This window comes from Apaloderma vittatum, unplaced genomic scaffold (genome assembly GCF_000703405.1).
Source record: "Apaloderma vittatum isolate BGI_N311 unplaced genomic scaffold, ASM70340v1 scaffold7908, whole genome shotgun sequence".
NCBI lineage: Eukaryota > Metazoa > Chordata > Aves > Trogoniformes > Trogonidae > Apaloderma > Apaloderma vittatum.
The window spans coordinates 9,109-70,303 of record NW_009732362.1 but is presented as its reverse complement, the minus strand read 5'-3'; the positions used below and the strand labels follow the sequence as shown (position 1 = coordinate 70,303).

The 61,195-nt window shown below is 43.6% G+C and overlaps 2 protein-coding genes across 2 annotated transcripts in view; one reads left to right on the top strand and one right to left on the bottom strand.

Moving 5' to 3' along the window:
• Positions 1 to 4,970: 4,970 nt before the first annotated feature.
• LOC104278505 (hephaestin-like protein 1) lies at positions 4,971 to 38,936 on the bottom strand. The gene is made up of 20 exons (XM_009875502.1): positions 38,824 to 38,936; positions 29,655 to 29,899; positions 28,579 to 28,791; positions 26,477 to 26,656; positions 25,224 to 25,478; positions 24,042 to 24,210; positions 23,194 to 23,333; positions 22,892 to 23,023; positions 19,925 to 20,136; positions 19,331 to 19,481; positions 17,921 to 18,133; positions 14,269 to 14,482; positions 12,509 to 12,648; positions 11,721 to 11,861; positions 8,745 to 8,851; positions 8,078 to 8,300; positions 7,341 to 7,480; positions 6,555 to 6,714; positions 5,258 to 5,338; positions 4,971 to 5,173 (listed from the first exon to the last, which is right to left on the bottom strand). The coding sequence occupies exons 4-20, from the start codon at positions 26,598 to 26,600 to the stop codon at positions 4,971 to 4,973; spliced, it is 2,805 nt and encodes a 934-aa protein (XP_009873804.1). The 5' UTR covers positions 26,601 to 26,656; positions 28,579 to 28,791; positions 29,655 to 29,899; positions 38,824 to 38,936.
• A 20,388-nt stretch (positions 38,937 to 59,324) lies between these two features.
• LOC104278504 (transmembrane 4 L6 family member 1-like) overlaps positions 59,325 to 61,195 on the top strand; it is a 10,671-nt gene continuing 8,800 nt past the window's right edge. Inside the window, exon 1 of the mRNA XM_009875501.1 lies at positions 59,325 to 59,495. Coding sequence (XP_009873803.1) covers positions 59,325 to 59,495 — 171 coding nt within the window. The remainder of the gene's footprint in view (positions 59,496 to 61,195) is intronic.

The window sequence follows — 61,195 nt, the reverse complement described above, 5'->3', positions numbered from 1 at the left end:
CCCCCCCTCGCCCTGCTGGCCACACACCTCTTGATGCAGCCCAGGACACGATTGGCTTTCTAGGCTGCAAGTGCCACTGACGGCTCATGTTGACATCATGTTAAGATCTCTGCCGATCCATCTCTTCTGCAGTCCCAGCTCTCCCAGCACACACCTCCCCACCCCCGCCTGACGGATGCTCCAAGTACCTTAACCCACCCAGCACCATGTGCTGTGGCATTTTCCCCACGCAAAGTGGGGACACCACTGTGACTCAGTCCGCTTTTTGTGGGAGTCAGTGGGGTGCCTTCAGCTTTAATAACCCTTCATTCGTTTCCCTCCCTTATATTTTTTCCAGCTGCTTTCTGAACCTCTGTAAGCTCAGAGCATCCTCAGCCCCTCAGCCCAGGAGTTACGGAATCATAGAATGGATTGGGTTGGAAAGGATCTTTCAAGGTCATCTGCAGTGAGCAGGGACGTATTTCACTATGTCAGATGCTCAGAGCCTCATCCTACCTCCTGATCACCCCATAAAGAGCCACCTCCCATGCTGTGCTTCACCTGTAGCGTTACCCTCACTCACACTACATCAGAGAATCACAGAATCACAGAATGTCAGGGGTTGGAAGGGACCTCAAAAGATCATCTAGTCCAGCTCCCCTGCCAGAGCAGGATCACCTACAGTAGATCGCACAAGTACTCATCCAGGTTGGTTTTGAATGTCTCCAAAGAAGGAGACTCCACCACCTAATTGGACAGCCTGTGCCAGTGCTCCATCACTCTAACAGTGAAAAAGTTTTTTCTAATATTTTTATGGAACCTCCTATGTTCCAGCTTGTACCCATTACTCCTTGTCCTGTCATTTGACTTCTGACAAAAGGGACAAATTCTCCCCTTCTCCACTCAACTCTCCCTTTATAAAACCACTTTCCTATCTGCTCTCAATTGCCCTTTCTATTTTTTCCCAAGCAGTAATCCAAGGAAATAATTTTTTATGTGGAAACTGTTCTGCAACACTGATTCCACTTTTTGGTCTTTCTGTGCTGCTGTGTCCTCTCCTGGATGGGGCCGGGGGATGTGGCTCAGGCTGCATGCAAGATGCAGGTGCCTCAGGCATTTATGCAATGGTACTAAGTTATTTCCTAGTTGCTCTGTTTTTAATTCCTAATGCTCAGTTGCCTTTCTGCAGACTGAAAAGCACTGTAGCTAACGTCATTAAATTCCTACAAATAAGATCCCATTTCTGAGATGCTCTAGACAGTAGGATGCACAGAGGGCTGGGATTGCTTTTTTCCACAAATACTACTGTAAACGTATCAGTGCTAAACTTTATCTTTTTATCACCCATTGTCACTCAGCTTGGTCACCCTTTTTCATGTGACTTACAGAAAATAGTGAAGAGTGGGAGTCCTTACCCCGTGAGTGACTTTCAGCACGAAATCTGGCCACTTCTTCCTGTCTTTTAACCAGTTATTTAACCTCCATGGACTCTTCCTCTCTTCCCATGGTGATTTCATTTCCTTAAAAAGCTGTAAATAAAGACTTTCTCAATTACCTCATGGAAATGTAAAGCAGGCCTTCTTCATCCAGGTCCCTTATCTATTCATTGAGTCTTTTCAAAAACATCGTTAAGGCACAATTTTCTTTAAAAAAAAAAAAGTATTGGTTCTTCTGTGATCTCTTGTGTTCCTTTGGCTACTTTTCTGGGATGTTTTAAAACAGTTTCAGCCAGCTTGAGTCATACGGATGTCAAAGCTACTTATTCCTCTGGTAACTTTTTAAAGGTTAATTTCACATCTGTCACCTTTCAAGCTTTTGGCTCTAAGACAGTTTCCAACTGCTACCCAAATGTGTAATCCAGATTTTTCATACTCAAGGGCCTGTAGCACTCCATGGAGAACATGGCTGCCCTAGAGACTTATTTATTTTCTTCTTTTGTTCATTTTGCTGCTTTATTCTGTTCCTGTCAGTGCTTCAGCCCAACGCAGATGCTGTCGCTCAACACAGGGGTTGGGGCACGGCTGGCCACTGGGCTGCTTACACCAGGCAGACACTGGTAAACTCTGTGCTTAGAGTCATAGAATCGTATCAGTTGGAAGCGACCTAGAAGATCATCAAGTCCAGCCTTTGTCCCAGACCTATCAACCTACTAAACGATTCCCCCCAGCACAACATCCATCCATCTCTTAAACACCTCCAGGAACGGTGACTCAAACACCTTCCTGGGCAGACCGTTCCAATGCCTGACAACCCTTTCAGTGAAGAAATTTTTCCTAATATCTAGCCTGAATTTCCCCTGGCACAATTTAAATCCATTCCACCTTGTTCTATCACTTTCTACTGGGGAGAACAGACCAACCCCCACCTCTCTACAACCTCCCTTCAGGTAGTTGTAGAGAGCGATGCTGTCTCCCCTCAGTCTCCTCTTCTCCAGGCTAAACAGCCCCAGATCCCTCAGCCTTTCCTCATATGTTCTAAGCCCTTTTCCAGCTTGGCAGCTGCCTCTGTACCCTGTCCAGCACCTCAATGTCCCTCTTATAGTGAGGGGCCCAAAACTGGACACAGTACTCAAGGTGCGGCCTCACCAAAGCCGAGTACAGGGGCATGCAGGGGGCCGCTTAGCTCAGTGGTTTGAGCACAGTGCTGACAACAATGACAACACCAAGGTCGCGGGTTCGATTCCTGCTCGGTCCCCATGTGTTGCCTGGTCTAGTCGAGAGGTGGCGTCCCTGCCCATGACAGGGAGGTTGGACTAGATGATCTCTAAGGTCCCTTCCAGCCCGTGCCATTCTATGATTCTATGATCACCTCGCGTTTCCCTGGAGTCCCATGGTGAGGGAGAAGGCAGGGAGAGGATTGCCTGCAAGCTGAGGGGATCGATGGTGATGAAACACCCAGGATGTGGCAGCACATGGGGAACCCCAGGCCAGAGGAGAAAGAGGCTGTGCAGGAGCAGAGGATGCACCCAAAGCCTAAGGTCATTCCCATGCTGGTGGGAAGGACTCACATGGAGGGAGAAGTTTTTGAGATTGACACCGTGTGGCAGTAGGGGAAGACTTCGAGGAGCTCTCTTCCCCAAAAAGGAGGAAGTACTGTGGTCCATGAGTAATGGCCAGATGGACAACACCCCCCATCCCCTGCCCTCCTTGCACCAATGGGGGGAGGAGCTAGCCAAGAAGTGGAGAGGGAATGTATTTAAGATCAGGCTATCTATATTTATGGGTTTTTTCCTCTCACTATCCTGCTGTTTTAGTTGATAAGTGGTGGTGGTAAATTATATTTTCTCCCCAAGCCTACTCTGGTTTTTTGCACATGACCATAAGCGGTTAATGAACCCTCCCCTGGAGACTTTTTGTTGAATTTTTTTGCTCCCCGTTCCCTTTGGGAGTGAGCAAGTGGCTGCCTGCTTCTTTGGGCAGCCAGCTCAAACCACAACAGCTTCACAGATGAAACGATCTGTGCCAGAAGGTTTTTACAAATAATTAGATCTTTATTGTCATTGTAATTACTTTGGCTGGCTAGTTTCCATGGTCAAAAGATATTTGTGATCCTGATTCTAAAAAGCCAGACACATTAACTACTCTAAAAGGAAAGTACCAACTAATTTCCTTTATTAACAGTGTATGTTTAAATGAAAGGCTTTAGTTTTGTATGTATACAGAGAGAAAATATTCTGTGCAGATAGTGTTTTTGCACAGAACAGGAGACATCAAATTTAATGTTTACAAAACAGAAAGATGAAAGAGTTTAGAGTATCTTGTCAGCTTGGAAGGAACAGTTAGGGAAAGTGTCTGAAAGTGTTTATTGCTATGGTGTAACACTTATCTGGGCTCAGTCCTGCAGTTCTACCTCACGTGCATGCTCTTCAATGAGTGCGGAAAACAAAGAATGAAGAAATAACTGGGAAACACCCAAGGAACTTCGACATAGTGGTTAACTGGACATCAGGCCAGGACAACATGGAGATACAATAAGAGTGATGGGCAATAGTGGTTCCTATGTTTGAGCACACTTCAGAATACAGAAGTGGAAAAAAAGAAAAGAAAAAGAAAAGCAAAACAGCAACGTGGATTAACATTCAAATTCAAATTTGGATAAACAGTTTCACGGATGTGTTTGTTCTGGAGTTCCTCTGCAGGAGCTGTAGCTGATGTGAGCAGGCAAGAGTGAGCACTATCTAATTAAAAATGAACTATGAACATTCAAGTATCACTAAGCATGACCTGATTCTGCCTGTCTGCCTTGTAGAGCGCAAAGATCAGCCTCCTGATGGCTTCGTGACAGGGCAGGAGTAAGATGCTACTCGGTGCAAAGAAGAGTTACAGAATTGGGACCACAACGAGCAGCAATTACAAAGTCAACTAACTTTCTCAGAGGTTGCTTAGGGCTAGATTTTTAAAGGTACTAACAAAAGCTGTTAGAAACTAACAGCAGGGACACTGCTGAACTTCATCAGGTGCTAAAATACGCTGATGCTTTCCTAAATGCCTTTAAAAACCTATCCCCCCTGCACAGTTTCCTCATTTAACAGGGAAAAAAAAAAAGGAGAATCATTTAAATGTCAGTGAATTCATTGAGCCAGACTTTGGGTGACTGCAGGGACCTTCAGAAGCTGTCACACTTAGAACAGTCACTGGTGATATTTATTCCTCAGCACGAACTCTGTGTCTCCTCACAGGGCGCATGGATGGATGCTATGCTGCCTGCTCCTCGCTCCCGTGGAAATCCTGCGCAGCCGGTGTGGGTGCCCAGGGGTGTGCTGTTCTGCTCGGCTGCCAAATTTGATCTCGGGCAAAGCTCAACTGGAGTCCAGCAGAGTGGAAGTGGTGACGGGTGGGACGTGGCTCTTGGAGCCGAATGCTACAGCTCACGTTCACTCTTGTGAGTGCTGTCTGTGGGGTGGGACCATCGGTTTCTGTCTTGCTCAGGTTTTATCAGCAGCATGTCATGAAATCCAGTGTGGCTCGGTGAATGAGGCTTAAAGCGGGGATTTACAGGGAACCTGTTAGAAGCGCACTTTTGTCACGGAGAGGCGTGTAACGGATCTTGCTTCCTTGGCGCGTGATGATGCAGAATAAGATTAATACTGCTGACAGCAGCACAAGTCCAATGGAAGAAAAGGCTGCGATTATCAGGCTGACTTGTCCAGGACTCAAAGTTTTGCCATAAAAATTACCCCCTTTGCCATCATAATCTGTTAAAAGAGAAGTAATTCACGAGAAATCTACACATGAATCCGAAGAGTTTTAAACAACAACTTAAAATAAAACAAACTTACCCTTTGAAGTGGTTCTATTTTTTGCAGTGGTTGTATTGTATGCTCCAGTTGTGAGCCCTTCTTCTGAAGGAGCTTCCCATGCTGTGCAGAGAGAGTAAAAAAAAGCATATACAAGTTGAAAGGCTTAATAAACACCTATTTCTCCTCTGCAAAAGTTTTATTTCCTTATTTCTACCTTGCTATTCTGAACAGAAACCATGACTAGATCAGCACAGCTATTGCTCTGGGCAGCTCCGTGGGCAACATTCCCCTTCTCTATAGGTATCTCTGTTACTTAACTACTTACTATAGAAACAGGACAAGAGGTAACAGCTTTACACTGAAAGAGGGTAGGATTTCAATTGGACACAAATAAGAAACATTTTATGATGAGGGTGGTGAGACACTGACACAGGTTGTCCAGAGAAGCTGTGGATGTCACATCCCTGGCAGTGTTCAAGGCCAGATTGGACAGGGCTTTGAGCAACGTGGGCTAGTGGGAGGTGTCCCTGTGCATAGCAGGGGGTTTGGAACTAGATGATTTTTAGAGGTGCCTTCCAACCCAAATGGTTATGTTATTCTATAATTCAGTTCTGCATTTGGTTGTTCATTTAAGTTTCACAGCTGCCATGAACATGTCACACAAAATATGCAACTCCTGGGGAGCAGTGTAGCAAGCACAGTGGGGGCCCAGGCAGGTGATGCTGAATCCAGATGTTTAGTGAAATTATGTGAGCTGGAGAGACTCCCAAAGCACTTCCAGCTTCACTCACAAGTGGCAGAAGGGACTAGCACCACTAAAAAATCTGTCGACTTTTCTTAGTCAAAGGATGATCTATTTCTGGGACATGATGAACAACCATTCTCTGGGGCATTTGTATCTCAGCTGGTGTCTGCCCATGCAGGAAGAAGCTCAAATAGCTTTGGGAGCTGGCAGCGAGTGCGGGGAGGAGCCAGCACCATGCCAGTCTGCAGGCCCTCCCGCACACCACGTGGCAGCAAGGCTGAAAAATAGCCTCCCAGTTGTTTTCTGCACCACCTGCAGATGACTAATGGTCCACCAGCTGCCACTGTCTTAGAAGGGCTCTTGTGAAGCACCAACTGTTTTTAAGTTGTGGAGCGCAGCAAAGGTTGCTGGTTTTGTCATGTCATTAGGGGTGTTTGTCCCATCCCTCGCCGATGCTAAGTGGCCATGGCAGTAACCTCCAGGTGCTTCCTACCAGGGTGCAGGGTGCAGCTGTGACCTTAGCTCTCTTCCTTCCCTGTGGTCTGCTGCGACACCACCTCTGAGTCCTAGGACATGTTTCTGATACCGCACCTGATTTATTGATGGTGTATGTCGTCTCCATGCCCGCGTGGATGTGATCGGCTACATGGCAGTGCAGAAGCCACGTTCCAGGGTTTTCTGCTATGAGTTCAACTGTCTGGAAGGTCCCAGGAAAAAGGTCATATACGTCTCCTCTGTGGTCCTTATCTGTCTGTGGCAAGGAAAAACCAACATCATGAGAGTTCTGCCTCAAATACCCCACAAGGGTCACTGAAATACTCCAGTTAGACTTTCAGCTACTCAAAGCAGATCAAATTCTTCTTGTTAGACGTTTCTAGTGAGGCTTATCCAGGGAAACTGAGCTCTGCGGACACCTCTCATTTAACCAATTAATTAATTAACAACAGGAGACCCTTCCTGCAGACTTCAAGTGCTGGTTGAGCACAACTGTTTCTTTGAAAGATAGATTTTTTTTTCAGATAATCCTGCCAGTGGCAAGCTGTCACAACATAAAACCATACTCTAAGCAGGCATAACTCTCTCTGAATTTCTCCCTGTATCATCCTTCACACCCATGGGTAAACATGTACTTTAACCCACATAAACATGTCCTCTAAGTAGTGACATTTATTCATGTTTCATAACAGGCTCAGAGTAATTGAAGCTTTGCAAGGATATAGTTCATTTCATATTTCCTTCATACAGAAAACCACTACTGACCTCAGCATCAGCCCAGGACTCTATGCCCAAGCTGGAAAACCAGGATAAAATGTGGACTTTTTTTGCAGAAATTTCCAATCAGACTGTAAAGGTTTTACTTCAATTAATTCTACCAACCTTGAAGATGAAGGTCTGTGCATGGAAGTGAACTGTATGTATATCCACTTCATTGCCCATTCCTATCAAATACCAGTTCGTTCTATCACCTTGATTCATCGTTAGACCCAGGAGACTGTTATAAATCTTTCCATTGATTGCTGGAAAAATAACAAAACAGGGCTAATTAACCATTGGCCATGGTGTGGGTGATGATAAGCCCCACTTTGCACTTTAAGTCTAGGGAGAAGGGATGACCAGGCAGAGAAGGGATATGGGTTTTTTATTGATTAAGATCAAACTTCTGAACAAACAGGATTTGTCCTGAGAAGCTACAAGGAAAAAGGGGGAATAGAGTTGTTGCCTAAAATGGGTACTCTCTGCAGAAAGAGAAGTTTGCTTTGCCAGGGCTGTTCCTTCCCCATCCACTCTGTCCTGCCTGTCTGCTGGGCTGGTTGCTACTATAGCTGCAGTTTTAAAATGCCATCCTTACACTCCTACAGAGCAAGCCTGCAAGGCATGCAGCTCCAAAATAACAAGGGAAGTCTGGCAGGGCAGCTGCTTCCCAAGTGTAAATTAAACTGTCTTGGTAGGAAAATATCTTGGCTGGATCTCACGAAATCTTTTTGGTTCCAGAGCTGCAGTTTATAAAGTTGTCACATGGTTGGGTAATTCCAGGCTAAGTCCAATGTCTTCCTAAAAGGGCTGTGAAAAATAAATCTCTGTCCTCTTGGCTGCTGCCACCGAGTCCTACATACCATGCTTGCTGTTCCCTTCTACAAAGTTCTCAGTGGAATTAAAATCATCAGGATTCTTGTGGAGGTATGTTTCAATATTTTCTTTCAAATACCAGGATTCATTTTCATCGAACACCATAAACAGAAGAGTAAATTCACGGTCAATGTCATTCCTTAGACCTCTTTCATCTAGAATTCCTTTTCTGCAAACTACAAGAGGCCCAATCAGACCACTGTATGTGTCCTGAAATAAAGGAAATATACGCATTACAGATTTTTAGTTCATCCAGCTATGAAATAAATACAGATTAACTACAAGTTAAATAAAGATGAAATTCCATTTTCTTAACAAGTGATAAAATATCATTACCCTGTCTGATGAGATATCTTTCTCTACATGTCCCTATATTAATGTACCAAAGCAATGCTTTGCCTTCACCCAAAATCCCTTTAACTATTCTTTAAGGAGGAATCACATTACTATGGTGTGTTCCTGGAGATCTCAGTAGATTAAATTACTCAGGCATGTGCATGTGTTATCAAAGAGGACAAATCATCTAGCTCTGAAAATCATTTCTCTAGCCTGTGGTCCCTACATAAATGCGAAGCAGGATCCTTTCAGAAACATAATGCAAGCAGGACGCTTTAGCCAAAGTAGTGTAATCTTTAATGACCACGTCTTGGTTACCTTCACAAAATTCGCTGTCGAATAATAAACCCAAGTGATACAGTTTGGATCTGTTTTACCAGGGCCAGATCGTTCTGGGACGTTCCACCTGTAGGTGTTTATTTCCCCTGAAACAGAGAGAACAATTTTACTAAAAGCGGCTGAGTATTAGAGGCTTTGAATAGTGTGTAAGTGAGATCTGTTAACCTCCTCATCAAAAAATGATCTGCATCAGAACTGTCTGTAGAAGCATGCAGCAATGGGACATGGATGTGATTCTGCCTTCCAGGATGTCGATGTTGTTCCAGTGGTGTAAATGAAGGCAGAGAAGACCCAGAAAAGGAGATTTATAAATGATACTGGCAACAGTGGCATCCCATAGAGGGAAGTTTGGAGATGGGACTCTTTGTTTTGCTCCTTGGCAAAACTTGTAGCAGACCAATGACCTTGGGTGCTGATACTTAAGTTCAGTTGAAGGTGTTGGGAGACAAGCTCTAGAAAAGGTTTCTTGGACTTTCGCAGCTGAAAAGGGCACGATGTGGCAATTACCACTGGGATTTTGGAGACAGTACTGCAGCAGTGTGTCAGCTCTGGGCCAGGAGAGGAGAGCTGAGGACATACCAACTTGCTGACTGGGAGCAACAGGAGAGTCCTTTCTTCTTCCAGCTAAGCCCCTCTCCTCAGCAATTATCAGAGAACACCTGTCCCTTCCCAAAAGCCATTACCTCTGCCATGCCCTCCGTGAGTGGAGACTGCCGCCTCTGATTTAAAAAACCAGAACAATCTAAAGGGGAAATTATCTGTTTAGGTGAGGATCAGTTCTCTACACTGAATACAACCACATCTATGCTCATATGATTTGCCCGTGCTGTGTTTCCTGCTTTTTTTTTTTTTTTTTTTGGTTGATACTGCAGTGAAGGGTAGAAGACCAAGATGCGGTCAACACCTTATGCATTTTGTGATGGAGAAATGTTGAACCAGCCAGTCTATGGCTCAAAAGTCTTCCAGGGTGACAAAAGCCAAGAACAGCTGGGGACACACTGCCAGTCAGGCGAAACCAAGCTGTGAGCATCAGGGCAAAGGAATTTTCAAGCTTAAATGGCTGTGAAGTGACTGAGTCTAGTTTTGTGTCACTGAGCCACTACACCATTTTGGTGGATGATGCAATAGTGGGTTTTACTGTACAGCAATAATGACAAAAAGATAAATAGTGATTCTCAAATATCATACTACATGAAATGAGTCTCATACAAATGTTGCAATACCATTTGATCTTACAGGACAAGCACTTTTATGCAGGACAAGAGTTTGTCATCCACCTGTATCCAACCCACACACCATCACCCCTTTTTAGAGGTCATGACATGAGAAGGAGAGCCTGGCCATGGTCCTTCACTGCTTCCTTGCTTTGTACTTCTCACTTCAGGACTTTATGAGGTTGTAGGTGGAAAAATCTCCACTCTACTTAGAACGTGGGACACTTCAGATGGCATCAAAGATTCATCTTTGAAGTGCGAATGAAGCACAACCTCTAAAAAGGCTTAAAAACAAGAGGTAAATGCAGGTTTTTTCCCTTTCTGATGCTGGGTAAATAGAGGAATGTACAGAGGAATGGACGGAGGAACAGACAGGGAGAGGACAAAGCTGTGGCAGCTAAGAAGTTTTTCGTTGTGGATCTGCTTTCTACATTTCTTTACCATGCCACCCACAGTCTCTTTAGGAGCTAGCAGTGCTCTCAGGAGCACAGTTTAGCAGGAGATAAATCTAAGGATTGGTTCAGCATGGATGGACTCTGGGATGCTTGGGGTGAGCAGTTCAGCCTGGCCTAGGAGGACAGACAGTGAGGATTTCGAGGTGATGGTGGTGGGAACTGAAGTGCCCAAGAATTATTTCAAACACCTAAGGATTTTTTTGTCCTTAGATCTTGCTGAAGAGCCTCTCCTCTGGCTTGCTGTCAAACTCAGAAGTCTTCCCTCGTCTAAGTCATGCCAAGCCTGCTCCCCTGTGGATGCAAGAGACATGACAGCAGAGTTCCCAGTGTCACACCTCAACTGTCAGAAAAACAGCATCAACATCATGGAGCAAATAACAAAACAAGGGAGTCATGTAAATCATAAATTAACCACAGATATTTGTTTGTCGAACTCCAGCAAGGCAGATGTTGGCTCACATTTGGCCATGAATTTGTATGTGGTTGTACTGTATCAATACAGCTGTTTACAGGAAAGAAATTTCAGCTTGCAAAGAAGTTTGGCACATCAGAATTTCTTCTCATTTAGTTTCACACTGAAGCTCACAAATACTGCAAACAAAATTGCATGGATGATGGAAAGCAAAGGTATATACATTTTGGATTAACTATAATGCTTGGGTTTGAGATTGACTTCCTATTAGAAGATAAAATTCAGAATAAAAATAGAAGTACAAAAATTCCTATCTGAAAAATTTCAGTGCTGTAAGAGCTATTTTCCTCACTGAAAACTAAGGTGCATTTTGTACACTTTCTAAAAGACTTTTAATTCATGACAGCTATATTTTGCATTGTGTGCATCAGCTCTGAATGCAAATCCAAGTTCTGTGTAGATTAAGAGAGAGGCCGAGTTAGTATTGCCAGCTGCAACTTTACCACTGAGTTTCTGAGTTTTTAGAACATTGTTAGAGTGTCAGTCTGGAGCCAATTGCAGTGCTGGTTTATTCTTCTCTTGCCATGATCATGGGTCTGATTCTGCCCTCTTTGGAGGTTGTCCACTGATATAACATTCCTGTTTCTACTCCTGATAGGAACAGAGGTTCATTCTCTGCCCAGATGTGCCTCACCTGATCAAGTACCTGTATGTATAACAACACAGAATGGTATCTGAATAAACGTTGAGATTATTATGCCTGGAAGAACATGTATGCATAAGTTTGAAAGAGGGATTGCCATTCTTGTATTAAAATACTTTAGTATACAGCCTTTTTTGCTCAAAGGAAAAAAAATACCAAGAAAAGCCTTACCAGGGAGGGTAATGGGTGTCTCAGGTCGTTCTTCACAGCCCACTTCTTCTATACCATGTGCGCTTATCGAATACGGCCGCCTGGCTTTATTCTTAAACACGATCAGTACAGAATCACCAACCTCGGCATGAAGTAATGGCCCTAAATTAAAACAGAAGATGCTGGTGGTTAATGCTGCTTTTCTGAATTTAACAAACTTCTGAGAGCTTGGCCTAGAAGATCCAAGTTCTTCTTCAAAACCGTTAGGATTTTCTATTCTTTCAGCAAAGCCATGAAAAACAGTTTGTTATCTCAGTGGATGAAAAGCTCCATATGTATAAATAATCTTCTTTCTTTTCTGTCAATTAGAAGAATTGTTCGCTCTACAGTCTAGAGACTCTCTTTATTTTTACTTGTGTAATTTTTGTCACAAAAATTGCATAAAATTTTGTCTTGCCTGGTTCCAGATACAAATCCAGCCCCTTAATATTGACTTAATCTGCTTACAAGAATCTCCTCCATATTATATGCTCTCAAGTTAAGGTGAATTCTAGAACTGTCATTTTGGCATTCTCCCTGTTAGTACTCCTTAGGAAACTCCTTGTTCATGTTGGAGAATGAATTCTTTAATTCAGAAAGTATCTTTACACTCAGCAATTATAAAAATTTGGTGTAAAAACCACTGATAACCTGGAATAGGCATCAGTGTTCCTTGTTTAACATGTTAACAAAGCTGGGAAACTCTTAGTTTTATTAAAGCAATCCATTCAGTTATCAGTTTTGGTCTGTGAGCTGTGAGAACTACTTACCCAGGATTTCCAAGTGTTCCTCCTCCTCTGTCCTCACTTTGCGTTGTGTGAAGTTGCTGTTTGTGTACTCCCTGTAAACCACTTTCTTGTATTTTGAACCGATCAGATCTTCTGCTTCGCTCAGGAAAACATGCCCATAGCTGCAAAATACAAAGGCAAAAATTAAGATAACTGAACCTTACATATTTAAAAACTAGTAACTGTTGTATTATTCACAATGGATATGATCAGAGCATAGATCTTGGTCCAGTGTGCTGATGGACATGAAGCCCTGGGTGCTGCAAGAGATTTTAAACAGCAAATAGAACAGTGATAATCTTCACTAAATGTACACCCTTTTTGAAAAGATAAAGGTGAAGAGATGCTGTGCTCACCACAGACTTTTGGGAACACAAATCCTTCACCAGAGCTGTCAGAGCAGATGAAGCTCAAGCTAAGAGTGGATTTGGCCATTCTCTCCAGCTTCATCCTCCGCTCCAGTAAAAGATACTGCCTGCCCCTGCAAACCTGAACTCTTATCACAATGGCCGCGTTTAGCATCTTGGCTAACAGTCAGGTACAGATTATAACCTTGCAAAAGCGAACATCATCATCTGAGATAAGAGGGGGCTGCTTTACCCTGCCCCCCTGCTGCTGTGCGCTGCGCGGGGCTGGATGCTTTCCCAGTACGAAGATAATGTGAAAAATGTATTTTCCCTTCTGCATCTGGCAGAGGATGCCTTTTTGTGACTGCCCGGTTTGTGCAGTCACCTACAGATTGTTGTGGATGACCTGACAGCAGAGAACACTCACTGCCAGCTGTGAAGAGCACGTTCACCCTCTTCCGAGAGCAGCTCTGTCTACTGGCAGCTCTGTCTCCAAATTGCCCCTAGCAGGGGAGTTGCAAGGTTGGCCCACAATGTACTAATTTAAAGCAAAAAATGTCCCAGGAATACTGCTTACTGTAGTAATGTACTACGTGTGCAACAGCAGCCTTTGACAGTATTGGAGTTAATATTTTCTTTAAACATGCTTCATCATCTGTGACTCTTCAGGTATATTTTCTACCAACTCCACTGTACTCTTCCTCTTTATAGGGTGCAGTTTCCTAGGCGCTTTTCTAAGGTTTATTTTTTAAATATATTCCTTGTTCCTTTTTGTTTCCAGAAAAGCAGTCTCAGAGAACTCCTGATCCAATATGATCTGGAACACGTATCTTCTGCACAGGCTTTTTATTCCTTACCACAGTACAACGTAGACATGATTCTCTTGAAGCGGTTACTATTTTCTGACTTTTCCAGGGGAGCCAGGGGCTACTGCTCTGCAGTAAAGCAGGCTCAGCACCTCCCTAATGCATCTGCTCACATCTCAGACAGGTACCTGGGTTTCCAGGGTTTTCCGGGGGCACACATCTTGGACAAGTACCTGGGTTTCTTCTCTATGAAAACCAGATCACTGGGCTTGGGAGACTGGGGAAAGTGAGGAAGGGAGCAGGTTGGGGAGCATCGTTGTAAGGTTGAGCCAGGACTGAAAAGCATGCATGGATTTAGGGACTTGGAAGCTTTCTTGGGTTCAACAGCATTGCAAGACACTTTGAGGCAAAAACATTTGAAAATGCTGCCTGTGAACTAGTCTAGTCTGAGAGGTTGACACTACATAAATATATTTTATCTTATTTCATTCAGCAAAGATTGCCTCCTAAAAAGTACAAGTCTGGCTTCATTTTTTCCCCTCTACTATGAGTGTGCCCAATGCTCGCAAGGATTTTCTGCTTTAGTTACCTTTCCTCATTGCTGCTGACATTGTAAATGTTTGGTACTGAGCTCTTATTTGAAGCATAGTCCCACTCCATCTCCTCTGCAGCGATGTAGTAGACCCTCATGGCTCTGCTCTGCTGCTGGGCTTGGGTTGTATTACGGCAGCTGCTGACCTCGTAGAGATGTTTCATCCCACCAACAAAGTGATCAAAAGTCCTGCAAACCACTTGGAATGTACCTGGAAAGTGAACGAGTTTTAGACAATTCAAAAAACTTAAAAAAAAAAGCTTGACACATTAGGTCCTGTACCTACAAGGCACAAGGCCTACATCCCTGACCTGTCCTCAGATAAATCTCATCTGTGACGCTGTATGGAAAGTCAAGTGAGGGGTTGCTTATATAGAATCATAGAGTTATGGAATCCTTTAGGTTGGAAAAGGCTAACTGTTAACCTGGTACTACAAAGTCCACCAGTAAACCGTAACCCTAAGCACCACATCTACATGTCTTTTAAGTATCTCCAAGGAGAGTGACTCCACCACATCCCTGGGCAGCCTATTCCAATGATTCACCACCCTTTCAGTGAAGAAATTTTTCCTAATATTCAATCACAACTTTCTCTGGTGCAACTTGATGCCATTTCCTCTCTTCCTATTGCTGGTTATAAGGGAGAAGAAACCAACCCCCACCTCGCCACAAACTCTCTTCAGGTAGTTGTACAGAGCAATAAGATCTCCTCTGAGCCTTCTTTTCTCCAGGCTAAACAAGCCCAGATCTCTCAGCCGCTCCACACACAACTTGTGCTCTAAACTCTTCAGCAGCTTCCTTGCCCTGCTTTGGACACACTCCCACACCTCCATGTCTTTCTTGTAGTGAGGGGCCCAAAAACTGAACACAGGATTCAAGGTGCAGCCACATCAGTGCCGAGTCCAGGGGGACGATCGCTGCCATAGTCCTGCTGGTCACACTATTTCTGATCTAGTACTGTTGGCCTTCTTGGCCACCTGGGCACACTGCTGACTCACTTTCAGCTGGCTGTTGACCAACATCCTCAGAACCTTTTTGACTGGGCAGCTCTCCAGCCACTCCTCCCCAAGCCTGTCACGCTGCCTGGGGCTGTGACCCGGGTTCAGGACCCAGCACTTGACCTTGCTGAACTTTATACAACTGCCCTTATCCCATTGACCCAGCCTGTCCAGATCCCTCTGCAGAGCCTTCCTGCCCTCCAGCAGATCAACACTCTTGCCCAGCTTCATGCCATCTGCAACCGTACTGAGGGTGCATTTGATCCCTGCTTCCATCTCTTTGATGGCCCCAGCACTGAACCCTGGGTAACACGACTTGTGACTGACCACCAGCTGGATTTAACTCCATTCACCCCAGCTCGCTGGGCTTGGCCATCTGGACAGTTTTTCACGCAGTGAAGAATACACCTGTCTAAGACATGAGCTGCCAGCTTCTCTAGAAGAATGCTGTGGGAAATGGTGTCAAAGGATGCACTAAAGTTCAGGTAGACAAAATCTACAGACTTTCCTTAGGTCACTAAGCAGATCGTCTTGTGAAGGAGATCCGATTGGTCAAGCAGGAGCTGCATTTCACGAACCCGTGCTGACTGGGCCTGATCCCCTGGCTGTCCTATACATGCCACATGATGACACTCAAGATGATCTGCTCCATAACCTTCCCTGGCACTGAAGTCAGACTGACAGGACCGTAGTTCCCTAGATCATCCTTCCAGCCCTTCTTGTAGGTGAGTGTCACATTTGCTAATCTCCAGTTGACTGGGACCTCCCCAGTTAGCCAGGACTGCTGATAAATGTTGGAAAGTGGTTTGGCAAGATCCTCTGTCAGTTCCCTCAGTACCTTTGTGTGGATCCCATCTGGCCCCACAGACTTGTCCACGCCTAAGCGGAGCAGCAGGTCAGTAACTGTTTCCCCTTGGATTATGGGGGCTTCATTCTGCTCCACATCTCTGTCCTCCTGCTCAGGGTCTTGGGTTCCCAGAAAACAACTGGTCTTACTATTAAAGACCGAGGAAAAGAAGGTGTTAAGCATCTCAGCCTTTTCCTTATCCTTTGTCACTACGCTTCCCTGCCTCCCCTCCATCCAATAAAGAGTGGGGATTCTCCTTAATCTTCTTGCTAATGTATTTATAGAAACATTTTTTATTGTCTTTTACAGCAGGAGGCAGATTAAGTTCCATTTGGGCTTTGGGCCTCCTGATTTTCTCCCTGCATAACCTCACAACATCCTTATAGATCTCCTGAGTTTCCTGCCCCTTTTTCCAAAGGTCATAAGCTCTCTTTTCTTTTTTTTTCCTGAGTTCCAGCCAAATCTGTCTGTTCAGCCAGGTCAGTCTTCTTCCTCACTGACTTGTCTTTCGACACATGGGAGTGGCCTGTTCCTGATCCTTTAAGCCTTCCTGGACTCCCTTGCCCTTCAGGCCTGTCTTCCAAGGGACTTTGTCACCCAGGTTCCTAAACAGGCCAAAGTCTGCCCTCTGGAAGTCCAAGGTAGCAGTTATGCTGATGTCCCTCCTTATTTCTCTGAGAATTGAAAGCTCTATCATTTGGTGGCGATTGCTATATACAAGACAACCTCCAACCATCACGTCACCCACAAGTTGTGCTCTGTTTACAAGATTTCCAATGGGCACCTTCCCTAGATGGGTCCCTCATCAGCTGTGTCAGGAAGTTATCCTCCACACACTCCAGGAACCTCCTGGACTGTTTCCTCTCTGCTGTGTTGCTTTCCAGCAGATATTTGGCAAGTTGAATTCCCCCATGAGAATGAGGGCTACTGTTTGTGAAACTTTTCCCAGCTGCTTCTTCATCCAGGTTGAGTGGTCTATAAGAGACTCCTACCACGATATTTGCCTTGATGGCCTTCCCCCTGATTCTTACACATGAACACTGAACCCTATCTTCACTATCATTAAACTCTAAACAATCAAAACACTCCCTAACATACAGGGCTACCCCATCACCTCTTCTTCCTTGCCTATCCCTGCTGACGGATGGCATGGCATAGCCTTGAATAATTCTCTTGACTGTTAATTTAAACAGAGTTGCACCAATGTAGAGAAAAGTAACATTGCACTCTGTCATGAAGCCTATCTGATGTCTTAGATATTAGGAAAGATTTTTTTGCTGAAAGAGTGGTGGAACAGGCTGCCCAGGGAAGTGGTGGAGTTGCCATCCCTGGACGTGTTCAAAAAACTTGTAGACATGGCACTTCAGGATATAATTTAGTGGTCATGGCAGTGTTGAGTTGACAGCTGGAGTTGATGATCTTAGATATCTCTTCCAACCTTAATGATTCTATGCTTCTACTATGTTTCCAGCAAAACAACTTCCCTCCTCTGAGTATAAAGAATGTATCACTGAATTATGCACGAGAATTAGAAGTATCTTTAATGTATGTGCTTCTGACGAAACTCCTAAAATCTAACTATTGTTGAAGTCCTAAAATACTTTAAGTTATGCTGACTATATAAATAGCAGTGAATTTTATCTTTGCTTAAGAAGCGTGTTTTAAGAGTTACGGAAACTCTTTTAGCATCCTCTTAGCTATCTCTATGTCTGTAGCTCTGCCTATCCCAAGGTCATCAAAGCCTCTGCTCTTTGGTGCCCATACATATTTGGTTTATATCACCAAGATAAGTCCATGAACGTACCCACACGATCTGGCTGCATCAACGCTGTCCCCGATAAATGAGGAAACAAGGCCATCCCATCCCTCGTTGTCCCTCTCAGGTCAATAGTGTTTCCTTGAAAATGAACCCCGTGCATGTCGTAGTGACTGCCCAGCCCGATGAGATGCCAGGAGACCTTGTCGTCCTTGCACATGGCCAGGCCCGGCAGATTACCAAACAAGTAGCCGTTGACAGCTGGAGGAGAAGAAAGAGCCCAGTTGGCAGCAGGTTGATGGAAACTCATCGCAGTGCGTCCCACCACCTTCCCAGCGAGAGAGTTGAGACTCAGTGAGTCACATCATTAATTAAAGGGGCATTTTGTGAATCAAAGGTAGCACTGGATGACACCAAATTAATATCTAAATGCTATTCCTATAAACTCTGAACTTCTACCTCTTTTTTTTTTAGCCTGTAATCTCTTGTAATAGCCCTTTGCGGTGAGGTAAAACTTCTCCTCCTAGCTTTTCAGGGTGCCTCACAGACACCAGTTAAGAGTACAAATTAGGTGCCTCCATTCAGCCTGGAGAATGTGTAACAGCATCATTAAGGTCATGAAGTGGGCCATAAGGAGTCTGAGTTATAAATTCAGTTCTGATGGAGCCTTTTTATGTAATCTTGATCTTTGATTTTCACTTGTCTTCCAAAATGTCTCTCTTTCTTTCTCAAGGTGTTATGAGGCTAAACTGCCTCATCTTCAAATGCTCTGTGTGATCACTGTGAAGGATATTATGGCAGAAAAAAGATTTAATATAACACTTCATAACAGAAGAATAAAATAGATGGATCTAGAAAGCCACAAAGTTCTCTAACAATATATATTCTCAGTGCTCTTCAGAAAACTTAAGAGAGTTTATGTGATGTGCTCACGTCTGTCATGCCAGGAATAACTTGGAGGTCATCTATGCCTAAGTCAGTTACTTACATAGAGAAGTGGTATTTTTGCGTATTATTGGCCATTCCCCTAGTCTTTGCCTCTCCTCTTCCAGAAGTGGTTACTGCTCAAGTGAAAGCTGGCAGAGCAGGGCAGGTGGACCTTCATCATCTGAGTCAGTGCAAAGGCCAGCAGTGACATTTAAATCACCAGGGAGCATTGGCCTCTTCTGCAGTTGGTGTCTGACTCTGGCATTATGCCCTTTTTATAGACCCAAGTGTTGTATCTACGTGTTACACTCTGTTCCCTCTCTCCAGGTGTAGTTGGTAGGTGAATGCATTCATCGATAATGTGCCTGTGGGTTCAACATACACTTCGAGGGCCCCAGGAGCTGGCGATAAGCTGACCAACAGCTTTCCATTTCACTGCAGTTGGCTACAAATAACGATAAAATCTGCTAGCTCATTTTGCTAATATGATTGGAGAAAAGGTAACATTAACAGATATTAGATATTTCATACCATGCATTTTGTTGGATTCCTTGAAATCTGCATCATTTTCATCTACTTTTGAAGGGTCTCCAGCAAATGCTTCAATATTCTTGTTCAGATACCAGCTGTCATTCTCATCAAATATTGAAAAGAGGAGGTAAAACTCTCTGTCTATTCCTTTCTGTAGCCAAGAAGGGAGCCAAGACATTAAAAAAAAAAGTCTGTGCAGAATTACCCAGATAAAAATTATTTTTTTTTAACAAAGCTTTCTTTCCCTTCAAAATTGCAGCTGCCTTCTTATTATGTCCTTGTAGAGACAGGGATTGACACTCTTCCATCAGCCAGAAGGATAAATAAAATGTCCATTACTTACTTGGGGTGGAAAGATCTATTCATTGCTAATAAGTGCATGGAAAAGATGGAAAACCTAGGGACAAGCTTGAATACTGAGGAACGACAGTTTCATTTTCCTAACCATCCCCTTATGTCAGCTTTTACCCTGAGGAGTGACATTTGTTCAAAACTGAGCTGGGAACTGAGGAAATTGGATCACAGGGACACCCCGCCACCACCACTAGAGCACCACCCTGTTGTTAGGGACAAGCAGATGTCCAAGCTGGGCACCTGGGTCCCGTCGTGATTCAGTGTGTTCTTCCGACAGACCAGCAAAGGCCCCACGAGTCCAGAGTTGGTGTCCTTGACGGCATCAGTGGCTGAGTAGTACAGATAGGTCAGGCATGGGGGGTCACTCTCTGTTGGACCTCCATTTTCAGGCACCCTCCATTTGTATGTGAAGGTTTCACCCGGCTTAACGTGGGCTCCTGGCTTTGGGTAGCCTGCAGAGAGAAAATTGAGAAGCACCAAGGTTATGGGAAGGTTTCGTATTCCTCAATACAAGTATTAGATGGAAGTCAAACATAGCTCCTGATTTTTGTGATCAAGCTCCCCCTTGTAGCCACAGCTTGAGCATCATCCCCCAGTCTAGGTGCTTATGCCATGGGGACATCTCGTTTGGGTCCTGTGCCATGGAGACATCTCGTTTGGGTCCTGTGCCACAGGGACAACCAAGTCTGTTCCCCGCAAAACAAGTTTATCTACTTCACCCAGATGCCTTCTGACACTGTCTGGATGATCTGGATTCAGTCAGACAAAGCACGCAGAGCTCATCCTCGCGCTTAATGGCTTCCTCTAATGTTTGTAGCTTTCCTGCTCTATCGTGAGATTCATCTGCGGCACGAACACAGACTCTGGCTTTTCATTAAGCACCGACAAAACAATTACATCAGAGAGTGGAGCTGCAGCTCTTTAGAAATTCAGAACAAAGCTGATCCTGCTAATGGTTTCTTTTTGATTTTGTTGTGATGTACAGGAACATCTGTCAGAGTCTCCAGAGGGCGGCTGCTGCTACTTTTTTTGGAAGTCACTTTTAAAGGATTTGTGCCATTGTCTGCTGCCATGCACAGGGTGGATGTAGCAGCACTCATATAATTTAGCCACTGTAAAATGGTGTTGGTATCCACTCAGAGAGAACTTACAAAAGGGACTTGAAAGGAAAATTGGGGAAAAGGATCAGCCCTGTACCTTTCATAGAAAAAAACCCATTCTGAGTAATATTTCTGGTCTTTGCTATGAGGAAGATTAAATCAGAAATTTTGTTTAACACTTAGGCATCCATTGATTGAATTTTCTCAGCATGGTCGAATGTGTCTGGCAGCAGCAGCAGCTGCACTGATGTAACACTCCTCTCTAATACTCCAAGAGAGTCCTCTTGAGAACTTACACCTGAGTGAAAATATCAATATTATGCATGACCATATATTATTTTCTCCAAACTGCAACACAAAGCAATACAGAGCAAAGTACTTCTTCAACAATATCTAATACTGCTGGATTCATCCTGCAACAGTGCCTAATACGGAGAACATTCATTTGGAGTTTTAGATCCTCTTAAATTGAACAAGTGACAAATGCAACATTTCCTGAGACCGCTACTGAAAAAATAAGTCTGCAGACATCTGTAGATATTTGTAGGCACATTTATGTACAGTATTATTACATTAATAAGCTGCACTCAGACAATATACAGCCTTTGAAAAATCATTTACATTCAGTATAAATCTTCACCCCCTGTAGGGTCTCCATGTGTACACACTTGTAGGTAGATCTAATGAAAATCCAAGACACAAGGGTTACAAGGGGAGAAGAGAGGGCAGAAAGATTGTTGCTGAATCTGGTGTCAGGTTCCTCTCCAAAGACCTAGAGGTGTGCAGCACATGCTTCTGCTAACAGTAGCATTTGTTTTGGTTTTACTCTACACCAAAGTGTGCAGTGCTGGTGGTGCTATTCCTGGGCAGCATTGAACGAAAGCATAACAAGACCGAGCAGAGGGAAGCTACATTTCCATGAGGGAACTACATCTGGGAGGGGTGGCATTACAATATGTGCAGATAATTTCAAAGTCAACTGTTTTGTGATGCGCTGGGGCCTCCTGGCAAATTTATTGTGCTGCAAGGTCAGCAACTAGAAATGGCAGAATTTAATAAAGCTTTCTGTATTGATTTTATTGTATGATGTGATGCGTTTTAAGTGTTGACCTAATCCTCTCAGTACAGTTCTCGAAAGAGGGATTATGCCCCATGAGTATCCCTCTGATGTGTTGTAATGGAAAGACAGCAATTTAGACAACAAGAAAACTACCTTTCTTTTCAGTGCTGCAAACACTTCAAAAACTTTTTCAGAGACCACAGTATTATCTCTGTAGACACAAAGGATGGAATTCAGCTCACCTTACTTGAGTCATCTAAAGCTTAGTCCCTAACTCAAAGGCTGGGCTTCTTTTCTAGCTGATGGAAACAGAGGGTGACCTAGTCTCCTAGAATAGATGTTCAAAGTAAATGGGACTTCTCGCCTTTTGAAGGATTTGTTTCTTGTCACTGACTGAAAAAGGTGCCTACCAATTAAATATGGCATTTAACACTTAATGGTTAAACTTAGGTGATAAATACTCTGTCCTTGCACAAAATGAGAGGAAGCCTTCACTAAATGCTCTTTTTCAGTATTTATGAGGATTAATAAGGATTATCACTGCTTCATTTGCCAGGTCAACTAGTTAAAAGTCGCCTTCGACACTGACTATCCTGACAGTGAAACAAGGGCAATGCCCGACCTGGATTAGAGAATCAGGAGTGAAGAAACCCAGACCAGGTGGATAACTATATCCAAAGACTTGGCAGGGGCATCATGCCAGATCCAAAGCTTTATTATTCTGGAGCATGTTCAGAGGACATCCACCGAGTTCAATTGAGCAATATTAAATTAAAAGTAATACAAATTGAATTGTGCTTGTAACTTATGCTCAATGTGGACCTCAGCTAGTTTTAATTGCCTTGTCTGGAACATGTTCAAGAGGAAGAACCAGCATGTTAGTAGTCTGGGGAGTCCCATGGGTTGTAACATGTAGAGTAGATACAAACTATGTAATTATCTCTTCTGTGCCTTAGCATCCACAAAGACGGCAAACCTGGAGAGTAACAGAAGATCTTTCAACTCCTATATTCTGGATGTGACAATAGAGCAACAGTCAAAACTTACCATCTAAGTAGGGGGCGCCTTCCGACAACTTACTGAAGCTTACACCGTGGGCCATGATGCTATAGCTTCTTTTGGCTTTGTTGGCAAAAGTAACGAGCACTGTATCTCCCACTTCAGCTTTTATAGCGGGGCCTTAAAAAGAGAGAGTGAGCAAAGAGATCAGAATAACTACCCTCTAACACGCACCCATCTATACAAGAGGGGGCTGACTGGCAGCTGCATGCACAAAGTTCCCCTCTGGGTCCCAGTGGATCTGCATCCAAACTCGATGTAATGACAGAAGGGAAAAATATTCACTGTACCAAGTATTCCCAGGTGCTTCATGTCCTTTGGCCAAATCTTCTTCTTACTGAACGTTGCATCAGTATATTCCACATAGCGAACTTTCCAGTATTGCCCTCCTATTCTGTCAGTCCCTTGTGTGAAATATATTGCGGATTCACTGTGGAATTAACAGATCAGTCTGATTAAATTATTGAAGGTTCAGGCAGAACCCTTCATTTTGGATGAAGATATTACTCCAGACACAGGAGAAATTACCTCCACCCCAGTTACTAGGTTGCATGCCCTTTCTAGCAGACAAAGGGAGATAATACTCTTCTGAATTATAGCTATAAATTAGCTAACAAATGGGCATTCATTGTGCATTAGTCCCAATTTGCTTAGGGAAACATCGAGGTCGACTTGCCTCTAACTACTTTAGGGCAAGACCTGTGCCATTACCTGTGCACAGCGTGTCTCTAATCCTTGTTAGCTTTCCTGGGAGGTACTGTAATAAAACTTCTCTTCATCAGTAATAACAGGGGGAAAAAAACTAGCATTATGGCACCTCTGAGATATACTGGTTGTAAGTGTGAAACCTGCCAAGGAGTCTCACCGTAGGATCATTAACTCTGTCGAACTTTGCATACCTCATCAGGGCTCACTTTCTCCATGAACTTAATGGAGCAAGATAAGCGCTTCCAGAAGGAAACTCCAAGCATCATAGTTACAAATCTAACCTTCCTACAAGGTTGTTTAAATCCATTCCTTCCTGGCTCTTTCAATTAAAATTAATAACAGTGCAGGACCTAGCCCTGGTGAATCATTGAGGAAGTCTCACCCAGATTCCTGAAATTACAGCATAAAAGGTGAGGGCAAGAAAGCTTACCTGCCAGTGGCATTTAAACCCTGCCCAGTGAATTTATCATAACCGTCAGGTCCATAATTCCAGAGCACTTCTTCAGCAGCGATGTAATATCTTCTCATGTGACTGATTGGTGAAGGTTGAGATAAGTTTTTCTGACAGATCTGAACATCATATAGTGCCTCCATGCCACCTGGGAGGAGAAAGAGTCTGAAGACAGTCCTTGGCCAGCTGCCGAGTCAGCAGTCTCATGGAAATGAGTGCATTTTCAAAACTCTTTAGGAGCTACATGGATTGGAAACAATTACTAGCAAAAATTTCTAACTTTAAGACTTCTGCTTATGCTGGGCCAGATGCTAGCACCCTTCTTTTGAAAGGTGGTACTTTATGCCACAGACAAAACACACTAACATGAATGACACTCTTCACTGGGTTTATTTACTCAATTCCTTAAACTGGGTAAGGACATTAGAACGATTTTGGGAGTCAGAGTGTCTCCTGAAGTGTGCAAAATGGTGTCATATCCCCTTGGCTTTCATTGAGATAGGGGTTGGATATTGCTGCACTGAAGATATTTGTTGCTTGCCAGAATCAGGTCTGTTGTGCCTGGTGCAAATCCCACTGAAATCAATGTGCAAGTTCTTAAAGGGAAAAATTCTCCCAACTCATCTCTGATATGATAATTACATATTGCTTGCTGTCATGAGACCTAGTTTATGATGCATGCACCACACAAATATCACATCACCGTCAAATTCCTTGATGCTTCTGAAAACACTGCCATTTTTTGTCTGATTTCTGCAAAGGAAAAAGCTATGAAGAATTCAGCTGTCATGATTTTTCTTTATGTATAAGTACTTATCTACAACAAATAGTGATGATGAAAGCTCCTCTCATTGATCATCAAAATCTCTGGTTCATATAGAAAGCATGATGCCAGCTTTGGGTCTATTAAGCCTTCCTCATATGAATTACACAGCTAAGTCATTCCTACTAGCTGAAAAATTAGCCCAACATGTGTAATTTCCACTGGTGACTAAGCTCATATTCACAATGTTTATTTCACGAAATAATTCCAAACTGTTCAAATAGTCACAAAAGAAATGTCAAACCCTGCTTCCCCTGGAAGCATCTCTCTGATTTCTTTTCCAAGCAAAATAGAGCCTGGAACTTCTGAAAGGAGCCAGGAGATCTATAGCAGCGTACCTCGTAAGTGCTCATTAACCTGGCACGTTATCAGCCACCTCCCGGGGTTCCCAGGAGTCATCTCCGCTGTGATGAATGTTGCTGGGAATAGACCGACGACATCTGCCCTCTGGTCTCTGTTAGTGAACGTGTGGCCATAGAAATATGCGGCGTGGATATCTATCTCGCTTCCCATGCCAAACAAGTGCCAGGACATGGAAGTGTCAGCACACATCTCCAAGCCAGGTAGGTTGCCATAAATATAACCATTAATAGCTAAAAACAAAAGTATGAGACTTTATGAGAGATGAAAGAGAAGTACCCTCACCCCATTTCTAAGGATGATCCCTTCCTAGTCCAAAAAAGAAATTGCCTGAATGTTCACATTGAATAAGACCCTCACAGGTGACTTGATGAGGAGTAACAATTTGAACATACAGCTTTCAGCTCTAGATGAACAAATAGCCCAAATTCTTCAGCTGAGTCTGTGAAAAATTTCCGGAGTGATATCAAGATGTTGCAAAGTCAAGTCATCACCAAAAAGGCCTGATAATGAAGTTAGCTTGTTCTACAGCTATTTAGCATGTCTGAAATCTATTTCCTCTTATTCTGAGTCATAAATATACCATGATACGCCAGACTTAAGCAATTTAAATTTGAAAATTATGATATCAGTCAAATCAGTCTAGTCAGTTCTGTCTTTCTCAGCTTCCACACCTGACAATGTATCAGGACACTAAGAGAATGAGACTTGTATTTCACAAAATATTTTAGCTCTTTGGCTACATAATACAACAGAAAAATATCTGGATTTAACTTCTTACATCAGAACTCCAAATGGCACAAACTACTATTGGCCTCTGAAGGACAGGAGTGGTGGTACCAGCCAGCCCACCATCCACATGGCCCTTTGAGAAATGATGGACTCTTGCAACGCACACATCTCAAAGTGCACTGCAGCCTCCATTTCTCTTTTCACAGCTGGTCAAACAGGCATCAAATGACTGAAATCTGCTGCTTAAGATAAAAAGTTAAACAAGTGACAGAACTGGGCATGAAAGTCAAATCTTCTTTCTGCAAACCAGCGTGCTGTGCTCTGTTTAGGCAAAGACTTTTTATTGACACAGTTCTTCAGCATCCTGACTCGTTCCTTGTCAACAGAAATAGAGAAGAGACATCACAAGGGACAGATATGAAGAAACAACATCACAAGGGACTACTGAAATGACCCTGGTCACTGCTATAGTCGTCGTTTGCTCAAAAGTCCTGCTCACCATGCATTCGGTTGCTGGTCTGGAAACCTTCATCCTCTTTGTCAACTGTGGCTGGTTCTAAGCAGAAGGTGTTTATATTCTCATCAAGGTACCAGCTGAAGTTTTCATCTACAATGCTAAACATCAGGGCAAAAGCATTAGCAGCACCAGTCCCTTCTATTGAGGTCTCATCTGCAGTTCCTAAATCGCAAACGAAAAGGAAAGTGATAAAAAAAGCCTTGGAGGGGATTGAATTTAAAAGTGACAGTACCTTTAGAGCACTGGAGGAAATACAGTGCTCTGCCTGTTATCTATAGAGCAGGACGAATCTCATCTGATTTTGCTCTCCTAAGACATCTTGACCCCCCTCCAACAGCCTTTGAACAGATGAATGTCTCCAGAAGGCAGTTCATCTTGTCTAAGTCAAGCTGATCTCTTCAATTTGATATAAACATAACTAATTGCCACTATTTGTGGTCCCATTTTCATCATCTTTGGCCCACTGTACCCAACCCTGCCCTTTAGTCAATGTGCCTACACAGTGAGCTGGGCCATGGGCCTGATCCAGCCAGAAAATAGTGCCTTTTTTTTGACCAGGCATTAAGGAAGGGCAAGTGGCAGCCTGCATTGAGTCGCCATCCCTGGATGTGTTCAAGTGTCGTTTAGATGGGGTGTTGGGTGATATAGTTTAGGGGTGACCTTGTAGTGTAGGGTCAATGGTTGGACTTGATGATCCCAAGGGTCTTTTCCAACCTGAATTGTTCTATGATTCTATGATTTCTTCTACACTGAGTTGACTGGTGATCCATGCCTTCAGAATGGCTATCTAAAGGTGGCTCCCTCTCCACGGACTAATGAGTAAGCCTCCACAGTCCTCTAGGACTAGATACTTAAATTTAAAAAGCCTGAAGCCAGGATGAATGTGACCTACTCCGGCTAATTTCAGCATCATTATCTGAGAGACCGCTTGGGGAACAACCTGAGACTAGAGGAGTGGCGATACTGAGTAGTCTATCACTAACTGTTGGCAGACTTAGACTTCATCTAATTGCCTAGCCTACCTCTGAACCCATGGAAACCTTTACTTCCCCTGTCTCCTAGGGAAGAAGGGACCCCCAGAGTCTCACTATCAGTTACAGGAGCCACCTGCCACTGTTGGAAGGAGAACTACAGCGGTAGCATCATGCAGATGTCCATCTCAAGGAATTCAAGACCAAATATGCACATAACCTGGCCTGTCAGGCTAGGATTGTTTTGAATGTGCTGTCTCTTAACTTCATGTATTATCACATAGTTATTGGCTTAGTTTCATCTATTCAGGCAGTTCTGCAGATTTCAAAGGCTCTCTGGGAGAATTAACTTGGAGACTAGACCTACCCTTTCCATGTTCAAGTCCTTTCTTCATATGTAAAACCTGCTTCACTTAAATATTCTGTATATAAAATTACGGCCAGTTTTGTGCTGTGGGATGTACTGGAAAGAGGCGGCAGAATTACATGTACCTGGGGGAGAGGGGGTGGTTGCTCAGCTGATAGAGAGGAGAGGGCTGGTGCGTGGTCCCTGATGGCTCCAGCACAAAATTAGCAGGCTATAAAGCCCATGGGACAGGCTGTCACCTCAGCTGTTCAGCGCATAATCCCGTACGGCTGTGATACACAACTTGTGAGTAAAAATAAATATATAATCCATACGGGGCAAAAAATTACAAAGCACATTGGGGTTTCAAATACATAAATGGCAATGTCAAAGTCACACGCACTTCCCCAACCCTAATTTCATTTCCTGGGCAATGAGTCTTTTACTTGTCTTAAAGTGATCCCAGCTTGGGAATGTGTATTTTCAGTTTTGGCCATGACTGGCTGGCCACAGACCCTGCTGCAGTCCCTCCACCAGCTGAGGCAAATCTCTTGTGAAGCCAAAGGGGAGCAGGAAGGGGGTTGTCCCAGAGCTACAATACCTACCCTGGGATGTTCCTGGAATGGCCCAGCTATTCCTTGCCCCTTTTTATGGGCTATGTAGGGATAGACTCTAGACCATCATGTTTATACCTGTAAGCAAAAATGACTGTTAAGATGCCAAGCTTGGCAGAGGGGCTTCTTTTATCAGTGTTTCTGGCTCAGTACCTTTTTTACAAACCAGCAGTGGCCCAATTAAACCAGATGCAATATCTCTTGGTGTGTCAATGTGAGAATGGTAAATCCAAGTCAAGCAGTTTGAGTCTGCCAAAGTTGGAGAATAATCTTTCCTTACTGGCCATGTGTATGTGTAATTTCCACCAGGAACAACAAAGTCGTCCTCTTTGCTTTTACCACCGGTTCCATCAGGGTAAAGTGCTCCTAATATATTAAATGGAAAAAAGAATCTTTTAGTCCCCCACTTAACTGTTTTCCTTAAATAAATGAGTAATTTCTTCTATTTTATCATAGATTTACAAAATAATAAAAACACTCAGAAACACAGAATCACTGAGAAATTGTGAACAAAATCAGAAGTTCTTGTAAAATCATGAAAAAACATTGAGACTGAAAATCCATCATTTATCAGTAGATAAAGCTTTAAAAATGCATTAACGGGCTCTAATTTTTTCTTTGTTCTTTACTCTCATCAGTCATCTACACATTTTGTCAGCTAACATTGTATGTCTTCTCACAGAAAACTTATGAGAGCAATGAATGGAGGCAAATCCGTACAGTCCTCTAACCAGAACACACAGGCATATTCTGACAAGTAAATCGTGATCTAGTTGAGAGGGGTCCCTGCCCATGATAGGGAGGTTGGAGTAAATGATCTCGAAGGTCTCTTCCAGCCTAGGCTATTCTATGATTCTATGACTCTATGCCTGTTTCAGCTCTATAGAGAAGAAAACATTTGCTTACAGGAACTCCATCCATTCAAACAGCCCAGAAGTAAAGGGAAGGAGGGATGATGCTTCGATGACTCATAACTTAGGAAAAAAGACTGACCTAACCTGTTTCAGTACTGAATTTATCCCAGGCGTTGAAGGTTTGTGGCAAAAAGTATTAAGAGACGAGGCTGTTCCTGGTTTTAGTCATCAGCTGCAATTACTGATGAGTTTATGAGAGGGTGATCCGAAGTCCTCTGATGTCAATGGCCAGAACAATAAACACCTGGACAAATTTTAGCCATGATATTAGTTACTCCAGGGTAAAAAGCGAGGAAAGGGCAAATCAGCTTTTACCTTCAGAGTCCTTGTCATAGAAGACTCCATGTGGATGCACAGAATATGGGCGGGAACCAAAGTTTTTTAGGTGGATGATAAAGACATCCTCTTCTTCTGCCTTCAGGACTGGCCCGAGGAATCCCAGCCAGGCTGCTTTGGGGATCTCCTGGGAGTAAGTGTCATCTGTGAATTGTCTAAAAATAGCCTTTTTGTACACACGTCCTATGCGGTTGGCTCCTCTGGTCGCATAAACGCTTGCAAACCTAGTGTTGGGAAGGGAAAATAATTCAGAGATGAAGAAACTCCTTTAAGACTTGATCAAATAACTGATGCTTGCAGTGCAGATAAATGGTTCCCTAGGACATATCCCACAGCTGGTGGAACAGAAGTGCTAGCAGGGTCTAAGCCACTTTCTATACAGTAACAGTCATCCTACTTGCAAGTTTGGTCTTTAGCACAGTTACTACAAGTCTTTACTTGAGGAACAGCCACTCAGGCCTTTTGGCACAGTTTTAGCAGCTTCTCACTCTTTTGAAGGTTGGAAACCTCACATCTCAAAGCATGGCTATTTAGAAAGAAAAGAAAATCAAATTAAGTTTTTTCAAAAGCCATTAAGAGGGATTCTAGTCAACTAATCTGACACCTCAGACTAGCATGAAATATTTTTTGCGTGAAATGCATAATTCCTACATTCCAGAGTCCATGTTTACAGCAACTTCAAGTGATGTAGAACCTACCATAAAGTCAGTGGTTGACATATTATAGCCATTAAATACCTGCTCCATTCAAATCCTGAATTGCATTTGTAGTCTAATATCATCTAGCTCCACACTCCAACCACTGGTTCCCATCAAGCCCTCTCTCAGATCAAAGAAGCCACCTATAATCAAGAGCTTCTTTTCTATGCAGGCACTTGCATAACTTTTAATTAATTGACTAAATTGCCTCCTACCCTTCTTCTGGACAAACCAAGGACACTGACATTCTTCATGCCACAGTTCTTTCCTGAAGCTCTGTACTGAAAGCCTTCCAGTATTTCTCTATCTCTTTTTTAATTCCAAACACAAGAACTTCACACAATAGGCAAGTAGTATTCCAGCTAAAGCCAGAGGTGCTCTCAGTCAATGTTCCTTACAGAACTGAGAATTAGTTTTCCCCTTTTGACTGTAAAATCATACTGGCAACCCATGTTCATCCCATCTATTACAGTATAAAAATTTCTCTTTTATTTCTCTCCAGGTTACAATTGACAAATGTGATAGACATTTGTCATCTTTAAATATCCCTCAGAAATCAGGTGGAAATGAACCCCTTTGCTACACAACCAGCAGGGGACTGTACGACCAATGTCACCATAGCTGACTCTTCCATGAGTTTTTGCATCCCCTCAAGATTGTTTGAACTTTCCTGCTTCCTAAGAAATGCATAAAAAAGCTGAACTAAGTCTTCTTGAAGTATCACCAGCAGAAATATAGCAATTTCATATTTATAGTGAGTTTTTGTGACTGAGTAGTTTACCTGCTTGAACTCATTTTGTTTAGGTGCCTTTGTGCGGTGCCAGCAACCTAAGTGTCGGATGTCACATGAGTTGAAAGGTATAATTAGCTATCATTTCTTCACCACTACTCCCCCTTTTCAAGCCATCTCTGCTTGACACAACTCACATCTGTTGTCACTACACCTCTGTGGCCGTTGTCTAAACCAGATCCCTGAAGCGATCCAGATATAAAAGCCTCCAAAATGACAGCTTTTTCATTTGCAGAATGTGCTTGATATCAAACCAAGATCTATTTTGTCAGAGATGATGTTGCCAATGATATTGCTGTGGCAGAAATGGTTGGCTGGGAACGAGAGGAAAGGACAGAAGTTTCTCGGTCTGCTTCTGCACAAAATAACAGATGTCCGATAAATACACCCCAAAAGTATCGTTAAGAAACCAGGAAGTCTGGATTTTCTGCGAGTTAGCAGGTCTGTGGTAACTGTTTGCACAGCGAGACCTGGCAAGTCACACCATGTTTAGCGAAGATACCTTCCACTGCCTGGGGGCAAGAGCTGCTACAAGAGCCCTTACCACAGAGCAGTAGGTGGTGTCAGTAATAGTGCAGTGTAAAGGCACCTGATTCCTTACCTCATGGCAATGTATTCATGTGGCTATGCACTGATTCAAATTATAAATTGATTTTTAAAATCATTTATAGGAAATTTTCTCTAGAGAGATCAAATAATTGGTGGGTTTTTTCCAGAAAGTTCTTCTTTCAGGACATTTTTCAGTAGATTTTTTTCCGTTTTGATCAGCCATCAATTATTTTAAAAATAATGTGCTGCACTAGCTCCTTGCTTTCCTTGTGATGATGGTGCCCTTAAGCTCTTGGCTTTGTGGCCAGGCAGTGTTGCGCGCTCTCCTATATTTCACACACCTGGAAAACAATGTGTATCCTACAGGAGAACTGTACCCCAGAAAAATGCAATTCTTGATCAGGCTTTGTCAAATGTTTGACACAAGCCTAACTCCTTTGCATACATAGATCAGGGATCCTCAAATCCAGTCAGGTATTGGAGTTCAAGAAATCACTCGGACAAAACCCTTGTAGGTTTAGGCACCAGAGACTTTCTCAGTGCCTAAAGCCATGCTGCAGCATCTTTGTTCTCTGGATCTGTGTCTTTCTCCTGCCTAAAAATATCTAGGAATCAGGAAAGAAGGATTTTCAGTGCCAACTTTCTGAAAGGAGGTCTGTTCAAATCCTCCAATCAATCAACTCTGAGAGACAAATCCTACATGCCACTGATGCTCTTGATGTCTCATTATGGACTCAGGCTCTTTCATAGTTTCCTTTCCTTCTAGAAACATACTCTTTAACGAGCAGAAGAGTTTCCTACCCAAAACACCCTAATGTTTGGGAGTTTCTTGGAGTGCAGACACCTCAGCCTCCCTTCTCCTGGGAGGGGAGATACCAGTTCTTCTACCTCTACATAGACAAGTATTTTCAGCATGTGCTTTTTGTTGCCCCTAGTACCTGGAACAGAGTGCACTGGTTGTTGCGAGTCCCACTCTATGTGTCCAGGCTGTTCCATTTCACCCAGGAGGACTTTTGGGTACCCACCTCAGCCTTGCAAGCAGCTGATGGCTCTGTGGCTCTTTGAAAATGTTGCTGTGCTGCACATTACAGTGCTTAAAGTCCTTTTCAAAAATGTTACCCACATTGTAGCTAACGGTATCAGCCATAGGAAGCACATGGAAACGATGCCCGGGTGTAAGCGACCCCTGCACACCCAGATGCCTGGATAACGGGCATGTGGCCAGACTCTGGGGCTGGTACCTCTGCCCCGTGCCACAGTGCAGCCAGCTGGTATGTCAGACGGGACTAGCACAGGCTCAGTGCCATGGCCCCTGCTGTTCCATCAGTGGGACACAGAGGTTTCCCCCCATCCCCCGTTTTTCTTTCAGTAACAGCTTCTTCTCAGTGCTCTGTGAAGTCTCTGCTGCCAGTGCCATTTGTACCGGCACGTTTCCCACCCCGCAGTTCCTTACTACCCATCTCCAGAGCCCCTCTGACATTTTCTTGGCTTCAGGATAGTGTCCTGCTGACCTTTCATCTCCTCTTTGACAATAGTTCTCGAACATCATTCCTTGTCTTCTTCTGATGGCATTTGCTTACTTGGGAAACACTTCACATTTTCAGTCACGGAGTTAAATATTCCCTTTAATTCCATCTCCTGTTTCATTCTTTCCCACCCACTGCCTTTCCCACTGCTGTAATTGCAGCAGTGGCTTCGTCAATGCTGTAATAATTAAGCACATCCAATTCTCTGCATCTGCCTTTGCTTCCAATGATCACAATGTGCGTATTCTACTGTGCACAACCTGCCAGAATATCTCCTATCTGTCATTTCTCTCTTATCATAAGAAGACAAAGCCTCTACGTGCTTCTTCCTGCTCCTTTGCTGACTTCAGACTGATTCATCCTCCTGGTGTCTTTGTGACATCTCTGCCTGAACCTCTTCTGCTCTTTTAAATCTTGACTATCTCCCTCCAACTCGATTGTCAGCTTGCACTTTAGGTACAGAAAGTCGTGATGATCAGCTGGTCCTACTTCTCACAGGAAAGGGGAATACTCAATCCTCTGGAGCTGCACCTATGCAAGGTTCCCAAATTCCCTCCTTCATTTCCTCCAGTCAGGCCAGTCTTGAGGTTACATATGGAGGTAAGTGAGCTTGTTAATCAGGTCATAAAAAAGCTTGTTCAGATTATAAAAACATGACTTTTTTTTTCTGTGCCTGATTTCATTTTGCCAGTTGAGCACTCTCAGCAGTTTTTAAGCTCTAAGAAAAGTTGGTAAGCACATGAGTAGAACGGGGAGTTATATAGTAGGGAGTTAATTCCAATTCCTCAAAATGAGTATTAACATAATTACAGACATCCACCTCCCTGCAATGATGAGCACTAGAGCTCTTCCAGATGAAAGAAAGAATAGAACAAGAGTGTCTTGTAGGTTCTACTTCAAATCAAGACTAGTCACGCAGATAATCTTGTCATCTCAGGGCTGGAACATGAATTAAGGTAAGACCATGATTTAAGTATAATTTCTACATCTATTTCTTTTGTCACACAGGAAGAAGTATTTTGTGTTAACTTTGTTCTTAAGAAACAGATCTACCACCTAAGAGATTATTTCAAGTGCTTACATGAGTACTATGTTACAGCATGCAGTAAGAAATGGGAAGAGCTACACGTTGTGCCTGGGCAAACAAACAGCTCCTCAGTAGACTGGAGCCAGACCCCTTGCTGATACAATTCTGAAGCCTGCTGAGTTTCTTTGCTGCTGCAATCAAAACTGAAAAATCAGCACTTTGATTAACTACCAGACACGGAGTCCCAATTTTTCTCCTGTGTTTAGCATGCCTGACAGCCTGTACGTTCCTGAGTGTAATTGTAGGCAATTGCAAACTTTCTTTTTTTACCATTGATTTTATGCTGACAACCACTTAAACAACTGTCTTTACGGGTTTGTGCACTAAAAGCCATTGGTGGTGAAACCTTTCTTTACCTTCTTCACATACTCTATGGCTGAGTTTATAATGTGGGGTTTTTTCCTCAAATTCCCTATTTTTCCTGTGGCTGGAGTAAGCCGAGACAGTGCCCACGGTTCCAGGTTGCCCCAGTCATGATCCCCTGGGTCACGTAATCTGTTCAGGGTAACCTTCTGCCAAACCATGACCTCTATGCTAAGGCCAGTGCAATGTCTGTGCTAGAGGGTTGGCCAGTGGAGAAGCACCAGGGGTGCCAACTCACATTTGTAGATGGTGGCCTGACCTCAAAGCATCAACCACAAAGTGTGTGCTCAAAAGAGAGAGACACAATGTCCTCAAAGGATGTTTCAGGCCTTTTCTGAGCCGCAAGAGCCATGGAAGAGGTCAAACACCTCCATAAAATCTTAGATGAAGCTCTGAGGTGTCACTTGTTAAGTGTGGTTATAATGGTTTCTCTCCTAAACTAAACTTCTGCTTCCCCTGAAGTCAATAACAAAACACCTCTCAGGCTTCATTAGAGCCAGGATTTCACCTCAAGTGCCCTTTTGATGTTGACCCTTCCCACAATGATCATCTCCACTGATGCAATTGGGTCATTTGGCCACATAATGACTCAACTATTAGTTTAGCATCTGTGACGACAGCTTCACTGTCATTTATCCGGGTGGGATCTCCTCATAGGCAAATTGCACAAACTGTGTTTGATGCTGTGGTGACAAAAACATCCGTTAGTGTTGGTGGATGCAAGGCTTGGCCCAGATAAATGTAGGACTGGTGGCCTAAAGAGAAGGCATGAGCTCTTACATCAGGCAAAACCTAATAACATCTACCAGCAGTAGAACAAGATTTAAGTGTTCACCATATAAACTAGTACTAAATCGATGTAAAGGTATTATCAATCAAAATCTAATCCTGGAGGTTGAGCCACACTAGGGAGGGAAAAACTGACGTATGTCAAGCCCCAACACCTGGGTGCATTTTTGTCTTGAAAGGCTGTTGCTTGTGTGACTATTAAAGGGAGCAGGCAATGCCTGAGCTCACCCTCTTACTGCAGCATTATTCATGCCCCAACCCACAACATCTCACTGGGATCTGCAGCACAGCCAGCAGCACTAACAGTGCCTTGCACCGTGTGTGTCCAGTCTACTATGGTTTAATGATGTCAACTCTTTCACCAATCATCTAGTGGAAGGGGATGCTGAACACCTTTTCAGCTCACCTAGACTCAGTGGCCATAATTTGGATCTGTGATTTCCAAAGTCCTGTGTGCTTCAGGAAATGTCTGCTTAATTTTCAAAGGACAACTGAGAATGAAGTGTCTTGGTTTCACTTGTAACACTCCAAACTGTGAGAATTAGTGGAACAGCTCGAGGCTTCAAGCAGACAAGAGAGATGGCAGTGGCAAGCAGCCTCATTACTCTGTCCATGAGAAGCATGGATGCACAGCAAATCCTTTGTGCAAGCAGCAGGCTGGCTCTTGAGCACCGGAGCAACAAACGGCATAATAAAAATTATCGTCCAAGCAGAATAGTTATGTTAACACAGGGCTGCCTTTGGGTTAATCAGCTCTGACGAGAGGCAGCCTTTTCAGCTCACACCCAGGGAGGTGCTGATGCAGCTCTGTGGATCCTGACTTGGGAGCCAGAGCTCACTCAGCACCAGCACAGCATGAACTGAGCAGCATAGATGTGCCTGGTGCCAGAAAAAGCTCACTTGATTTCCAGGCCCATGCCTCAGCTACTGAAGTCTCCTTTCTCATCTTTACTGCTAAAATCTAAAGACTGAGGAAGGTACTATTGACTTTGGCACAGCAACATTGAAAATCATCTTTTAAATCTCACTATCTGATCCACGTAATGTAACTCTTTCCATTGCGCTCTTGCTAATTCAGCATTTTTATTAAGTAGTGGAGAATAAGTGGCTTTGATTATACCTCTGTGGGCTAGTTGGAATCAAAGACAACATTCTGTGCACTGACTCTTTTAAAGATAATCTGTTTGTCTGCAACCTCTTTATCTTCACTTCCCTATCAATAAAACTGGGATACTGCCCCATCACATGGGTGCTGTGAGGACGCATCACACAGTGAAAAGTGCCAGGCTCAGCGAGCCCAAGCACCACCACTTGCAGAACATGCCTGGCTCAAAACTCATTCCTGTGCCTAGCTAGGAACTGTACCCTAAACATTTTTAATGGAACTATGTTTTTATAATATTGATAAGAACAAATTAATTAGGTGAAAAGTAACCCACTGCTTTAAATTTACATTAGAGGTTATCCTAAATCCTAGGTTAATGATTGGACTCCATGGTCTTAGAAGTCTCTTCCAACCAAAGAGATTCTGTGATTCTGTAAAAAGAGCTAAATAATCACATTTATTATTACTGGCTCATTGTTTAGTCCACATGCTTATGCAGACACGCTATTATTCCCTAATACAGCACTTTATTCTGGATCAGCTCAGTGCAGTTACAAGCATCAATTTATTATTCTGCACGTAGGTATTTCATCACAAACAGCTCCCCACCTTTGAATGTATAGTTACTTTAAAATCCTCTGTGGGTAAAACCTTTGGAATTAACATTCTGTAATTACTACACTACAGCAATGACTGAAGACATAAGCTACCTTCCCTCCCTGTTGTGCCAAGTAAAAGGCACCACATTTATGTCACAGACTTTAAAATAAATGTTCTGCTTGATGTTCAGGGAGCACAAAATGCAGACAGCTGTAACAGTACAATTCACAAAACAGATTCAAATCTCTCTGTGGTATTGGGGTGGATTTACAAGTAGTTGGCCTTCACACTAAAGCTGAACTGTTTTTAGTCTTCCAGGTTATGGAGTGGAGAAAGTTATCCTCTGCTAAAAAGAGTAGGGAAGTGAGAAATTCAGCTGTTTAACACAACTGAAGAATAACCTTTCTGGCAAAGTTTGGAAAGCATGGGCTGGGAACAAACTATTACCCTGAATTCTGTAAAGGTAACATTTACTGACTTGGATGTTATCTAAGACCTCTAGTTGTTAAGGGCATAAGCACAAATTTGTGTTGGAAAATAAAACTCTTTCTTGCTTCCTGCTTATGGTAAAAGAATTTCCTTTCTGAAATACAGCTGAGAATGATTCTGAAATTACTGGCCACTAGAGAAAAGTCTGACATTGCTTGGGATTTCCTGAAAAGTCAGGAAGGGCATTTCCATTTCTAATTCCCAGGACACAGCATCCAGCCCCCAGTGTGCCTCCAGACCTAGTATGGACACCAGGACCTCCTCACTCACTCGCATCTTCCACCCCAAACCCAAGCCAAGAATATCTCTAGGGTGCCAAAGATATCAATGAAATTTTTTTTAAAAAATATCCCCATACATGTTTGAAGCCCAAGCTATAGAGAGGCATCAAGGGTCTGTGCTATCCCCATCCAATGTCAGGCTCTCCTGGTGTGGGAGAGACACGCAGCCAAACTCAGCAGGACAGGCATGAGAACGAATGCTGTCTTTCCGCTGGCTGAGATATGATTTATCACTGTGCTTAGCTACACGCTCCAGTTTCAGCACAGGTGGTCACCAGGACTTCAGTGTGACTATCTGCTGCTGTGCATTTAAGCACTTATCTAAATAGATTTCCTAAATGAAGGTCTCCACAGCTGCATACATTGTAGGGATATACAGACCATCTACTTATATCTCGTTTGTAGGTACTATACACATCTGAATTTTACAATGTCATACTAAGCCCTTCAACATTTATCATCTCACAAGGAGAAAACTTGCCAGCTAAGCAGACTTCCATGCCTTATTGCAAAGAGCTGTGCTTGAATATGGCAAAGTTACAATTTGCCCTTGGACACCAAGTCCCAGAAATACCTGCAACTCCATGAAACACACACGGGGGATTTTTAGCCTGCTACTTGATTAACAAATATCAATTCTTTAACATCACCTTCAAATACACACTATTACCGTGCTTAATCAACCGTGATGGAAAAAAAGTCAGTCAAAATCTATCTTGCCTTGAAGCTGAAATCCTTCCTATGGCAACATCATTGGAAGACAAAGCAAGAAAAAGACCATCTTAAGAGCTTTACAGCAACATTAACCACATTAGTCTTTTGTTGGAGCTGTCGATACATCTCTGATTTATCAGAGCCCCCAGTGACTTACTTGTCCTCTAAGAGGCTTTGTCCTGTGATCAGATTTTTCCCAGACGGTGCATAGTCCCAGTTCTCTTCCACAATCCCGAGGTAATAGGTTCTGGTCTTTGCTTCCACCACTGCAAACAGCCAGAAGAACCCAAGAGCTCGAAGGCAGCCACCACACTGCGCGGGAGGCATTTGTAGTTGTGATTGCGAGGCTGGCAGCGGGCAGGCAGCAGCAGGATGCACCACCGAGAGCTCACCCCTCCCTCCCAGCTCTTGACAAGTTATAAATAAGGAATGGACAGAGCAAAGCTCCTCCTTTTCAGCAGGTAGGGCTGGGATAGGTAGAGAGCCCGGCTATGCAGAGCAGGGCTAGGGAGGAGGTTGCTGTCATGGCAGGACCTTTGCCAATCCTTCGGTGAGTGAGTAAATTGCTCACTTGCCTGTCCAGGCTACAGCCAGTTGGGTTGTTTTGGAAGTTTGTATGGTATTTTGTTCTTCTCTTACCAGACTAGGTGCTAGGAGGTAGTCATATTGGGGCAGAGTTGAGGGTTTTTAGTGTTTTTTTGCCATCCCTGTCAAAACTTTGTTTTAATTTTATTTTTATTTTAACTCTTTTATCATGTCTGAGATTGCCAAATCTAGTATCTTGCTGCTCTTGTTTTGTTTTATTTTTTCAATGACATGACACTAGGTTATAATTCAGCATTATCAGAATGAAAGAATTTGCCAATACCTCTCCAATTTGTAGGATTTTCTGACCCATTTATTAAGATTGCAAGTGATTTGAATATACTCATTTTTAGAGTGCTGAAAATGAGGACCCTTTTTACAATCATTTCTGGAAATTAGAGACCTTGTATAGTCTTTCCATTTGGACACCTAAGAACTGAGGCACACAAAGATCACCCTTTTATTAACCTCGGTAATTAACATGCCCACGTAGCTCTCTAGAAAATCAGTCCCTCCCTTTGTAACTTAACTTCCTCTCAAAGGATATCCCTACTACCAGCTTGGCAAAGCCAAGTGTAAACCTATAGGAGTATGATTTGACTGAATATTCTAAACCACTTAGGAAACACCCCCCAAAACATCACCTAGGTGGCAAGACACTTTGCAAAATCATACTGCACTCTTATTAATTTTTAACTGACTTGAGACATAAAAACCTTGCAGTTCTGGAATAGAACATTAATCTTGAGACTCATTTTGAGCTCTAACAGTTGTGGAATTCCCCTTCCAGCTCCAGAACCATCTGACTTCTTCCCATTGAAGCTAATGGTTACTCTTGGCTAGGGCTGCAAGAGGCTTCACAAATGAATTTGGTAGCCATGAGTTTAATGCCATTGGTCAAGACCTAGCTCAGTGATGTGAGCGTGATTTCATGTGGCAGTTGTATGGCTTCAACCTCTGGCGTGCGACAGCGACAGCAACACATTCGGTCAGCTGTGCTGAGCGCTCTCCTTGTCACTGGTGTGCAGGCTCACAAGCACACAGAGAATAACCGAAAGAGCAGGTGAGGTTCACAGAAGCTCAGCCTCCAGCCACCCAGACCATGGCAGGTCTAAACTAAGAGACAAGGCACACAGACACATGGAGCATCTTACTAAAGAAGTTTCTAGTCTCTTGATGGAACTTGATGATCTTAAGGTCCTTTCCAGCCTTTATGATTCTATGATTCTTTATCTTCTGCTTTGCATGTCTTTAGCTATGAGGGCTGGAAGCCCAGTACGCGTGGGTAAGGATACAGTCAGACATTCGCAACTGATCAGCTCAGCATAGCTGTAAAAGCAAGAGTTCCTCCACTGTAAGCTTCTCTCTGACACATGCTGATATTCATTATCTCAGGTTGGTTAATTGATGAACAATGAGAAGGAGGAGAAGTGATTGGACAATACAGATATTGTACAAACAGATATCCTGATCCTCAGAAGCAGCACGCACAGACTTCCTGATATCCTTGGAAAACCTCACTCATCTCTTCATTCTTCTGCTGCAAATACACACTGCCCAGACTCTTAGCCTCTCATGTCTATCTGTATCCTCTCTTCCAAAATAGCAATAGCTAAAAATCACTCTTTTTTGCACTGCTTTGTTGTGTCACTTGATACTCAAATGATGCTAACTGATAGTATTGCGATTCTGAAAGATAGTATTGCGATTCTAAAAGCAGAATAAAAAAGAGCAACTGCAGGAAAGGCAGAGGCTTTGCTATCCTGTGGCTCATCTGTCAAACATGCAGATGTGGTGAGTCCGACAGGCCAGCTGGTGGGCTAGGAAGCTGTGAAAAGGCCAGGGCGACTCTTGGAGGTTAACAGGATCCCTGAAGCCTCCTGCAGTGAATAGTTCCGTTGCCCAGAGCAGCTGTCCTGAGCCCAGGCAAGCTACAAACTTAGTCTCCTGCCAATCAAGCACTTGAGTTTACAGAACTGAGTGCCTGTTATGCAAATATTCATTGTCATAAAGTAGTAAGAATTTTGCACTTGAGTAGGAAATATGTTTGGTTTGAGGGTAACATGCACTTTGAATGAGATTTTGCAGAGTTTAATTGCTTAAACCAGCCTTTTGCATGGCATTAGATGTATTTAAAGACCAGGTAAATGGCCAATTTCATCCAGACAGTTCTGCTGTGACCTTATCTGCTTTTTTGGATCTAAAGAATTCTATTATGTAACATAAATCTATATGTGGACTCATACAACTCCAGTACATCAAACTAATGGGGAATAAGAAGGAGGAGTGTCTAGTTCTGAGCTGGCACCTGACTGCACTACAGTCATTTAAATAATAACAGTGCTATGTTCTTGTTTTTCTATTGCTTCTCATGTGCCCAGGATTGGGTTCTGTTTACTCCTTTGCTAGAACAACTATTCAAAAGTCAAATATAAATTCAATTTCTTTGTCTATTACCATAAAATTATTTATGTAACAGGAATAATGTGCGGGCCTTAGCACCCTATATCAGCAATGTGTTGTAAGTCTGGTAAACGCCTTAGCTTGGCTTCAGCATTTTCTAGATCTGGCAACTTGTACATCCTTTGCATCCACACATTAACACTTAATTGCCTTTGTCACATCATTAAACCCAGGCACATTCCAGAGAGGTGCTGTGGGCATGACTCAGAAAAAGATGAAAGAACAGAGTTTTTCCCTTGCATCAAGAAAATTTCTGGGAAGCTCCCCTCTGGCAGTGAGGTAATGGGATTAAATTTGTCACTTTGGTCAGGATCCTTTCAGCATAAGGGTTGGATACTGGTTCCTCTGAGACTTCCTGTCCCTCTGAAGGACAAAGTCTGGGTTTCAAAGTTTTGTAATGAGAAGCAATGTTCATAGATCTGAAAGGCGAATATATTGAGTATCAGTTTGTGAATGAACCTTGAAACATCATCAGTGGAGCTTTCCTTTTAAAAGTATATCAGGAATGATTGCAGTAATTAGCTGAAGTTAATCCACTAAAGCCCAGACTTGTGCCAACTAATGTTAGTGAATTTACTAGAATACCTAAGTTAACCTGGAAACGGCCATAAGGTCAAAGAAGAGAGATACTGGATGTGCTGATCTTATGCAGCTCCTTGAAATTAGATGACATGAGTTCAGAAATGAGCACTTCATTCAGACTGCCTGCTGCTGAAATCCAGCTCTCACTCTCCGTCGAACAGATGACAAGCGGATATTCAAGAAAATTGACTACTCTATTCCCTCTGCTTCTTTTTCTCTACTGCAGCAGAGTTCACATTTTTAGACACTCCTTCCCAATCCCTCTGCTATGTTTGTCTCTGAATGGAGATTCAGACTTGCCTTTTTCCAGTATAAGATTACCCTGAGCTGGTATTGCCACCAAGCCTGGAGCTGTGCCTGTAGTGACCATCCCAAGGTGACAAAGAGTGCCTGTGGTAAAGCTGGGAACTGAGTCACACCCTCTCAAGTTTCACACTACTCTTTTATGCAAGACATCCTCCCCTTCAGCAGCTTTCCCATACTCTCCAGTCACAAATACATATTCTATTCCACTTTCTGCTAATTTTCTGAGTTGCAGCATCAGTGAGCAGAAGGTAAACCGCATGTTATAGTCTTGGATAGTCAAACAAAGTGTGTCTGAATTATTTGAATCTTTTGAGTTCACACTGGCAGGCTGCCAGCTGCCCTCCAAGGCATCCACCACTTCTATTTGCAGGACTTCGGTGAGAAAAGCTTCTTTGGCATATGCAGCATGTCCCTAGGAATACTCCAAGTCTAGCACTGAAACTGTTGGGAGACAGGAAGATGAAATAGCCACTGAAACTCAAGAATAACAAGGAACTGCAATCAGTGAGGATATGAGAAGGGCAGCTGTAGCCTGCATTTCAGATGTGGACCTGACTCACATCTGCCCAGAAATCTTTGTGGCAGGACAGAGACTGAACCCAGCCCTGCAGAGTCTCATGTCAGAGCCGTCCCCCGGCTCCCCAGAATCGCCCTCTAGCCATATGGGCTCAGTCCTCGCAACCAGCTCAGGGTTACAATTGGACATTTACCACAATGGTCGTCTGGAGATCATTAGCGCAGAATGATTTTCTTTGCACATCTCAGTGCAAATGCTCTCCTTGCAGAACAGCTACTTTGGTACATTACTCGTGTTGGACAAGTCTTGAGCCAAGGTGTGAAAAGGAAAAGAGGGGTCCTGTTTTAGCAGAGCAGCCCTTTTTTTTCTATCAGAGATTTGAGCCAAATCTTATGTTTGCCACACCGACAGCAATATCATAGCTGAATTTAGACTTTAGAGAAAATAGTTATACATTGGGGAAAAAAAGCACTTAGATCTGAAGACTGCAAAGGGATACAATAATGAGAAGGAAGGCATTTAACAATGTACTGAAAAGAGATGCAAGTTTGAAGAGATTATAATAAATTGCCAAATTGGCTGGGCAAGTGAAATGTGTTCCGCCTCAAAAGCCATTAAAGCAAAGCTAAAAAAAATAAGTTTTTATCCTAATTAAGAGAAGCTTCTTGCGTGTGGTAACTCATGTAATATCTGTACTGTTAAAACAAGGCTAATACCGCGACAGAACTTCAAGGTACATTATTTATGGGTTTCTACAGCTCTGTCCATTGTAGCACCTAACAAACATGAAAGAGCTTAACTACGTCATCACTGTGGGGCAGAGTGTGTTTATTAACCCTATTATACAAATGAGGGAAGAGGAAGGCTGGGTAACTTCCAGGCACTTATGCAGGAAAGCAGCCTGGTCTCCTGGCTCCCCATCCAGTGCTGGAAGCGAGGTGACAGCCCTGCTGCCCCACCACCTTCCCTCCAAGCACAAGGGTAGTGGACACCAGGATCTTGTTGGACTTTCACTCTGAGAGTGATGCTGTGACCAGACTGCATGGCAAAACCGTTTCATACCCACACTTGCTGTCTCCTAGGAGGAGGGCCAGTGCCAAGGTCTACCTCCGCTCTCCCTGAGCAGCTGCGCTGTCTGTCCAGCTTCCTCCAGCTTCACTGTGGGCATCGTGGGATCCTCTTCCATCATATCTCATGGTCCTGACCCACTTACTTACTCTAGAGGAAATGTGGCCCTTTTGTTTTCCTCCTGTGAGTTCATTGTCCCATTTTCTCTGTGGGTGATTAGGGGAGTTGCGGTAAGAAACCCCAGTGCTGGAAAACTAACCAGGACTATTTAAAGCAGGTAGCAGAAAGCACTGTGGGAAGATTGAGGAGGTATGACTGCATCTGCATAAGTGACTTCCAGACTGTTGCAACCTCACCTCTGCTAGGCAAGCCATCCACAAGAATATTATAAACTCACAAATTCTCAGCAGGGTTGTGACACTTTGCTTGGGGTCTGCTGATTAAACAGAAGGATGTTGTGTGCACTGGAGAGGCTAACAGAAGTTACCTGATGTCCAGACAACTTCTTCTGTCCAGTTTCTCTGCCTGAAGAAGAGAAAGTGGAGAAATGTCATGACCTTGTGGAAACCTGGATGATTGCCCACAGTGAAATATTGTGATTTGTGGCATTTGCAGAACACTGCTAACACTTTCAGTGCCTCTCATCTGTGTCTATGAAGCTTTGCAACAGAGCGGCCCTACCACTCTTCAGCACCTCTGTTGTTTCCTATTTGAAGAAGCTTATGTTACAGCCAGAGCATCATTCCTCCAATGGAAACTTTTCAGGTCTTGTATTAAAACAAAAAATAATTTCTGTATAATTTTGAAATTTTACAGTCTATGGGAAAAAAAAATGGTCTCCTTTTCAACAACCCAGTTAACACCTTTAAAAACTTTCTGTGGTCTTCCAAAATAGTTTGCCTTTGTTCTGTCATTCTGAGTTACCACTGAATCTTACATAGTCCCTACTGAGAATTTATTCTCTCTTCTGCCCAGCTCTTGCCCAGTCACTCCTTTAACTGCTGGATACAAACCTGGGAGGTGCAGAGCACCTTGGTTTAACAGAGACATGCAAGAGACAAGATAACTCTGGTTTAAGACCTCAGAGTTGGGTCAGGGCTTTTGACATCTTTCCTTGCAAGTAAGGGCTTGTGACCGTTGTGGGCAGGGATGCAGGCTGGTAAGCTTGCACCATGCATACGAGACTGAGCAAATTTGCCAACTCAGATTCAGATCCCTCTCTGAAAGGGCTATGAAAGCTAAAGGGGTTGTTGATGGATGAAAAACTGAACATAAGTCAGCAATGTCTGCACCAATTGTATCTTGGGTTTCATCAAAAGAAGAGTGGCCAGCAGGTGGAGGGAGGTGATTCTTTCCCTCTGCTCTGAGACCCCACCTGCAGTCCTGCATCCAGCTCTGAGGTCTCAACATAAAAATGGCATGGACCTGTTGGAGCAAGTCCAGAGGAGGCCATGAAGATGATCAGGGACTGAAGAACCTCCCATATGAGGGCAGGCTGAGAGAGTTGGGACTATTCAGCCTGGAGAAGGCTCCAGGGAGATCTTATAGCGGCCTTCTGGTACTTAATGGGGGCTACAGGAAAGACGGGAAGGGACTATTTATCCGGGGTTATAGTGATAGGACAAAGGACAGTGGTTTCAAACTGAAAGATGGTAGGTTTAGATTAGATATTAGGAAAAAGTTTTTCACTGTGAGAGTGGTGAGACACTGGCATATGTTGCCCAGAGAAGTCATGGATGACCCATCCATGGCAGTGTTCAAGGCCAGGTTGGACAGGGCTTTGAGTGACCTGGACTAGTGCAAGAAGTTCTTGCCCATGGTGGGGAGGTTGGAACTAGGTGATCTTTAAAGGTTCCTTCCAACCCAAAACATCATGTTCTATGATTCTATAACGCAAATATGGCTGTGCCATCCCTGAGTCCAAGCTGCAATGTTTCTGCACCACAGTCCATTTCTGAAATCAGGACTAACTCAGACAGAGTCACTCTGCTTTTCCCTGTTTGCCATGATGCCAACATGATGTCAGCAGAGCTTCCTCCTTTTTCAGGCCAGGTTAGTAGTTTGAATGGGAAACTTCGTGAATCACGGTGCCTGAAACGCTTCCTCGAACTCCTGCAGGACTTGGGGCAGATCACACAGGTCTACTGTCTGCATGTTTTGGAAGTAAAAAGTGGATGTAAGCCTGCACCTTTGGCCACCTGAGAAAACACTCTGAGCCTCAGAAGTGCTGAGCAACCTTCTCCAATGGGGGAAATATGGTTTCAGCTGACTAACTGTAAGCGCTCAGCTAGCCTTTGCTTCTCCTCATGTGTGCTCATCTGCAAAGTGGGGATCATTATACCTGACTCCCTCTCCAGGTATTTGGAAACTAATTTAGTTAATGCTTGTCAAGCACTTTAAGGTCTTCAGATGAAAGGAGCCACAGATAGGCAAAGCATTGCTATTACTATTAATTATTTCTATTGTGCAAGTAGACATGAAAGCAGCCACTTTACAAGTGGCAACACAGTGCAAATACACAGACAGGGACCCTCCCTGCGCTGCGGTGCTCCTAATCTCACCAGCCAGATAAACCAGACAAAGAGTGAGGAAGGAACACAAACCCAGAGAAAGGCAATGATGACTTATTGTGCATGAGGTTGAGTTGGTTTTTTTGCAACAGCTGTCTTTTAAAAGTTTCCTGTTAGCCAAAACCCACAATATCATTGTTCTGGAGTATTTCAAAATCACAAAGCAGGCTCTCAGAAAAAGGAAAGTTTTTTACAAAAGATAGTAAATGTCCATAATTCTCCTTACTTGGCCTCTGATTTTTGAGCAGATCAAGCTTTCAAAAATTTCTCCATAGTCATGAGGACTTAAAATATTTCACTCAAAAAAAAATTAAAATTCTCAAAGAAGAAGCTGAAGTATTTGGATATGTAAAACAAATTCCTTTCAGTAACAGGTTGCTGTCAGCTGCTCAGAAGGAAGGACATGAGCATGGGCTTGGTGACAGCTCATCCTTTTTCCCTCCCTGGTGCCCAGTGATCTCTCACGATTAGTTTTCATTCTCCCTGGCTTGCCAGAGGCTGGGTCCACACCACAGAGGAGTTTAGGTGAAGTGATGAGATACACTACATTCGTTCCTTTGTCTAACACCTGACTAGACAGACAGACAGACTGAGGAGTAAAAAAAACAGGTGGCTCCCAGCCAGATGCTGAAACCTCTTACACGTGGCTGAAAAAGGGCTGGTGCTGGCTCAGCAGAGAGGGTGGCAAGCATGACCAAGGCCAGTGGTGTAGCGGGACTGGGATGCTCCAGGGTGAGACGTAGATCAGAGCCATCCCAGCTTTTCTTCAGAGCACAGAGGGGCACAGAGGCAGATCCTGGGCCAGGGTTACCAGGCCAGCCTGGAACCTTCCTCTGACTGCTATATGAATCCAAGTGGTTTTGTTGTTTGCTATTTCCCAAGGGAAAGCATGCAGTTCAGCTGGTGAACAGACTTGGGACAACATGAAGTGCATTTTTTTGTGTGTGAGCTTATTGTGTGATAAGGATATCTGGTGCAAACTAAGACCAGACACACACTGTCTATTAAACTATTTAAACTACTCTTTAAAGAATCCCAGCCTCTTTCAAAAAGTGATTCTTGCAAGGAAGAGACAGCAGTGTTTCTGGCAGTTCTTAGGGAAGTGCATTCTTATCTCAAAATAACCAAATACAATAATGCAAGCAGCTTAAGCATATCAAAAGTAGGTTTAAAACTGAACCAGCTGTTCTCCATGCACCGCTGCAGCTTTCCAGGTCTGCATTTCATCCTTGGATTCTCACCAAGCTCCCTCTAATGGCCACAGACCCGGTGTTTCATTGCCTACCTGTGCTCTCAGCGAGGCAAGACGCAGGCATGAAGCCCCGCCATTGCACAGGGTGAGAAGTACCTACCAGAGGAGGCCCTCTAGGTTTTTATTTTTTTAACGTGTGTGGGTTCATGTCTCACCTAGCTCTTTTATGATTCTGTCTCCACCCACTATCTTCCCTCTTAACACTTTCCTGGATTCTTGCCTTTCTCCCTGGCCTCTAGACACCTGTCGTCATCTCAGAGTTAATGCACATCCTGCTCGTAGCTCAATTTAGGCCCACACCCTAGTACAAAGAATGGATTACACCCCTGAGGAATGACAGCAGCATATGCTGGACAGTTTATCCTTCTTTTTAAGTCTAGCTTTTTGATGTCTTCCTCATGCTGGCTGTGGAGGAGCTGCTGACTCAAGCCAGCACTCCCACAGGGAGCAGGACCCAGAGCCCATGGCAGCACAGTGCCACCGCTGCTAACAGGACCACGGTGCTTGCTGCGAAGAGAGTTCATCTGTCCCTGAGCCGCACCAGTGCTTTGCTGCTGTCCCTGTCTGATCTATCACAGTCACAGAGACGCTGAGCTTGGCAGGGACCTCCAGAGGTCATCTGGTCCAACCCTCCTGAGCAAGCAGGGCCACCTGGAGAAGGCTGCCCAGGACCATGCCCAGATGGCTTTTGAATGTTTCCAGGGACGGAGATAATGTCTTCAAGGGTGGAGACAGACAATTCACACCTTTCCAGTTCACACTTTTAGTTATGGCTCTTTAGGGTGTCTAATTTTTTATGATAAATAAAAATGTCTGCAATACACCTTAACATCCTCTCATCCTCAAAAAATCCCACCTTGAAACTGCCTTCCAGTAGACAGGGGAGCAGAAAAGTATCAATAGTTTGAAGACAGATATTGCTTTGTTTCTGGGAAAATTCCGTGATGTGTTGCCTGATCTAGTTGAGAGGCGTCCCTGCCCATGGCAGGGAGGTTGGATTAAATGATCTCTAAAGTCCCTTCCAGCCTAGGCCATTCTATGAATCTATGATTCTATGCTGTTTCCTGCGAAAGCAGAGAATCTTTTTCAGAAACCCAAGCAGTGCTAAAGAATGTCCAAAGACACTTTCCCACTTTGAAAATATTGTCCTAATTGCCTTGAGCCCTTCTGCTACATAAGATGATCTGTCCCACACTGCACCCAAACGAACAACTTCAGGGTCAGCAAGGGGATGGATTGTCCTTTCTTCAACCAGCCAGCACCATCTAGAAACAGCAAACAAACCTCAGGATCTGGAGACCAGATGTATTTCCAAAAGGCTTATCCAATTTTTCCACATATATCAATTTCTCAAATACAGACAAAGTAGTAAGTACTTTTATTAGCAAGCAGTAATTCTGGCTACAAACCTTGCCTCATACAGGTTTTCAAAACATTGCAGCTATGCACACACAACTAGTATTGATTTTCCTTTTTTTTTTTTTATTTTTTTCTTTTGGCACAAAAGCAAATGGGGATGGTTAACGAGAGGACAGTGCCCCTTGCAATAACAAAACTCTTAATGATCACTTCTGACCTCCCAGCTGTTGCCCTCCTCTTTCATTCTGGTGGGAGTCGATGCTCCAGGTGCCTCAGGCTCCCACGGGAGTTTTTAACCTCTCACAGGTTACGCAGCCAAGCAACGGGTCTCTCAGTCTGACCAAAACCACCTGCCTGGACTACAGAAACCTTCCCTCCTGACAATGTCAAACAGCTCTAAAAAAATGCAATGAGCGTTTTTTGACAAAACTGTTATTTCTTCAGTATATTTGGTCTTCATTACTGAAGGCTTCCTGAGAGAGCCAGAGTAGTTCAGGCCAAGTTAGGAAGGGAGGAGAAGGATCATTTGACCAGGTAAAGAGGGGCACTTTCCAGTGGGTGCTGCTTTTAGCTCCTAATTCACTTGCACTCTGAGCTCATACTTGGACAAACCCCAGTAACAAAACACAAGGATGAGAAATGCCTTTCAGCCAAAATCAGAAAGAAGTGTTGCATGAAACCAGCAAAATGAAAGCACAAACCTCTAATTATTTTAATATTGGTTAGTGACAGTGTTGTTCTGTGTGAGGAGCACAAACAGCCCTTGGCCACAGGTCACAGTTCATATTTTAGAAAACAGTGGGGCTGGCACAGTGCTGTCCCAGACAAAACACTCAGGTAATTAAATAAAATGAGCTCTGTGATAAATGGGCTGCATCAAAAAGAGCGGGGTCAGCAGATCAAGAGATGTGATTCTGCCCCTCTGTTCTGCTCTGGTGAGACCTCACTTGGCGTATTGCAACCAGCTCTGGAGCCCTCATCACAAGAGACATGGATCTGTTGGAGCAGGTCCTGAGAAGGGCCACAAAGAAGATCAGAGAGCTGGAACATCTGTCCTGTGAATAGAGGCTGAGACAGCTGGGGTTGTTCAGCCTGGAGAAGGGAAAGCTCTGGGGACACCTTACTGCAGCTTTTCAATACTTAAAGAGAACCTATAAGAAAGATGGGGTTGATCATTTTAGCAAGGCCTGTTGCAACAGGACAAGGGGCAATGGTTTTAAACTAGAGCAGGGTAGATTTAGACTAGATATCAGGAAGAAGTTTTTTACTATGAGGGTGGTGAAACCCTGGCACAGGTTGCCCAGAGAGGTGGTGGAGGCTCCAACCCTGGAGACATTCAAGGTCAGGCTTGATGGGGCTCTGAGCAACCTGATCCAGTTAGAGATGTCCCTGCTCACTGCAGGGGTTTTGGACTAGATGGCCTTTAAAGGTCCCTTCCAACTCAACACATTCTATGATTCTCATACACACAGGCAAGCAGCGTGTGACACTTTGCTGCATGGGCAGAGCTCACTGGAGGTTGCTTTAGCACCATTCCTTCTCATCCCAGGACATGCTTCTGCAGAGCATTGGCTGTGCAAACCTTGGGGTGCCTCAGGCTCACAGAGTCACTGGTAACCATGGAGTTTATTCCCAAAAGGCTGTCTCTTGGTAGTGGCACTAATGTCCCCAGTGGCAATGATGAGTGTGCTGCCATTGGACAGGGAAACTTGTGCTCAGCAGGATGTCATCTCAGAGAGGAGAGAGAGCCTAAGTATATAGGAAAGGGGGTTAAGCATAAAAAGGAGAGACAAGGAAAAAGGGAGAATAAAAAAAAATAGGAAAATTTGTAAAATAGAAGGAAATATCCATCCATGTGTCTGCTGTCTCTGCAAAGTGCACATCCAGCATATGGTGCTTTTTAGGGACACTTGTGTATAACAGTAGCTGGCAGTGAATATACTCCCAAAGAGTGCAGAGAGCCTGTTTCAAACTTGATCCAGAACAACATCCATTACACCTCTTCAGACTCATGTATATTCCTAATATAAGCACCATAACCTGCACCGCCCAATTATTCACTGTTAATTTTTTTCATGGCTATCTCTGATCTGATTCAAGACCTTGAATTGCCTTTTTGCCATGAGCTGCTCTTCAGCTTCCTCGGTGCTTTTGCCATGCAATCAGCTCTTTGTTGGCTGGGGTTTTGTAGGCCTGGGATCCTCTGGATAAAGGAAAACCTGAATAACGCTGGTACTGTCATTTCCACCTTGCTGTTTCTACCTCAACAGGGCATCTGCATGTTTTTGGATAGAGGCAGCAATGTTACACTGGGTACCTGCTGCGAAAGCAGGGAGAAGCAGCTGGGGCTCAAGGGCAGGTTATCTGCAATGCTCAGGCTTGTGAACCTTCTCAGAACCAGCCCATTTTAGCACTTTGTTTCCTGGTTCTTCCTCAGGAATATCAACCTTCCTTTCCCTCCGTTGAAGGAAACATCACCAGCAAAGTGTCATACGAAACAGCAGCAGGGGTAGTTCATGTCACAGAGCCAAAGTGGAATAAATTAAATTAAGTGGAGTGCCACTGAGTACTTCAAATAAATCTTTGACTTCAGATGAACCACTTAAGGCATGTCCTAGAGTAAATGAGAGCAGAGTTGCCTGGATCCTTTTTACAGAGCATATCACCAGGAAAAAGAGCAATTTCTCGTCATCACACTGCAGTTGCACTCCAAATGGGGTAGATCTATTAATAGAGTAAGTGGGCAGTCAGATATGCCCTTCAAAAACCTGCACAGGGCTGTAATTCTTCAGTTTCTAGCTCTCACATTGCACCACCCAGGCCAAATTGTAGGGCTGGAATGGTTTTCATTTCTACCATCATGAACAGGATTTTTCCCATATTTATATTTCCTCTCTCAGTACCCACACTTTTACATATAACTGGAAAATTAATAAAGAGTTTAGGATGAAAAGGATAGAAATAAAAGGAGGGCCAGAGCTGGTGTACAGTAGGTAAGTCAATATAATCAGGAGGCATTGATCAGTGGAACAGAAAATGCTTTCATTGCCTTCAGAGTCAATACTGCAGGGGGAAAAATAGATGTACGCAATCGTATACACGCAGCCTAGCCACTAACCGATTTGCAGACAAAACTCAGTTTTTCAAAGTATTTTAGAGCTTGCCTTTTTAATTTCTTTAAGATGAGTCTATCACTTCAGAAAAACAGGTAGGAGTCAGCATCTCTTGTGTTAATAGACTTCTATTGTGTTCTTCTTTTTGGCATTCCTTCTGTACCTCACAGTGATCTTACCAAAGACTGCATATAGATCCTGCTCAGTAATGAGTAAATCCAAATATATTCTTGAAGTACTAAGATATTTGAGTTTAATATAGCTTACGAGTATTTCTATTTTTCTGTAATGGTTAGTCTTTGGTTAAGCCCCTGAATACAAAGTGTTGTGCAAATATAGATGAAAACACTGAACATGTTTAAAATCCGCATAGTAGAACAAAAGACAACAGGTTGCTGCAGGCAAGTGGAAAAGCATAAGCTAATACAATATTGGTTCTGCACATCATGCATTTCCTTGAAAAACTCTTAAGCATTCAGTGGAGAATGGCACTGAGAGGCATTTGAAATTAAGAGATGCAAGTCTATATGTCAAGCCTAGGCATTAAATGATAAGTGATAGATGCAGCAGGGCATGCCTATGGGATAAGCTTTAGAAGGTGAAGAGAAGAAACTAAAAAAGGTCAGTAACGTATAGCAGTCCTGGGGACATTTTACAGATGAGAAACTAGAGGTGAGCCTTGCACATCACCTTGGAGGGCTATGAGCCAGGCAAAAGCAGAATCGAAATCAAGGATGCTGAGCCCAAATGAGAGTGTTAGCTATGTGAGGATGGGAAACGTGGTACCCCAGAGATATTATGGAGTAAGAGTCTTTAAAAACAATGAGAAACCAGGATATGAGATTTAGGGGGAGGATTAATCTTAAGTATCATTATGAGGTCTCTTTATTTACTTCTTAACTCTCTACACAGGCTGGCAGGTCCCTTTCAGGTGCCCCAGCAATCAATGCAAATTGCTGTTGGTCTTCAAGTTGTTTGAAAATTAATTCTTTCAGTGCTTTAAATGCCATTGTGTTTCGTGCTTTTGTCCTGTCTGAAGATTGTCTGAGGCTTACTTTGTTCCTCTTGTTTGAGACTGAGGCATCACTGCAAAAAACATGGTGAAATACTGTTGCCACTAATATCTCTTGAGGTTTGGTGCTTTGGTTTCGGTGGGTTCATCTCAGTTTCCCTGCATTTAACCATCTACATTGTAGGAAGATTCTTTTCTGAGATCACTCCATGGACTTTTTTAAGATTTTCACTGGCTGTGAGTCAGTGATGAAGACAACCTTGCTTGTATCTTTCAGTGCAGGTGATGTTAAATATGCAACTTTGGGACTGAAGTTCCAGGCCACACTGGTAGTCCTCACAAATGCAATTCATCTAGCCACAGATGCCAATATCTAGATCTGAAGAAATTTTGAGATGTTTTCACCATTACTGATTTTACTGTAACCCTACAGTAACTCCTAAAACAGATCTTATCTTTTTTTTTTCTGTTTCTCTCACTAGGAGGAAATGCAGTCTAGGGTGACATCTACCTCATGGACATCTGAAGTCATGTGAGCTGAATTCCAGTGTGCACAACCAATCTTTTGTAGTGAGGTTAGAGAATGAAGATGAGAATCGGCATGGTAAAGATTGGAACATTTTGCATCTTTGTTTTCACTCACACTCTTTTCATTAATGTTTCTGTGACCAAGTCATCCTTCTATCTGGGTGTTGAGAACAAGGTGAGAGCAGGTGCCTGCTAGAGAGGGGGTGTTTTCATAGAATCATAGAATAATGCCAAAAATACCAGGCTGGAAGGTACCTCAAAGATCATCTAGTTCCAATCCCCCTGCCATGGCAGGGACGTCTCCCACTAGATCAGGTTGCTCAGAGCGCCTCAGAGCCCCATCCACCCTGGCCTTGAACACTTCCAGGGATGGATCCACAACCTCCCTGGGCAACCTGTGCCAGTGCCTCACCACCCTCAGGGTAAAGAACTTCTTCCTTACATCTAGTCTTTCGGCTTCCACCCATTACCCCTCATCCTATCACTACAGGTCCTTGTAAAAAGTCCCTTCCACCCTTCTTGTGGAAGGGACTCTCAGGTTCTGGAAGGCTGCTATAAGGTCTCCCCAGAGCCTTCTCTTTTCCAGGCTGAACAAGCCCAACTCTCTCAGCCTGTCCTCACAGGAGAGGTGCTCCAGCCCTCTGAGGATCTTGGTCGCCCTCCTCTGGACTCACTCCAACAGCTCCATCTCTTTCTTGTGTTGGGGGCTCCAGAGCTGGAGGCAGCACTGCAGGTGGGGTCTCACAAGGGCAGAACAGAGAGGCAGAATCACCTCCTTCAACCTGCTGGTCACACAGCTCTTGATGCATCCTAGGTTGTCTTTCTGGGCCACAAGAACACACTGTTGGCTCATGTTGATCTTATCATCCACCAACACACCCAAAACCTTCTCCCCAGGACTGCTCTTGATCCACTCATTGCCCAGCCTGTATCTGTGCTTGGGATTACCTCCACCCAGGTGCAGGACCTTACACTTGGCCTTGTGTAAACTTCATGAGGTTGGCCTGGGCCCACCTCTTAAGCCTGTCAAGGTCGCTCTGAATGGCATACCTCCCCTCCAGCATGTCGACCACACCACACAACCTTGTGCTGTCAGCAAACTTCCTGAGGGTGCACTCGATGCCACTGTCCATGTCACCAACAAAGATGTTGAATAGTACTGTTCCCAGTACTGATCCCTGAGGGACATGACTTGTCTCCACGTGGACATTGAGCCATTGACTGAAACTCTTTGAGTGCGATCTTCCAGCCAGTTCCCTATCCACCGAGTAATCCATCCATCAAATCCATGTCTTTTCAACTTGGAGATCAGGATGTTGTGTGGGACAGCGTTGAAGGCCTTGCACAAGTTCAGGCAGATGACAAAGAGAAGGATATGAACATATTTCCAGAATGACTGAAGCCAAATCTAAACTACCAGGTAACATTTATGTTTATGTTTCAGTGTTTGGACATCTTTTCTACAAAAGGAAGTCCCTTTTTTCTCAGTCCTTTTCTTCCAGTTTCATTTTAATATTTATTCATATCCTTTGTTGTAGTTTTAATTTCTTGGTCCATCCCTAGTGTCTCTTTTACTTTTCTCCTCTGCCAAAGTGAATCTTTTGTTTCACATCCATATTTCCACTCTCTTCTCCTTGGAACTGTGTTTTTCTTTTCTTGCTTCCTCACTTGGTCACACCTCTCTTCTCCTCCAGTCTTTCTACCATTCTCCCTCTTCTTCCCCTGCCTTCTTGAGAATTATCTTTCTTCCCCATCCCATCCTCACTCTCCTCACTCAGCTCTCCCAGCAGCATGCTTTCGAGAAAAGTTGGTGCCAAATTATAACGACCACAGCCCATTGTGCAGAAGGTGATTCCACACTGATGGCCAGACTTTGCTGTGCCACCACCTCCTGCTTCAGCTACAGCTTCTGCCAAGCACCCTGTGTACCTCTTTGCATCCCTGCCATCTCCTGCCTTTCCTCTTCTGCCAAACTGAAATAGTTGCAGCAGCAAAACGGTCTCTGCTTCTCCAGTGCACGTGTCCTGGGGGGCTGAGGCATTGACCACTGGAACGCTGCCTTAAAATAATCAATACCGCTGGGTGACATGCCAACCTTGCACTGGCCAACCAGGGATAACTTGGGGTATTTCCTCATCCTCCAGAGAGAAACAACTATTTGTTTAATAGAGGCCATTGCCTGAAAACCTCTCTGTGCCTCCCTCAGACCGCCACACTGCAGGGCAGAGGAGCTGGAGAGCCTGAAGCTGGCTGTGGGGAACTCTGGAGCCTGGAGGCCATCTTAGACTGGTGTAGAAGGTGAGCAAAGGTATTTACATGCTTCCCTCAGCATTAAAAAGCAAAACTTTCTAAAACCCTAGTTAAAAATTAAAAGCTTGCTCTGGCCACCTTGCTTAAAGAAGCTATAGAAAGCCCTTTTGTTTGTTGAATTAATAAAGTGTTTTAAGTGCTGCTGGCAAGCCAGAGTGTTTTCCTAAGCTATAATAACATGGTGAGATCCTCTGATGTACACCGGTAGCAAAGCGGCATGGATTTTGGTGGTAAAGGCTCTCACTAGGTCTAGTGATTGATGTTTAGGTAAGCTCTTCTTACAGTTTGAAGTGGTATTGAGATAGGTCAGAGAAAATGGGCTGTAAGCCCCTGTTCTTTCAGCCAAAGATGAAAGAACAGGTCTTGTTGCTTCTCACCAGGTGAGAACTGGGCCCTCCGGCTATGTACGAAAGATGCAGAAGAGAGTTTATAACTCGCCTACAAGACTTAGCTTTTGTAGAAGGAGGCCAGGCTGTGCCTGTGCTTGTTTGCTTCTTTCTTGGAAGGAGAAGTAGGTGAGGTTCAGTAAATACATGGAAAAGCAAAAGCTGGACTTGGATGGGAAAGCAGACAGGCAAAAGTCAGTGAAAAAAAATAGCAAATGCATTGGGTATTTGAGAGAATGATGGATGAAGTAGCCAATACTCTTTCCGTTTCCCTCCACTCCCTACCCGCTTTATTTGTATATTATCAGTCTGTTTAGATTTTTATCTCTCTGAGCTGGGGATTTTTTCCAGAGGCTCGCAAAATGCCTTGTCCAGTTTTGAGCACTATATAAACGATAGCTAATGACCACAAACCAAGATGCATCTCTGTTAAAAATGCTTCCTTCTGGAATAGTTTAATGCCAGTTAACATTTTCTAAAGCTGAATTAAAAAGCATAAAGTAGTTGTAAAGTGCTCAGAAGAAATGGCATATAAGCACAGTGCTCTTATTAAACTCGCAGCAGCTGACAACAATGCAAATTTTTTGCTATAGAAATGTGAACTCAGAATAAGTCTCTGGCAAGTCTCAGCTACCTCACAGCCATATACTGCATCCCATAAAGTCTTAGGTTTTTCCTCTCAGTTACAGAGGTCTGAGGACACTAGTGTGTCTTCATGCCTCACCTCACTTCTTTGCTGTCTTCATTCTGCCAGTAGCTGATTTCAGCCTGTTTCTGGCTTTCTCAGAAATCTTCATCCTGTCTTTCACCTGGACTTTTTTGCTTGGGAAACCAACCTTCATTTCTTTCTGTACTCCTAGCCTGCTTAATACCTTCTCAACACCAACTCTGTCACAAAACTTTCAGGATTAACCAACGCACATGACTAAACTGAGGGACATTTCATTGTCTCGGTTATTACAAAAGCTATTTACATGTAGCCATCGTAGACGTGCACGCGTGCATGGCTGCGTGCATGCGTGTGTAACACAGGTGTGTGTCTGGATCATCGGCCTTCTCTTATGTGTTGTAACTTGCTTACGGGAGAGTAAAGCCGTCTTTGTCATAAACTGCCAGCATTCTCTGATAAATGAACTGATATTTTGTATTTTTGTATTTTCATGCATTTGAAAGCCTTAAACCGGGGTGAAGCTACGATAAAACATGAAAAGGCTGTGATCAGTTTGTGCCATAAAGTTAATGGCAGAATGAAAGTTCAGTAATCTCTGACCCAGCAGTCTGAAATTTCCAGTCTGACATGGGGAAATATCTGTAGATTCACTTCTGTACCGATCATCCTTGCCTCTTTTGCTATAGCTCACAGTGTGGGTGAACTATGAGCTGAGGTTGTTCGCTTTGGTGAAGAGGGATCTACCAGCAGCCTGCCACGAACTTGAAAGGGAATGACAGAGATGACAGAGTGGTGGGAAAGGCAAGTTGGGCATGAGGAAAGACTTTTTCACTGAGACAATGAGGCAACCTTGCAACACGTCACCCAGAGAGGTGGTGGTACCTCCATCCTTGGGGGTTTTCATAGTTCAGCTACACAAAGCCATGGCTGACACAGCGACCTAGTGTTAGTGCTAGTCTTGCTTTCATGAGAAGATCAGACTGGAGACCTGCAGAGATACCTTTCAACTAGTGCTTCATTTATGTTGATTCTTTGATTCTAAAAGCAAATTCTTTGATTTTAAAAGAAGAACCTGACCACCATGAAATATTAGGCTGCTATACTACATGTTATAGCAGATTTCTGAAAATTAGGTGGGATGGCTTGGTGAGGTGGGATGGCTTTATGACCTCCCCTTAGCAAATAGCCACAGGATTAGACATACTTCCAGCTTTTTGGATTTTTTATTGTGGGTGTCAAACAGCCCTGTAACCCACAGTCTTATCTACCTTTGTCTGCAGAGTAAGCATGTCATGGGAACCGGTAATGAAAGTTTCTCCAGTTCTTGCTGACGGTATATTTTTCACTGAAGTAGAGAAAATGCCATGGTGAGTCTCCCTCATCTGCCCCAGCACCGAGGCAGGGCTGAACATTCCTGTGGCACTCCTGGCAGTCGTTTCCTGCTCTTCAAGACCTTTAGCGCAGGAGGTTTCAGATCAGCTTCCCAAGGCAGTGGTCCCAGACAACTCCAAGCCTCCACCTCCCCTTCCACCCAAGGCCTTAGACCCACCGTGAGGTCTGTCACACAGGGTATCAGTTTTTGCAGCCGTGGTTTTGTTACTGATGTTCCCGATGGACAGACAGTTGTCCATTTCTGCATCTGTGGTTCTGTGATTTACAACTACAATTAAACTCTCCTTTCATTTCATACCAACATATGTTTAGTTCTGGCAATCTAAAAAAAAAAAATTCAATTAAATATTCCGGGGTTTAATAATTCCATTTTAAATAAAGTCTCTGAAGGGAATAGGCTCTGTAGAACAGGATTGTCTATGTAAATCTTAACTGGAATATCTCTTGCTTCAAAACTGATTATTCTTTCATTAAAGAAGAAAACTGCTGAAATCCCATGCTCGCTGCGCTGTAGTAACCCAAACTTCCCTGCATCTTTTTTTACGATGTGCACAGGGAAGTGTTCAAAGTGCATTGGCATCACCCTGCTCCCACTGGCAGCATGTGCCATAGTCTCCAACATCCTCCTGTACTTCCCCAATGGACAAGTTCTGCAGCTCAGTGAGATAACCGATCTTGTCTGGTTTTTCCATGGCATTCTGGGAGCTGGAATACTGGTAAGAGAGAGTCATTTTTACTGCTTCTTGTTTGGTTTTGTTTTAAATTCAAGGCTAAGAAAACCTCTGTTAACAAAAAGAGTCATGGAAATGTGTTTTGCATAAATGTGAGCAGTTTGATCGGGAAATTGGGTATGGGACTGAGAAAAGTGCATTCAAGACTGAAAAGGTCCCCAATCACAGGAATACAAGGTATTTCTGAAATAAATATCAGGACTCCAAGACAGAAGGAAGCAGTAAGACTGACTTCTCACTCCAAAGAAGGGTGACAAGGGTGTTCATCCTCCATGAGTAAAAGCAAAGCTGAGGTCCTAAGCTCAGCTGGATGTGGTGAGTTTTCACTATTATCTGCAACCCCTCATTACTCCTCTTAACTGATTTTATGCTCACACAATCCCCAAAAAATCCCCAAAACGTTAAGGTTAAAAATGAAACATGTTTCATTAAGTGTTTATTAGAGACTCAGCCAACACTCAATGAATCTCGAGCTGCAAATGGCTTAAATCTCAAATGCTCTCTGTGTTCCCACACACCCACCTCCCTCCTTTGGGGTTTGACCTGGTTTGTGTGTGTTCTCCTACAAGCTTTCTATTCCACCACTCAGAAAAGATCACTTCATGTGAATATCCATAACTAGAAGGGAATGTGTTTGGGAATACTGATCCTTCCAGTTCATTAGAAAGCCTGCTCCCTTTATGAACTTCCAGTTATCTACCCAAGTGCAGATAAAAAGCCGAGCAAGTAACATGCATATGACAAGTACTGGCTGTTACACAACCTAGGGAGACGGTAAACTGTCAACAGAGCTGGCTACCTGTGAATCCAAAAAATTAATGTTTAAGGGTAACTAACTCAGAAAAACCAAATCTCATTCATATTCAGGCCATGATACAGCTACCACTTGAGCCTATGAAAAATACACGATGGATGTGGTTCAGACTCATATTTCCCAAAGGAGAAATATTATATAAGATTATTAATAAATTGTTCTCCACCAGTAGCTTGCGAGCTTCTTCTTCCAGCTACTACTTGGGCCTATTACTCATGCTGAGTTTGAACATAAGTATGACTTTGTAGAAGGGAGCCTAAAGGAAGAAGTGGAACTACATGAGACACCTGTGGAAAATTCGTATCACTGCAAGCCCAGGAGTCATTGGCGTTCAATGAAAGGAAAGGCAGATGTTAGGCATGAGAGCGTCACAGTCTCATTGAAAACATGCCTTCTTTTGAGGCTTCCACACAGACTTGCCTGTGGCCAGCACTGCATACATCAAATATGAGAACAGCAAGTGAGAGGGGAGGAAAAAATTGCATTGACCTTCAAAATGCAGCATTAGGATTAATTATTGATCCACAAACAATGCTGTTGAGCATACATATTTTCCAGAAAACAGCATGACAAATGGTGGGCACGGGTGAAGAGGAGAAAGAAGGCATTGTCATCAGCTCCATTTTCCAGGTGCTGGAAGCATAGAAAAATTAAGAGTGGCTTCTGGGCCTCGTAGGGATCTAAGCAAGGGGCGGAATGCACCATGACAGAAACCTGGTCTGTGTCCTGACTCCACTGACAGTGAGCACAGGACAGGCTGCTCTCCGTTCCCCCCTGCACCCAGCTTCCCCAAAAAGGAAATTCAGGGAAGTGATGCCAAGAGGATGCCCAATATTGGAGAATCTCCCCATAACCAGGACACAGCGTCCAG

What these genes read in the sequence shown, in the direction of transcription:
- LOC104278505 (XM_009875502.1), bottom strand. Translation starts at nt 26,600, where the DNA reads ATGTTTAGCATTGTAGATGAAAACTTCAGCTGGTACCTTGATGAGAAT. An exon ending in AGGCGCCCCCTACTTAGATG is followed by an intron (nt 20,137 to 22,891) that starts GTAAGTTTTGAC and finishes TTCTCTCTGCAG; the next exon opens with GCTACCCAAAGCCAGGAGCC. An exon ending in AGAAGGGAACAGCAAGCATG is followed by an intron (nt 7,481 to 8,077) that starts GTATGTAGGACT and finishes TTATTTTTCCAG; the next exon opens with CAATCAATGGAAAGATTTAT.